Consider the following 67373-nt stretch of genomic DNA (forward strand, 5'->3'; position numbering starts at 1 on the left):
ACACTCCATATGTTCATATATGACAAGCTTAAATGGTGTTTTTCTATCTAATCTTTTTTTATACCCACTTAAAATAATTTATCCTACCAACCAATTCGCATTGCCACATATTTTAATCTTCCTTAAGACTCTTACCATTTTATTCCTTTTTAGAAGTTTTTATGTATAAGTGTTTCCCCTACTGCTGAACTACAAGTGCTACAAAGTAGAGTCCGTATTCCATTTATCTTTGTTCACAGTATCTTGAATACACTAAAAGATTAATAATTCTTTCCAAGACAAGCTCAGTTTTACCTTCCAAATAGAGACAGAGCTGGGCCAGAATTTGTGAGAAGACAGGATTTTTTAAAGCTTATTCATTTATTTTGAGAGAGACAGAGAGAGACAGAGAGAGAGAGAGAGAGAGAGAGAGAGAGCAGGGGAGGGGCAGACAGAGGAAGAGAGAATCCCAAGCAGGCTCTGCACTGAGAGCATGGAGCCTCATGTGGGGCTTGAACTCACAAACCATGAGATCATGACCTGAGCTGAAATCAAGAGTTGGATGCTTAACTGACTGAGCCACCCAGGCACCCCCAAGAAGAGAGGAACTTGAGTCTTTGTCCCAATGTTTGTCCCTTCTGTGTCCTAGGGCAAGCCACTTCACCTCAGTTTTCACAAATGTAAAACTGAAATAATAGCATCTTTCCAATCTTTCTAATTATTAATCCAAAGCTTAATAATAAACTTTCAAACTACATAATCCTACAGAAGGTTTACATTCCTCAAAGTCAGCATCTACAAATGTTTCTGGAGTACATATATTTTTATAGACTGTATCTAAAAGTTTTAGGCACAAAGAACCATTACAAAAGTAGAGTAACTCAGTGATACCTCATCTAGTACCCATACAGTCAGAGAAGCTTGGGAACTTGCCCCAAAGACACATCGTGAGGATGTCTGACTCTCAGTCTTAGGCTGTTCCCATTGAGCATGCACAGTAGACACTCAGAAACCCTCGCTGAGCCAAATAGATTCTGTGACATTTTGGCTTAGAGTTCAAAAGGCACTCTAGCTTAAGGTTCCCAAGTTCTCAAAACCTTTTTGGAGGCTACAGCAAATGTAGACTCTAAGAAGGTGGGAACTCTGTGTCTATTTTACTCTTTGCTAGGCCCAAACCTAGACTGGTGCCTGGCAGATAGTATGTGTTACATATGCACTTGCTAAATGAACGAATGAACCACAGTTTTCTCAAAAGTAAAACAGTAACAATCTCACAGGGTTGTACTGTGAATTAAATGAGCAGAAGCACTTAAAGCTCTTAAGACTGACTGAAATCCAGTAAGTGGAATCCAGTAAGCAGCTGGCCATTATTACTATCCTGAAAACAAACCTCTTATCATTCCTTCAAATTGGAGCTAGTTTAGAGGAGAGGGCTCCAAAAGGATGGGTTCCCTGACTTGAACACCCTACCTTGGTTATTATGGTCTGCAAACTTAGAATTAGAAAGCACATTCTGCCAAATGTTGATTGTTCCGAGACGTGTCTTTGGTATTATCACCAAAGATCAAACTTGGAACTAAAGAGATAAACAGAGCTACAGAGCATAAGCTAGAGAACAGAATAGTAAACCAGACAGTGACCAGGGCTCACTGATGCCATATGCTAACATTATATCTTGATTTTTTTGTAAACCAAAAAAAAAACCCACCTTTTTCCTGCCAAATGCCTCAAAAAGGTAATGCAGAAGAAAATATATATATAAGACAGTAATAGTGCATCTAGGTTATATTCTTTTCATATTAGTAGGATGTTTTATCAAATGCCACATTTACACTCACAGCTGAAGATCAGTTATGAAATCAAATGTGCATGTTAATGTACTTTTTTCACAAAATTTACACACAGCAAATTAAAACATAGTTAATTAGCTATCAGGTCAAAGGAGGGTAACAATGTATAGCACAGAAGGATAACCAAGGTTCAAATAATATAATAAAACATAATTAACACTAATATGGACCTTGACATAATTTAATAATACAGCCTTGAGGATCCCAGAGGCATGGCAAGATCCTTCAGAGTCACAGAATCATCATTAAGAATTCCAATTATATTTGTGTAGTATTGATACTGGTTATCTGAGATCTCTGGTAGTTTGAATTCTGCATAACAGATATTTGCTTTATAGTTGCATATGAAGGCAGTATGTGGAGAGGAAGTATGTCGATACACATACAGCAGGAACACAGTGTGTATACATTTCCTTCCTGCCTTGCTTTCCTTTTCTAAAATATTACCTCCATTTGTTCTCTAAAAAGCACAGCATACTCTATCTTCACCAGTTTACAAAAGGGCTTGGGGCACCTGGGTGGCTCAGTTGGTTAAATGCCCAACTCCTGATTTCAGCTCAGGTCATGATCTCACAGTTATGAGACTGAGCCGCATGTTGTGCTCTGCGCTGAGCGTGAAGCCTGCTTGGGATTCTCTCTCTCCTCCTCTCTCTCTGCCCAGTATGCTCTCTCTCTCTCTCTCTCTCTCTCTCTCAAAATAAATAAACATTAAAAATATAATAAAAAAATAATGAAAAGGGCTTTAGTCAGTAATTGAATTTTTTTTCCCATTTAGCACATGTTTTGACTCCTACAGACTTATACTTTTATTTAACGTTTGTTTTTGAGAGAGAGAGAGAGAGAGCGCGCGCGCGCGCGCGCGCATGCGGGGGAGGGGCAGAGACAGCGGGAATGAAGGATCCCAAGCGGGCCCTGCACTGACAGCAGAGAGTCCAATGCAGAGCTTGAACTCAGGAACCATGACATCATGACCTGAGTTGGTCGGACACCTACCCGACTGAGCCACCCAGGCGTCCTCCAGATTTATACTTTCATACTCATGAAAACTTATTTTTAGGTGAGCTTGGCTAGCTCAGTCGGTGGAGCATGTGAGTCTTAATCTCAGGGTTGTGAGTTTGAGCCCCACTTTGGATGTAGAGAGTGCTTAAAAATGAAATCTTTGAAGTAAATAAAAATTTATTTTTACATAATGGTGTTATATCCCTTGTAGATCCACCCGAATAATGACTAACATAACAAAGTAATGACAGAGCTATTCAAGCGTCATTGAATACAAATTTTATTTTCAACTGTATCCTGTATTTCATTCAACAAGACTGCATCTTCTGGTAATTACCTGTCCATTGTCCACCTATTGCATTGGTTTCTTATATTTATATAAACATTTTAAAACTGAGTTCTCTTATTTCCTCAATCTTTTAGCTATAGAACTTAAATCAAGAGACAAGAGCCCTCCATGGAAAAGTTTGCATATTGAAGTATCCCAAGATGTATTCTTCTTTTCCAAATAAATTCTGCAAAGCCAGTCACAACAAAAAAACCTGACTTTAACCAGCTTTTCCTACAACCTAGTCATTTATGACAAATACAAACCTAACAGTTTAGAACGTGCTAATTCTTCTGGACAGTGAATATCCATTTTAAGATCCCAACACTGAATCTTAAACAAACTTCTCAAGTTCAGTAATTGCCTCCATCCCACCTCCCACCTTGCTGTCCAAGTAGAAATTCCGGAATATTCCTGATTTCCTTTCCCTACTGCATAGCCAAAGTCGTGCATGCATCCTGGTAACAGAAGGTTCTCTGTCACCCAGCCATTTCCTCTGCACACACAGTTCCCACTGTTCTGAGGGCCCGTGCTGTCTCCTCTGGCTACTGGACATTCCAACTATCCTTTCCCAGGAATGCAAAAGCTTACCTGATCCCTACCCTGAAAGAGACTTTCTTCTCACGGTCTCCACAGCACTGTGTAGACGCCACACCTGCCCCCAGAATAAGTGCTCTATAAGTGGTAGCTGTTATGGCTATATTATCTTACTATATTTTGATTGAGTTTTAAAGGTACTTTTAGTACCAGAGTGATTAAGCTCCTTGAAGGCAGACACCATGTCTCTCTCAGTGCAATATCCTTCAGGCCTAACACATATTTTCCAGAACATAGCGCATCCTTGACAAATTATTGTTGAATAAACAGCCATTGGAATACAAGTCAGAAAATCTATTTATGGCATTTAATACCTATGTGGTTTTGTTACCTCTCTGAACGTCAATTTTCTAACTATACAACAGGAAGAATGGCAAGCTATTTACCAGTACGTCCACCAGAAAGATCTGTGGGACTGAACCACCATTCTCACTGAGTTACCGTTAGCCGCTCTGCTAGGGTTATGTGTCTGAGAAAGAAAATGCAATAAAAGACCCTTTCCTTTTGCTTCTCCGCAGTTTTTGTAAAGTCACAGCAACGAGGTTTAGACTATTCCTTGAAACCATATAACGTGTAACTTTATGCTTCGGTGAAGGAGTAAGAAGAACAGGCAACGGGGGCAAAGAAGCCTCTTTTGGAAGAGGACTAGAAGATTCTTTTGCCCCAAGTCTTACCTTTATCAGCTGACTCGAAATTTGACTTTTAACATCATCTCAAAAAGAATATAGGGGCGCCTGGGTGGCTCAGTCGGTTAAACATTGACTTCGGCTCAGGTCATGATCTCACAGTTTGTGACTTTGAGCCCCGTGTCGGGCTCTGTGCTGTCAGCTCAGAGCCTGGAGCCTACTTCGGATTCTGTGTCTCCTCCTCTCTGTGCCCTTCCCCCACTCGCACTCTCTCTCTGTCTCTCTCTCAAAAATAAATGAAACATTTTAAAAAATTAAAAAAAAAAAGAATATAAATACTCCATCATAGAGGCACACAGATGATATTAAAAGGAGACATCCAACACTCAGCCCAAATATATACATTAAGATACTAGTTCTCAAACATTTTAATACATGCCTCGGTAAGAAATCTACTTTACATCACCACCCAGAACAAATAATACTTTAACCATTACCACATGCAATGTAGCATGTATTTATGTTCCATTGCGTGCAACTGGAAGGTTTTTAAAGTGTTGGTTGCAATCAGGACAGATGGAGGTGAAGGAGAAGGCCTGGGAAGAGTGGAGAAAGTCGGGATAAATTAGGAGACTGCATCAGCTAGAAGGGGACAGTCACAAATCCCACATAAAAATTTTCAGTTAGTTCACCTTGGCTGGAGGGACAGGGGGTGAAGGAGTTTTTTCCACTTTGGTTGCCCTGTTTTTCACCCATTAATTGATTTCATGGCCCGCTGAGGGGGATGTGACCCATGGATTGAAAACAAACAAAAACAAACCCAAACGTGTACAAGACAGTACTACCTGTAGTGCCAGGAGTTCATAGTCTATGATAAATCCTATAATTATTTTGGTCAATGTGAAAGTAATTACACTGCCTTGTATTTTGGGCTAAAGGAATGAATCTGTTAAATGTAAATATTCAGCATACACCACACAATTTGCGACACTCGGCATTTTTTCAGTTTTTTAATATACCGAAGAATCTAAAAATAAATAAAACACAAAAATTAAAGTGGCCCAGCCTCTTGACCTCTGAATGGTCCTTCTTATTCCCAACAACTTTAAACAAAGAAACGAGGTCACACTCTGCCAGTTATACTCGCACATTTGTCATACCTGCTAGAGGAAGGTAGATAGTCTCCAAGGCCCACAGGAGCAGAGGTTGGCTGCAGCTAATTAGTAATAATGGCATATTTATGAACAAATGGGTCACCAAAGGAGGAAAGTGGGGGAGACAACGAGGCACAGAGACCCACTGGCAGCATATGTGTGTACACACACACACACACGCACGCGCACACACACACTCACTTCTCTCATTTTCTTTAAAGGTAGGCATGTTGGGGGCAGACTGGGTTCTCTGGGAAGAAGACTCTGAAACAGCTGAATGTACAAAAGGTTTGTTAGGAAGTGCCCTTGCGGTCGACACCTGTGGATGAGAAGCGAAGGAAGTAGGATTGGGCAAAGGAAGGATCCAGGCTGGGGTGCGGGCCCACCCACACCTGACAGATTTCACAGGGGGCTCTAGAGCTGAATGACCCCACAGAGCTATCCTTCATTGGCCGGACGTTTACATCCCTACCTCCCTCGACTGCCAGATGTGGGCCAGCCTAGGAAGGATATGACGTTGGTAGAGATGGTTCTCTGCAGCTGAGGCAGACCCTGAAGGACTGAGAACTGAAGGACGTTTGCTGACAATACCCTCAACTGCTGCAGCACCAAGATTCCCCTAAAGGGAGAACAGAGTACTTTATGTCTGTGTCTGTCACACATGTTGTCCCAAGGAAAAGCTAGCCTGTGCCATGTGTACAGACACAGACGACACACACCGAGTCTCACACAGCGTGCCCAACGTTGTATAGGTGAGGATGGGCTAGGATGTGTAGCTGTTAAAAAAGAAACGCTCCAAAATCGCGGTGGCTTATAACAACAGACTTCCCAGCTCATGTTCCAAGCCTACTGGACTTGGCCTGAGGCTCTGCCCTCTGTTGTCTTCCCTGTGACCTAGGCATAGGGAGCGATTGCCAGTACCCAGAGCGAGGGGGAGAGGAGTGAGGAAGAAAGCACGGGCTCTTAGAGCTTCGGGTTGAAAGAGATCTATGTCGCTTCTGCTCACATTTCATTGGCCCCACTCTGGTGGAACTCTACAATCTAATCCTCGTCCAGGAAGTGGAGTGGAAGCCAATTTTGGTGAACGGTCATACGATTTATCACAGTTACCTCCATCTCAGGGAACACTCGAGGAAGACTGAGAACGATGCCACACCACAAATCGCCGTTTCAGTTCGTGAAGTACAGAAATGGTTTGTGTTATCATTAAAAGTCTGTATCTGCAGAAAGAGAGGTAGGAGATTGGTGTGAGGCTCTTCAGGAGAGCGGCCACGAGAGCTGTGGCTTTCAACACATTTCTATGAAATTGAATTGAATTTTGGTTTTCCTTTGAATTTAGTTCATTGTAAAGATAACCTGGGTGGCACATCTACTAAAATACGTGGCATAACGATGCATGCTTTGAAGGAATTTTCTTTAAGTGTTAAATCTTTTATAATTATAAAACTAATATTTTTCATAGATTAGAAAAAGCACAAGAAAAAATTATGAGAGTCTAAATAAGTATAAGTAGGAAAACATATAAATCAATATAAGTAAGGAAAAAAAGTGACTTCGTCAGCTCAGGTTGCCCTAACAAAATACCACAGATGGGGTGGCTTAAGTGGTGGACATTTGTTTTCTCACAGTTCAGAGACTGAAAGTCCCAGATCAGAATGCCACAGGAGTGGTTGGGTTCTGAGGAGAGTTCTCCTCCTGGCTTGCAGACGGCCTTGGTCTTCATGTGTCCCTAAGTGGGGGAGGGGAGTGGAGAGAAAGAGAGAAATGAAAATTCAGAAAGAAATAAAAATAGGGAGATGGGAAAGAGAGAGAGAGAGAGAAAGAGAAGGAGAGATCTTACTCTTCTTACAAGGCCACAGTCCAATGGGATTATGGTCCCACCTTCATGATCTCTGTTAGCCTTAATTACCCACTGAAGACCCTATTTCCAGATACAGTCACATTGAGAGTGTAGGCTTCATCATATAAATTCTGGGGAGACACAATTCAGCCCTTAGCAAAATACAAACAAATCATATTCCTCAAAGTTATTGTAACAGGAAAGACTAGGTTATGATATAGTAACACAACTTAGTCACTTATAATAATAAAGGTTCAGTTTTCTTTCAGGCTATTTGCAGATCAAGAGTCAAAGCTCGTTCCATGTTGCTTTCGGTATATGTTCCATCTTACATGCTATTGGTCACCACAGCAGAGGGAAAGAGAGCTCTCAGCAACCTCAAACAGACAACGAAATGCTCCAGCCAAGAAGTAACCACATTACCTCTACTTGTATCTTATTTGCTAAACTAGACCCAGGCTCCCACCACAGACAGGAGGGCAAGGCCTAGCAGACCAACCATGTGCCCTGAAGGTAGGGAGTTGGACATCATTTTAAATAGTGTTCACAGATACTGTTACAAGTTGAGTTGTGCACCCCCCCCCATTCATATTTTGAAGCCTTAAGCCCATTATGTCAGAATGTGACCCTCTTTGGAAAGAAGGTCATCACAGATATAACTAATTAAGCAAGATGAGGTGGTAATGAAGTAGGGTGGGCCCTTAATCCATGCTGCCAACATTATAAAAAGGGGAAATTAGAACACAGACATGCACACAGGGAGAAAGCCACATAAAGATGAAGGTAGGCATCTTAGTGATGCTTCTACAAGCAAGGAACACCAAAGAATGCCAGAAAACCGCCAGGAGCTGGGAGCCAGGCATGGAGCAGATTCGTCTTCATCGCCCTCGGAAGGCAGCAAGCCTGTGACACCTTGATCTCAGACTTCCAGCCAGACTTTCAGCTTTTTAGCTTTAGCATTTGTCATTGTGCTTGAGCCGTAGTAGGTGTTCAATAGGGGCTTGGAGAATACATTCATGAGGTACAAAATTGGTTGATATAGATTAGAAGTGATACAGAATTTGAAAGGCAAGAGGGTTATGAGGAGGCTCGGTCATGCAAGAAAAGCCTCATGAAAGAGACAAAAGTTGAGACTTGTCGTAGCGAGTGGTGTGGGGAGAAAAAGAAGTAAAAATCACAGATCAGAGAGGTGAAGATGGTGATATGGGGAAATAGAGCCATATCTTAAATAACACTTGTAATAAATGACTCAGCTGCTAAAACAATGACGGGGAGTGTTGAGTGTGTAAAGGAGGTGTTGATGCTTTACCTAAAGCAACTTGGCAAGGCTGCAGCCAGCCGCTGATGACTCCATGGCCAAGTGCAGGATGCCTTTGTAAGAGAGGTGTCCTCAGATGGAGTGCCATTATTTATAGGGCTTAAGTAAATAACTTGAAAACAAGGGCCTGGCTTTAAGTTCTTATGGGAGGATCTTACCTTGGAAGTTCTGCTAACTCCTAAACAAAGGGCAAAAAGAAAAAGAAGTGCTCTGCGGGCAATTTAAAGACAAAAGCAGTCAGGATCTCAGAGCTGGGTTCCCGATTCTGCTACTGTGGCAAATCCCACTGCTTTTCTGTCTCCTGGTTCCTGTTAAAATCTGATACAATATTCCCAGGGATAACATTTCCTTTATTTATTCTCTAGCATTCAACAAACATTTGTGAAGTACCACTTAGCCTTAGGTGGAACTAAAATATTCTTTTAAAAATTACCTAATTTAAAACAATCACCCAATTTGCAACATTTTAAAATATTTAAAACGATAACTTGCTGTGTCACAATGCCAGAGGCTAACTGACAATAAGCACATCCGGAAGAGAAATTACTGTAGGAATAGGCATTTTTATGGTAGAATAGAAGAGCCGGGCTCAGTGGTTCCATTTATAAAGTGGCTCATTAATAGCACAGTAGCTGGCATGTCAATGGTAGTCAGTGAAGTGGTTGTTGAATGAATAAAAGTAGGCAGGCATTCACAGCTGTACACCCAGCTTTTAGACCAGTGCCTGGCATATAAAAAAAAAAATTAGGGGTGCCTGGGTGGCTCAGTCGGTTAAGCGTCCGACTTCGGCTCAGGTCATGATCTCACAGCTTGTGGATTTGGGCCCCACATCGGGGTCTGTGCTGACGGCTCGGAGCCTGGAGCCTGCTTCTGATTCTGTTGTCTCCCTCTCTCTCTGACCCTCCCCCGCTCACACACACACACACACACACACACACACACTCTCTCTCTCTCTCTCTCTCTCTCTCTCTCTCTCTCTCTCAAAATTAAATAAACATTTTTTTTTAAATTTTTTTAACGTTTATTTATTTTTGAGACAGAGAGAGACAGAGCATGAACGGGGGAGGGTCAGAGAGAGGGAGACACGGAATCTGAAACAGGCTCCAGGCTCTGAGCGGTCAGCACAGAGCCCGACGCGGGGCTTGAACTCACAGAGTGTGAGATCGTGACCTGAGCGAAGTCGGCCGCTTAACCGACTGAGCCACCCAAGCGCCCCTAAATAAACATTTTTAAAAAGCCATTTAAAATTTTTAAATATTGATGGAACAACAGATAACTAATTTTATTTATTTATTTATTCATTCATTCATTCATTTATTTATTCATTTCGCAATCACTTCTATTGTGATTTACATATAAACTTGATATGCAAATTCAGCATTAAAACCTCAACTGCTACTCAAGAGGCAAAGATTTGGCTCCAAGCCAATGCAGTAGAACCTTCCCCACTAGAATGAAAGCTCCATGAGGCAGAACATTGTCTGAATTAGTTGTTCCTTAATGTTTTTAATAGAAGTACATTAAATGAATGCAGGCTAACTTTTAGTAGTCTTTTCTTTACAAAAACAAAAACAAAAACAAAAACAAAAACCTTGCAAGAAAAACCCAAGTTCTTTTGCTATAGTAGTAACAAGCATCTTTCATGCCACTATCTTAAGACATTTTAGTTCAGAATTTGCAGCCTGTGAGAAGGCAGTACCATTCTTGACGTCCATGAGACTGGGCCAGCACCTATGCTTAAATTAATCTAACTTTTATGAGTTTCCTCAGTGTTAACCACAATCCAAGTGGGGGAGTATAAATTTAAAACAAACAACAACAAAAAAGATTGTCTTTCAGGAATGAAAAATAAATATAATCTGAAATCAATATTTATGAAGTTGTGATTAATTGACTGATGACCAAATGATTACAAAATGTCTGTCTGAAACATCTACTCAAATTTATTAGCTTTGACCAAAAAAAATTAAAAAACAATCTGAACTGGGTCAATGAAAGAATAATGCATGCCTAATCAATTTTTAATAGCACTTAAGATTTTATATTTTTTTAAACTTGCTTTTAAATAATTTATCATAAAAATGAATCTGATTTAAACAAGGGGTAAAAGGTGTTCCATAGCTATTTGATGGTTTTCTTAGCAAAGAAATTCAATTATAACTGACTTTTTATTACTGAACTACTTTATTAATAATAATACATCTTGCACTTACACTAAGGCATGGGGCCAACAATCTCAGAGAATCCAAGTGAGATCTAGGATTTAGTTCCAAATCTACCATTTCCTGGTGGTTTATCTCTCTAGGTCTCAATATCTTCATCTCTGAAAGGAGAAACCTGCTAAAAAAAAACACCCTAGATTCTTTCTAGTTGTAAAAGTTTATAATTCTAAGAATTTAGGGGGCTTTAGCCCATCTCAGATGTTCTATCTGACACAATTCCTTGGGTCACAGGACTCTCCATAAGGCTACTAGGAAGTCCAGAAAGAGCTTGCGCAGGAAGTCAATGAGCCAAGTAATCTTTGTTTTTCTATTAGAGTAATAGCGTTAATTTAACAAAATTGGCCAAATAACATCTATTTAGAACATGATTTGTCAACAAAAGGAAATGCTGTTCATAGAGCAGAAGGAAAGGATAGTTCCTAGCCTTAAACCATTTGCATTATCAAAAGCAAAGCCTGGGAATTGGCATGCAATCAGTTTGGGCCTAGAGGGAGTCGTAATCAACCTGTATTGCTAACAGTATTATTTAGATATGTACGTGTGTGTACCTATCCACCAAACATTAGTTAAAAAAAAAAAAAGCAGGTACGTTATGGTATGATCCTATTTGTGGTTATACACATATACATGACTTAAAATGTTTGGATATGTTCTAGAATTTAACAGTGATTACCACACAGGATAGAAAAGTGAGGCGTTAGTACCAAAGAAATTTGGCTTATTATTTTATTTTATTATTATTTCGATGTTTATTTATTTTTGAGAGAGAGAGAGTGAGCAGGGGAGGGGCAGAGAGAGAGAGAGAGAGAGAGAGAGAGAGAGAGACAGAGGATCTGAAGCGGGCTCTGCGCTGTCAGTACAGATCCCAATGTGGGGCTTGCACTCAGAAACCATGAAATCATGACCTGAGCTGAAGTCAAATGCTTAACTGACTGAGCCACCCAGGGCACCCCTGCTTATTATTTTATATATTTAAAAATGGCTTACTTTTCTTAAGATGAGCCTTATTTTTATAATTAGCAAAAAGCTAATTTTTTAAATTATAATTTAATTTTTAATTTTAAATTAAGTTTATAATTAGCAAAAATCAAATTTTTAAAAAGTCTTCCATTTTGAAGTGAAAAACAAGTAAAGGCAATTTTTACAGCAGCCTGTGTCTGTAGCTAAAGAAAATATTACCTTTTGTGGAACAGTCACCGAGTACCAGATACTAGATATCATACACAATCTCTGACCTCAAGAAACAGTCTATTGCGGGGGCAAACACATAACCAAATATAATACAACGTGATCAACACAGAAATAACTATGTGGACAAAGCACTAAGCACCAAGAAGCCATGACAATGACAGTGAATGTGGAAAGAGATGTTGGGAAGAGTCTAGGTTTTGACATTTTACCTAAAAGGTAGGGTATGATTTTTTAAACTCAGCTTTGTGACTGAGTATTAACACCAATCATTGAGGTGATTAACAAGAAATGAATTTGCCCCAATAACTAAAAAAACAACCACAAAAAAATGTCTTCAACATGTCTCCCTGCTGCAGTTTCTAGGGATGGATGTGAAAGGCAAAACATTCTCAGTCCTACATCCCACTCAAAGGGTGGGAATGACAGGTCCTAACATACCATCTTAGCTATCAGTGAGGTGAGAATAGGAAGAACACAGCAGGCTGGGGACAAGGTGAAACTTGAATGACAGTGGGTATCGACCTGGAGCTGTCTCATTCTGAAGCCTAACATCTACACTCCTGGCCAGGAATGATGCATTAGGAAAACATGTGAATTCCAGACTCCATAAAAATATGACTTCAAAAAGCCAAAAAATAGCCAAACCAAGTGACTTTATGCCAGGCATTTTGAAAAAGTGGCCAATAACCAGGCAGTTTTCCCTAGTTCTCCAATTCCAAACGCATGATGGCCTCCAATTCCCAGGAAATGAAGTTATTGAGATGTTTCAAAGAATTTTCACTGTCACCTGTGAGCAGATTTTGAACTGGACTTAGACTTCTTCAGGCTGGTCCAGTCTCATTATTGTCTGTTTCTTTGAGACATGATAGTAAACATACATTGACCTCTTTTAATGCACACGCACACACACATGCGCACGCGCACACACACACACACACACACACACACACACACACACACACACTTTACCAAGAAGGAAGCTAAGAAGCAGAAAGGTCAAATACATTATCTGAAGCCAGTAGAGCCAGAAAGTTGTTGGGACAGTGATTTCTACCGTCCCGTACAGATCCAGAAACCCTTTCCTTTGACCACATGCTGCTTCTAATTATACTGTCTCTGTGTCATTTTCCCAAAGATCGGTAGAAGTAGTTCCATTGGTTTTGCTTTTAATCTCTCTACTCACAAATTGTATTTGTTTGCATTAATTAATCACATTGGCCCTCACTTAAAGTAAGTTGCAATTAAATTCCAAATCTGTTACATTCAAGATTCATGAAGGAACTTTTAGAGTTTTTCTTTTTCACTAGTAGGAAATGCTAACTTAGAACCTCACACATTCTCCTTCCGAGTTCTACAGCCCAATGTTACCTAGCTTATCCAAACCACGCACCTGAAATGAAGGCTTCACAGGCTTGTTCAAGTGCTTTCCAGAGGATGGACAGCTGGCACTGTTTGCAGCTTTCTCACTTGGACGTGTAAATCAGAGTTCGTGGCTCTGACCCTTTAGTCTCCGTTAGAAACCACAGAAGGGCCAACGAAAAGCAAGCCTTCAGGGAAACCTGCGATTAAATGTATCCAAATCGTCTCAGAAAGAGATCAAGAGACAATCACTGTTTGTTGTTTTTAAGGAACATCGCATCATTTCAGAATGGAAAAAGATCTGAGAGCGGCAGAAAGGTTTTTTTGTTTTTTGTTTTTTGTTTTTTTAATTAAAATGTAGACATAACATTTTATCTCTTCCTGTTTTGACTGCGCCGTGCGTTTGCAGACTGTGTGGGGTTTAATTTTTAGGCAGAAAACTTCCACCCACCTTCCGGGAAAGAGTAAGGCATTTAAAATCGCTTTCCCCATCTTCCTCTCTGCTCTGCACTGTTACTCTTTCATTTAAACTTTCAAGATCCTCCATCAATGCCCATAGTAAACCGCCTTCCTCCTCATTCTCAAGAATCTTGCAGCTTCCGAACCCGGGGCCTTTTTTTTTTTTTTTTTTTTTTTTGAATGAAAGTAAGAAAGGGAGGAAAGGAAGGAAGCCCCGGAGGGAGGGAGGGAGGAAGGAAGGAAAGGAAAAGCCGTGGCGGCCGCACGTTTCAAAAGCGCGTTTTCGTTTCCTCTCCCGGCGGGTTGTGGCCCTGCCAGGCTGCCGTAGCCGGCCTCGCGCGGCCCCAGTCGCGGCTAGGAGCCGCCGTCGGCGGGACTTCCGTGTTGGCGGGATTCTGAACGCTGCCATGGCTCAGACCGTGCAGAACGTTACATTGTCGCTCACTCTGCCCATCACGTGCCACATTTGCTTGGGGAAGGTAATGGGTGATTCTGGGCACTTCTCGAAACAGGGTCGGGTATGAAGTCGCCCTCCGGAGCCGAGGGCGGTCTCCGTGTGTGGCGGGGACGGGGAGATGGGTGCAGACGCTTACCCGCGTTCTCCTCGGGCGCTGGGAGGCCGCGTCCTGGGGGACGAAGGGAACGCGTCGTGGTTGCTGGGTTCATCCTCTGCGCCTTTTGGAGGGGGATGACAGCGGCCTGGGGTCTGAAGGAAGGGCGGCCAGGCGGCTCTGTTAGCTCCGCCGGCCTCACCCGGCCGGCCGACTCCGACGTCGAAGGAGGCCTCGTCAGTAAGGAATCGCAACAGTATTTTACGCCCCTTTGCCACCTGTGTGGCTTGTGTGAAGCCCGTTAAAGCACGTTTCCTGGGAGTCTTGCCCAAGATTCCTTCGTCCCCTACACAAGTGGAATGTTCTTGTCCTTGGGCCTGCTCGCTGTGCTAATTGGAGAGTCTTTTCCATTTCCAACATCCTTTCCTTTGCTTAACCCTGCCTTTAGAATGTCCTTTGCTCTGGGTTCAAAATTTGAAAGGTAAATAGTACCCACCCCTGAGTGGTATTAAGAATGAGAGGCATGGTCTTTTGGAACCATTCAGCGATGAGATGGAATCCCCGCTCTTTGTGTTGCAAGAGGTGTCTAACTGTTTGTGAAGCTAAAGTAGTTCTGAATTAGAAACGGAATTTTGAAGAGTCTGATGCATTCGTCTCTTCTTTCATTTCCGTTTGTGCCTCCCATTTGGTTTTTAAAAGAGCGTTTCTTTAACGCATAGATCAAGAACGAAGATCCTATGGATGAGCAGTCAGACTTTTTTCCCACCCCGAATTGTTTTTACATTTGTGATGTGTCTGTTTACCCTCGAGTGCAGACTGAAACTACAGCCTCCTGCATGGAATTGAGACCTAGAAACTTCATAGAGCAAACATTGGAGTGCCAGCCAGTATGATCATCTGCCTTAGGTGTTTGGGGTTCTGTGTGAATTTAAGAGTTCAAGCAGTAGTAGGAAGTCAGGCTTGGAAGCAACTGATAACTCTTGGTATCAGTCAGAATGAAATGCCAAGGAAATAGCAAATGTGCTGTGAGAGCATACAGGGGATGGCTTGATCAATTCTGACTGGAGAGATCAAGGATGGTGGCATAGAGGGTGGTATTTGAGCTGGTATTTGCTGCCACTGCCTACATACAGAGCTGGGAGGAGGGGGAGATGATGTTTATATTTGCTAGTCTACATTTGGTTTCTGACATGAAGTTGCCACAAGTACGGGTTAAGTTCTGAGTGCATTTACTCTCAACGGTAGCATTAAAAGCTGATAAAAATACCTTGGGAAATAATTTTCCTTTGGTCTTAGTTGTACACATTATGTCTAGTTTCCATTAGTTAATAGGCTCTTTTGCAGTTGTGTTGACAATGTGTTCTGCCTGGTTGATTTTCCATACCTGTGCTTTTTGTGTTTAACAAAAAAGGATACCTAGTAGAATACAGTGATTTGCAGTTTACAGAATGCTCTTGTATGCATTTAATTACTTCATTTACTCATTTCACCAGTGCTATGAAATAGATAGGGCTGGTTGCCCCATTTTTTTGACATAAGAAAGCTAAGGCTTAGAGTCTCTGGCTTGAACCTCTGTTATTTGTCTCTTCAGTAAATTACTTCCTAAAAACTCACATGAGCTCATCTGTGATAGCAGACACTCTTGTAGTGTGCCTCCTCCCCTCATCCCTTTCTCTCTTTTTTTCCTGTATTGCTTAGCTGTGTTCTAAAATGAAATCTAATAAAAGATTAATGGTTTGTAAACAGGCATCTTCTGTCTACTGTGGAAGCATAAATGTATTGAAGGCCTGAGTTCTGTGTTCAGACTATGAGTTTTAGCTTCTTCCATTTGCTAGTTCTGTGACCTTACACAAGTTACTTAACCTGTCTCAGAACAGTTTCCTTATCTGTGAGATGGGAATGGTGATAGAAGCAACACTCTTTCTTGCATTCTGGGCACAATTAAATGAAGTAATTCAATTGTAGTGTTTAGCATAAGGTCTGGGGCATAATAATATTCAATAAATATTAAACTTTAGTGTGGGCACTGAGACAGGCCCTCAAATGAGGAAACCAGCCTTTCTGGTAACTGTTCTTCCCAGTTGCTTCCTGAGGAAGTGCACTCATTCTATGAAGATTTGCTTTCCCAATGGAGTGGGACCTGTTTGTTCTAGAAATTGCCACAGTACATCCAGGTTTTAACTGGTTCCATATAACTGCTGCCTTTTGTACAGTTAAAGGAAATCTGATCTGTTTGGGCCACTTAACCCTCACCACATAATGGTAGTTGTGGAGTACTGGAGATAGCATGACCTGGGGTAGTACCATGTTTCCAATGCCGCGTCCACCTCCCTGACACACACCTCTGGCCACCTCTGACATCTGCCTTAAGGTCCTTTTTGACTAGCCCTCTCTCAGATAACCATTCTTTTGCTGCCCTCGTTATTTGTCCAAAAATCTCACCATTAGCAAGATTCTTTTCTTTTGATTGTTCAACAGAATTAGGAGCCATTATCCCTGAGAGGTCACTGTTAAAAAAAAAAAAAAAAAGAAAAGGAAAGAAAAAAAAGTGCATATTACCTTAAAGGAAGAGTTGGGGGTGGGAGAGACCTTAAATCTGAATAGATAATATAGATGCTGACAGGGATGGGGAAGAATAGAGACGTAAGAGTAGTGGAGATAGCCTAAGTATGCACACTGTCAATACTTTGTCTTTTGGATACAAATGTACTTAAAATTGGATAGTTTAGACATTTTGCATTTTCTGCCTTTCTCTGCCTTAGCCTTAAAGGTGGATTCTTTCTGCTTAATAATGTTTAACAACCTTGCCAATATCTCAAGAGCTCTATGTGTTTGAAGAAGTTAGATACACATCCTGTGGGATGAGTTATGTGTAATATATTTTCTTGCCTATTCCTCCTTAATTTTTTCCTTTTGCCTAGAACTAGTGGGCCAGCAAGCAGAAATACAGGTTCAGGATATCAGTTAAGTGACATTTAGGTCCTGGTACCAGATTGCTACAGACCAGTTTATCTCTAGATAATTCCAGTCATTTTTCTCATCAATTAGGATTCCAACTGCAAAATCAAATTATTGTTGCATGTTTTTGACTAAGTCTGCATTTTTCCGTGAGTAACATGTCTCCCAATGTAGACTATAGTTAGTTTAATGAAAGGTGAAGGAGGTTTTGAAGTGAAGTGACAAGCAACTAGACTTCTGGTGCTCTTCAACGTTAGTATATCATATTCAGTTATTCGTCACTTGAGTATAAGTCCAGTTTGAGACTTCAATATAAAAAAACTAGAGTATTTTGAAATTTAGAAAGGAGTTGAAATTGAGGTTCAAATATGTGGAATGGAATTGTGTTGGAATGAATGGACATAATAGCAAATCTTTAAATACAGACTATTTTTCATTTGGAAGGGAATCAAGCTTTGTGTAGCTCTACAGTATTAAGATTTGTACTTATGTAAGGGCAAGCCCTGTGGCTGAAATAATCCAAAATGAAATCACCTTCCTTAGGATATGGGGTATGTGTCTCTTGCAGTGTCCAAAGTAGGGTGGACTGTTTCAAGCTAAGAATACTACAGGAAGAATCCCTTCTTTGAGGGAGGCCTTGCTTTCCACCCATATTGTTGATTAAAAATGTTGACAAGGTAAGGCTAGGTAAGAAGCCTTATGCAACTCAATAATTAATCAGTGTTCATCAGGGGCTGTTGATTGGCCAGCATGTTCTCGACCTCAGTACATTGAGCCCACGTTTGATTCCTGATTGACTCCTCAGTTCCCAAGAGTGGATTGTACATAATTGTCACAAGTAATTTACTTTGACAAAAGCCATATGGACTACATCTTTTTCCTTTCCAAATTAAGTTTGAAGAATGCAGACACTTTCAAAAAATACAGTATTATGTTTCTATGTACTTAGGGCATAATTTAAAAATTACTAAAAAAAAAAGTATTGATGTATCCTAATAATTTTAAGATTGGTATGTAAGAGCTGACATATTTACTAAAGAAATATGATTCTTGAAAGCATTCTAGGTAGTGATGAAGGTGGGGGAGGCAAGATATATTATTTTTTCTTTTACCTAGAAAGAAATGGAGACCTAAACCAATAGGTATTAAGCAACTTAGTTCTCAGGATCACATAGTTTTAAAGTTCTAGGACCTAAGTTTTGGCCCAGAGCCAAAGATTTCTTGAAACATAGCAAGAACAATCCAGAAATTTCATTTTGAAAAGTTTCCAAAATCCCCAAATTGAGGCAGAGGAGTTATTATTACCCATCATTTTTATACCTCAGCCTTCTTTTTCAGTCTTTCTAGGTCTTCCCTAGTGAAACCCATAAAATTTTGACATAGGTGCAAGAAAGAATATTATTTGAAGAAAAATGAACTCGAGTCTCTAGCAAAGATGATAAAAGGCACAGGAACTGACTTTAAGTGTAATTGCCAGGCCAGTTAAGTTGCTTTTCCTTCCCATCACTTCTCTCAGTGGCCTTTTTCTACAGCCCCTATTGACCCCAAAGTCTTGTTCCAAATTTCTTGCTTCTTTCAGGCATGTGCTCTCTATTTCTTACTCCCAGATTATTGTTCACTAACTCTGTACTAAGGAAGAAAAAACTATTTCTTAGTTGAAAGAGCACTCACTTTGCAGTTGGATCACATTGAATGATGGTTAAATACTGGTTCTGCCACTTATAACCTGTGTTATTTTTTCCTTGAGTCTCAGTTTCCACAGCTGATAATGAATTTGATACTACCAACCCCATTAGGTTGTTAGGGAAATATGTGAATAGTTTACACCAGTGGTTCTGAAAGGGTTGGGAGTGGATTTCATCCTGCAGGGACATTTGGCAGTGCCTAGAGACGCCTCTGATTGTCTCCAGCGGTGTGCTACTTGCATCTACTGGGTAGAGCCCAGGGATGTTGCTAGCTAAACATCCTACAATATACAGGACAGATCCCTATATCAAAAAGTTCTTCAGTCCAGGGGCCCCTGGGTAGCTCAGTTGGTTGAGCGTCAGACTCTTGGTTTTGGCTTGGGTCATGATCTCATGGTTTGGTTTGTGGGTTTGAGCCCCTGGTCCGGCTGACAGTGTGGTGCCTGCTTGGCCCTCTCTCCCTCTCTCTCTGCCCCTCCCTCACTTGCATGCACACTCTCAAAATAAATAAACTTAAAAAAAAAAAAGTTCTTCAGTCCAGAATGTCAGTAGTGCTGAATTTGGGAAACCTTGTCCTAAACCAGTGTATAATAACTCCTAGTAGGTGAGTCCAGGATGATATGGATATTAATGAATAACCGATTTTGACATGACTTCTCTCAGGTACATCTATTTTTTAAGAAAGGAGCTTTGGTGGTAGAGTGGTCTCTTAAAATTGAAACATCTTCAAATAAAAGAAATGAAAACTGTGTAGTAGAATTACAGATTTAGGGTTAATCTTTTCTGCATCTAGGATTGCCCTCTCAGGCCCATTTCAGTGATAAGAGCCCACTTTTTTTTTTTTAATTTTTTTAATGTTTATTTATTTTAGAGAGAGAGAGACAGACAGAGTGCAAGTAGGGGAGAAGCAGAGAGACGGAGACACAAAATCTGAAGCAGGCTCCATGCTCTGAACTGTCGGCACAGAGCCCGACGTGGGGCTCGAACTCACAAGCAGTGAGATCATGACCTGAGCTGAAGTCAGATGCTCAACCGACTGAGCCACCCAGGTGCCCTAAAGAGCCCACTTTTCATACCTTGCTTTCTCTTCCATTCCTCCTCCTCCTCACCACCCTCAGGGTGCATTATCCTAGACTATCATTTCAACATCCTTACTCTAGATGAGTTTGGAATTGTACATGTCACTTGCCATTGTTGACTTGCATTTTTATTTCATAAGAATACTGTTTTACTGCCACAGATCTCATTTGAGAGTAAATTGGATGGAAAGTTTAATAATATAGGCAAATTATGACTATTTCTTTATCTCAGAAAGTTTTTATTGAAGAAAATTATATGCATATTTTGATACTGTATATACCAGGATCTTGGTAGAGGAAGATGGGTGGACAGGAATTGTGGGAGGGCTAGATGCTTTGTATTTTGCTCTTATAGGTTACAGTCAAATAAATAACAAGTAATTTGTTTTAGTAGTTATTTCTTGTTTATAGGTTTCTATTCTCCTAAGGTAAATTTAAACCATTGTTTAGAAATAATCATCTGATAAGTACTTAGTCCAAAGAAGTGAATTAGTCAACGTTTCAAAACTCCAACCCAATGAGAGTGACAATACCGGGTATCAAACAGTGAAAATAATTCTCCTGTGGTGGCATTGCCAGTGGCTCTTAGCAGACAGACTCAAGTCGTCTGCCTGTGGTTGTTCTTCTATATAATTTGGTGTATTAAATGGAAAGGTTAAACTTTTGCTGTTTCACAGTTTGGCAGTGGCCATTGACTTTTTGCTTCTTGAGACACTTAAAGGAACGTTATCTCAGCCTTTCATTTTAATACATCAAAATTCACTTGTATTAATCTTTTTTTTTTTTAATTTTTTTTTCAACGTTTATTTATTTTTGGGACAAAGAGAGACAGAGCATGAATGGGGGAGGGGCAGAGAGAGAGGGAGACACAGAATCGGAAACAGGCTCCAGGCTCCGAGCCATCAGCCCAGAGCCCGACGCGGGGCTCGAACTCACGGACCGCGAGATCGTGACCTGGTTGAAGTCGGACGCTTAACCGACTGCGCCACCCAGGCCCCCCTCACTTGTATTAATCTTAGAGTGTGCCAGGCATTATAGCAAGTGCTATAGGTGGATACAAAGATGAGCATGCCCCTCTCCTGCCCCCAAGGAGCCTGAACTCTAACAGGGAGAACAGAATGTAAACAATTTTCTAAGTAAAGCACAATGCAGATAGAAGTGAACATTAAATCAATGCATAAGGAGTACCCTTAGGAAAATCAGACAAAGACCCGGTTAATTCTAAAAAGGATTAATGAAGGGCTTGCAGAAGAGGTAGCAGTTGATCTTCATCTTAAAAGCTGGAAGGGAGTCTATTTTCATTGGGGAAGCTGGAGGCCAGCAGGATATATCAAGCTAAGAAATGAGAGCACAATAAACAGGGAGCTTCCAATGTGCCTATTAATTTGGTGAACATCAAGTAGATCTGTGTGCTTGAAGTGCAGGTTATATCAAGTATTGAAATAGAAGATCAGTATCGAAATAGCAGACGAAATGGCTACTTAAGAACCAGATTATGTTGTTCTTTGAATGCTATACTTAAAACTGTGAACAGGGAAAAATCATTGCTGTTTTGCAGGAGAGCAGTGAAAGCTACTGATCCTTATTTTAGAAAGGTAGCTCTGGCATCAGTATGAAAGGTGGACAGAACTGAATATTTGGAAGCCAGGAAGCTTGTGAGGAGGTAGGTCATTGCAGTAGATCCAAGGGTAAAGGAATGAGAACCTGAACTCATTGAAGTGAAGATGGAAAAGAAGGGATACATGATAGGTAAAAATAAAACAAAACAAAAAACATTTGGAGGTAGATTTGCCATATTTTGACATTCTGGGATGGACTTTTTTCACATTATAACTGAAAAAAAATTTTTGTAATGTTTATTTTGAGGGAGAGAGAGACAGAGTGCGAGCGGGGAGGGCAGAGAGAGAGGGAGACATAGAATCCGAAGCAGGCTCCAGGCTCTGAGCTGTCAGCACACAACTTGACGCGGGGCTCAAACCCACAAACCATGAGATTGTGACCTGAGCCGAAGTCGGACACTTAACCGACTGAGCCACCCACGTGCCCCTTCACATCATAACTTTTTGAAACCTGGCTGTATCTTACAAGTGATGGCATATTACAGTTGTATTTGGCAGCATTTTCCATTCTGTTTTCTTAGTGGCACATAAAATATTGGTGCATCTTAAAGTCTCTGGCTTCTTAGACTTGATACATGATACCAGAATTTGGTGAAAGATTGGATGGTGAGGATAAGTGAGTCAGAGATAGCTCTGAGTGCTTTAGCCCAAGTAATGAGGCAGTACTGCCATGAACTTAGATGAGGAATGCAGCAGGAGGTGCAAATGTGTGGAGGAGGCCAAGTTCAGTTTTGAACATGCTGTGGTTGAGGCAGCTACAAGATCCTTCCATGGTGTTAGCTCCTAAGCATACAGAGATAGTAATGTTATTACCTTTTCTTTTCTTTTCTTTTTTCTTTCTTTCTCTCTTTTTTTTTTAGGATTATTTTGTGGTATTCTCTGTATTTACATCTTTACATTTCTAAATCTTAATGCCTGAATGAAAAGTACACTGAGTTAAACCACTGTTTTCAGAGGCAGAAGCTCATTGTCACTAAAGGGCTTGCCCAAGATCGAACAGCTCAAATGGCAGAGCTGGAGTTGGCCCCAGGTTTATCTCTCAAAGCCTAAGCTCTGCCACTTACTGAGGTCCAGTTACAGAGGGTTCTCAGGAGTTGTCATAGGAAAGATGTTAACATCATGTGATACATGAGATTAAGAGAGGAAATAGAACTATGCCAGATAAGATGGCCCAGGAAAAAACATTAGAGAAAGCAGCTCTACCACCTCCGGTATTTTGATTAGAAGCAACTTACCCTCTGATCCTCTTTTCATTGTGACTCCTCTCCAGCATTACTTCAGCCTTATCCAGACCAGTTCATTGGCTCTATGAACATCGCTTTTTCACCGTCATCATTACCATTCATACACTCATGTCCCTTGTTAGCTGTGGACATTTATGGTCATCATTCCCTTGTCTCTCTCTTTCTCCTTGGCAAAAATCCAACTCTGAGTAAACTGTACTACTCATTTGCTTCCTGCCTGAAACTGAACAGGTAAAAATTGGTAAGAAAAATACACATCTATGTTCAATTGGTCTTAGTTTATAGTCAAAACCACAGATCTCAAATAGGAACTCAACAATGTTTGGCAATCCTGCCAAAATTACTAGTAAGTTTACTTTTTCACTTTTCAAAATAACTCCTTTTATCCTATTTTCTCAAGTTGATATCCCTACCCAACTTCTCACTCTCAATTGGTAACCTCACCTTGTATTTAATGATAAAATATAGGCATTTGGAACAGTTAGATATGAGTTCTCTCATTTCCATCAGCAGATCTTCCAACCTTTGCATTTGTTCTCACACCCTGAGTCTTCCCTTTTGTTACCGTGAAAGACAGATCCTCAATCCCATAAAAGCCAAACCTCTGCTTTGTGCTTTGGATTTCATTACCTCTTGACTTCTTAGGGACTTTGCTGCCTATGGCTCTGATCCCTGCTTTTCTTTCTTCATCATTAATATTCCCTCCTTACCATAACATTCCCATTGGCATTTCTTATCATGGTCTTATTTTTATGCTCACTCCTTTACAGCAAAACATGAAAGAATTGTCTATATTCTGTCATCACTTCACCTTCTCTGTCTCTCAGACTTCAATTAAGTTTCCACCCCTATCATTCACTGAAACAGTGCTTGTCAGTAACACATCACAATGACTTCCATGTAATTAAATCCCATAGTCATTTCTCTGTCCATATCAAGCTCATTTTCTTCTTATTTGACATGCTTGGCTACTGTCTTCCTCTTGAAAAACTTTTCTTGGCTTCTGTAAGACTAGTTCCCTTTGCTGTTGCTCCTTTTTTTCCTTCCTCTGCTTCCTGGAATGCCTTGTCTCCAGCTACTCTGCCCATGGAAGGGATCTCCTCCAGTCCTGTAGCTTTAATTTTTTATGCCAGTGATTCTCAGACTCTGCGTTGTCCATTTAAAAGTCACCCTGGCATCACAGATTTAATGTAGCCAAAACAGAGTTCTTGATTTCCACCACCTATAAGACTCCTCTTCCTCCACTTTTCTCACCTTAGTTAATGATAGCACCAACCATTGTGATGTCCAAAACCTTTTTTTAGATTGGAGAGGTATTTAACCTTAGTTGTGGGAGCAGTTACAGAGAAAATACTGATTGCTTTTATGGGGTGCCTGGGTGGCACAGTCGGTTGAGCATTTGACTCTTGATTTGAGCTTAGGTTATGATCCCAGGATTGTGGGATGGAGCCCCGCATCAGGCTGCGCACTGAGTGTGGCATCTGCTTAAAATTCTCTTTCCCTCTCTCCCCACCCCCCCTCTTTCTCTCTCTCTCTCTCTGTCCCCCTCCCTCCCTGTACCCCTCTCCCCTGCTCATGTTCTATTTCTACAATAAAAAAAAAATACTGATGGCCTTTAAATGAGCTTCTAATGAGGGAAGCCTGTAGTGAGTAGGAGACCATCTTGAATCTCCTTAAATGTGCACAGTTTTATGTTTTGACCATTGGCTTTCATCCATTTTATATGAGTTCATGACTTAAAAAAAAAAAAAGACATTAAATCGCTGCTTTAAAAGCCCAAGAAGATAAGTTTTCTTTCATTAGCTGAGTTTCTTAATTTAGGGGTATATGTACTTCTAGGAGTATTGCAGGAATGTGATGTGTGTGTATGTGTGTGTGTGTTGCAGGAAGCTACAGGCTAGATAAGGCAATATCTTTTTGGTATGTAGTTTGAGAAATTTTTTCTTCTTTTTTTTTTTTAAATTTTTTTTTTTTTTTCAACGTTTATTTATTTTTGGGACAGAGAGAGACAGAGCATGAACGGGGGAGGGGCAGAGAGAGAGGGAAATACAGAATCGGAAACAGGCTCCAGGCTCTGAGCCATCAGCCCAGAGCCTGACGCGGGGCTCGAACTCACGGACCGCGAGATCGTGACCTGGCTGAGGTCGGACGCTTAACCGACTGCGCCACCCAGGCGCCCCGAGAAATTTTTTCTTCTTAAAACATTTCATGACTTAAAGATGAAATTAAAACACCCAAAAATATATAATGGTCTGGACTCGGATGCATCACTTGACTTTTTAGGAAAAAACCGAACCTGCAAAGGAAGTTCCAACTTGTCTGCCTCTTGAGACTCTGACCAAGAATACGTCCTAGATAAACATTCACTCCTTGCTCTGTAGGTAGGCTCACTTTAGAAGAAGAGTTTGAGAAGCTGTCCTTCATGGTCTCATTCATTCATTCAGATCAGTCCTGTCCAATCATTTGAACTGAATGAATTAGAATTGGTTTCTCTAAAAGGAAGTCTAAATGCATGCTGGATTATCTTCTCTTATTTAGTTTTCGTATGTTAGTGTTCATAATCCAGGGAGCATCTAAACGTTTGGAAAGCCAGACAAAGACCAGAGAGTGAGTGAGTCCGTCCGTCCTTCCTTCCTTCCTTCCTTCCTTCCTTCCTTCCTTCCTTCCTTCCTTCCTTCCTTCCTTTTTTCAGGTTTATTTTTTTTATTTTGAGAGAGAGAGTGTGTGTGAGCTGGGGAGGGGCAGAGAGAAAAGGAAAGAGAGAATCCCAAGTAGGCTTCATGCTGTCAGCGCAAAGCCCGATGTGGGGCTTGAGCTCAAGAATTGTGAGATCATGGCCTGAGCCGAAACCAAGAGTCTGACACTTAACCAGCTGAGCCACCCAGGCACCCCAACCAGAGAGTTCTTCACAGTGAGACTGAAAATGATTAGCTGCCTATCTTGAACTGCCGTACACCTGTGATTTCTCTGAGGGCGGAGACCCCTTTCAAATGAACGAATAGTCAGTGTCTTTCTGAGGCAGATATAGGACAGCACAAGCGCTTCCTCTGCAGAAAGTGTTTTGTGGTGGTTCTGTCTCTTCCTTATCTCTCTACTTCCTCTGCTTTCTCTTGATCTTCTGGTCTCTAGTGCAGGACTCTCAAATGGTATTTTTATGATTAGAACAGGAAAATATTGAAAATGCTGTAAAGTGTTTTGAGTCCCACAGTAACATTTCTTTGTAAATCAAGTGAAAGCCTAAGCATTTCGGTGTTATTTTGGTTTCTATTTTAAAATTTTTGCTGGTTGAAGAATATTAAGTCATTATTCCCTCCGGCAAGTTCCCTACCTAATTAATGTTAAATACTGTCTTAATAGCAGTTACTTAATCTGACACATTTTTTTGAGTACCTACTGTGTATTAGGCTGCCTTCTAGGCATCAGGGATTTAGGCATGAATGAGACGAAGGAAGTTCTTGCTCTCATGCAGCTTCCTTTCTAATGGAAGAGATAGACAATAAATACATAAACAAACTAGTATCAGGTAGAAAACTGAAGTAATTTCTCTCTTCTATTTTCTGTCTTATAAAACAACTACACACAGTCAAAACACATAGTTAATCCTGACTGAGCCACCTAATTGCTTCACACTTTGGTTACCTCATTTGTGATGTATGTTTCCTGTGTTTACTTCACAGGATTATTTAAAACAAAACAAAAACAGAGAGAGTGCATGTGAAAGCCCTTTGTAAAATATAAGACGACATAAATGTAAAGTATTAGTATTTGTGCTTGTTTAGATGGAGTCAGAGATTTGTGTGTTTAGTGTATGTCCCTATTTCCATCAGCACTGTTTGCTGTTTAAATTATAAACCAATGTTTTTTATAAATCCTAGATAATTTCCTTTTAAAACACCTACTCTGCTGTATTCTAGAGAAGCAATTTTTTTGCCCTAAACTAAACCTATTGGGATCTTAGTTATGACTGTTGCCCTGTACTAAAAGTAATGTTTCTGTTTTCAAAGGTACGCCAGCCTGTCATATGCATCAACAACCATGTATTTTGTTCAGTTTGTATCGATTTGTGGTTGAAGAATAATAGCCAGTGTCCAGCTTGCAGAGTCCCCATCACTCCTGAAAATCCTTGCAAAGAGATTATCGGTAAGGGCCTATTTTATAAACATAGAAACAGATTTGAAACAATCTCTAAATAGTGTATATTTGGAGGAAGACGAAAATAGACAGTTTTCACTGATGTCATTTTGCCATTATCGAAGTACTAGTAGGACTTGGAACTAAGAAATCTGAAGAAGAATCAGAGATTGTTCCAAGGTTACTTTCTTGGGTACCTGGGTAAAATCTAGTAGAGGAGTATTTTTCTGCTGTGAACTTTGTTGATGAAAATAATTTGAATGTATTTCCCCAGCTTCTCTTCACGTCCCTCTCCTGCCTTTGTTCATTCTTATATAAGTGATACTTCATAAATTCTCTCAAGTAAAATAGTTTAGGCATCCTTGTATTTGGATAGAATGTCCTGAAAAACAACATCTGTAAGATGCCTTTGCTATCATGATACTAAGAAGTACAAAGAAAATAACCATAGCATAAGTAAAGAGCTCTCAGGAAGAATTCATTTTGAGTGTACTTGTATTGAGTTATGCGCATACAGTTAATGCTGTTATTCATAATCCATTGTAACTGGGTTATTAGATTCAGTAAAAAGACACATTAATCTTTTTATTTGTGTTACCAGTAACTAGGTATGTTTGAATACATTGGTTATAATAATATTTATATCCTATATGATTATATATGATGTATATAGGTAAACATTTGATAATTGTATGAAATTTAAATTGGTAATATGGATAATATATTAATATAATCATTGGTTATATTGTATCATTGATAATTGTATGAAATTTAAATTGGTAATATGGATAATATATTAATATAATCATTGGTTAAATATAAATATAACCATTGGATTTATATTATTTAACATTTGTCTTGTATTCAAATTTTGCAGTAGTACAAATGTGACAACAAAATATAGCCTTTGCTTTCATTGAATTTAATAAGATACACAGGTAAGTAAACACACATGATATTTTATTGAAGGTATTTCTTGTGGCATTATTTGATATTTATCTTTTCTCAAGATCAAGATAGAGAAAAGGCCTAAGTGGCAGCCCCAAGTATGAAGAAATTAAGCTGGAGAACCATATAAAACAATAAGAAAAAAGTTTATCTTTGTTTTCATACTGTTTAAATCACAAAGAAAGTTACTTTTTTTTTTTTTGTCCTGTAGGAGGGACAAGTGAAAGTGAACCTATGCTAAGCCATACAGTCAGGAAGCACCTTCGGAAAACTAGACTTGAGTTACTCCACAAAGAATATGAGGTAAATAATACTTACAATTTAAAATGAGGACAGCATTGAATTCAAGGTAAAACTGAGCTGTCTCAGTCTCTGGACTTCTTAGAGTAAACATCCAATGAAATCTTATTTTATCTTATTTTTTAATGTTTATTTCTGAGAGAGAGAGAGAGAGAGAGAGACAGAGCATGAGCAGGGGAGGGGCAGAGAGAGAGGAAGACACAGAATCTGAAGCAGGCTCTAGGCTCCGAGCTGTCAGCACAGAGCCCAACGTGGAGCTAGAACCCACAAACTGTGAGATTATGACCTGAGCTGAAGTCAGACACTTAACTAACTGAGCCACCCAGGTGCCCGAAATCTTATTTTAGATGCCGATTTAAATATATCTTATTTGAGGGGCACCTGACTGCCTCAGTCAGTAAGGCATGCGACTCTTGATCTCAGGGTTGTAAGTTCAAGCCCCATGTTGGGTAGGGAGCCTACCAAAAAAAAATACCTTATTTGATGAACTTTTTTTCTTTTTTCCTTTTCTGTTTCAAATAGAAGACAGCAACAAATACAAGCATTTCTTTTTTCCTTTCTTTAATTTCAAATTTGTCAACAGACATCATTTTATAAGTATTTGCTCCCTCAAGAAGTTGGGAAACAAAGGAAACTCACTTGTTAAAGTCAGTCTTCCAGCCCCCACAAGGCATTATGAATGCTCTGGTAAACAGTGACTATAACCTTCATTCCATTTGGTTTGTCTATTAACTCACTGATAATTTATGCTCGTTAGTTTTGGTAAAGTAAATATACTTATGTCAGCTACCAGCAAAGAGATTTTGGTGTGAAATATGCTATTTTCTATTTTTTTTTTTTTTTTGCACGTTAACCGTGATTTTTTTAAAATAAAAATTGCATGTATTTAAGGGGCACAACATGATGTTTTGATATACATATCCATTGTGAATGATTGCATTAGTCAAGTTAATAAACATAGCCATCTCATCATATGCTTTTTTATTTTTGTGCTGTGAACATCTGAAATATGCCCTGCTAGCAAATTTCTAGTATTCAGTACTACAATATTCTGATATTCAGCCTACAGTATTAACTGTAGTTCTCATGCTGTACATTAGATCTCTAGACTTACTCATCCTACAACTTTGTATGTATTGACCCATCTTGTTTTTTCCACCTCCCCATCTGCCCTACCTCCCTACCCTAGATAACCACTGTTTAACTGTCTGCTTGTATGTATTCAGCATTTTTAGATACCACATATAAGTAGGATCATGCGGTAGTTTTCTTTCTTGTGAAGGTGATTTGACATGGGAATGGAAATTTTCCAAATTAGTTTCATGCTTATGGCATATGTATGTTTTTGAATAGTAACCATTAAGCCAAGTTGTTATTTTATGTTGACTAAGGAGGGGATATTGTTAATCTCTTATTTTGACACAGAATATTTTTTTAAATTATTGTTATTTTTTTTAATGTTTATTTAAAAAATTTTTTTTTAACATTTATTTATTTTTGAGAGACAGAGCACGAGCAGGAGAGGGGCAGAGAGAGAGAGGGAGACACAGAATCCGAAGCAGGCTCTAGGCTCTGCGCTGTCAGCACAGAGCCCGATGCAGGGCTCAAACCCATGAACCATGAGATCATGACCTGAGCCGAAGTCGGATGCTTAACCTACTGGGCCACCCAGGCGCCCCTTGACACAAAATATTTTGAAGTATATGCATGGAAACTGCTTCAGTTGCCTCAAAAACGTTTGAAATAAAGTGGGGCATAAATAAATGACTGTATAAATGTTGATTCATATATGTTTTCCTATTCTTATTTGTTTATTCATTAATACATTAATTCCAACAAATAAAGTGATTTTCTTATAATGCAATAGTACTATCTATATTAATTCTAAAATGTATTCTTAAATACTTAATATTTATCATACTTAGGTCCTAATCAGATTAATCCTTTAAGAGTTCTGGCTTATTGAGCTACTTGCCAGTTTATTTTCTAACAACAGAATTTCTAACAGTCTTAGTTTAAGATGAAATATCTATTATAGATTAATAAATGGTATCACAAAAAAGAGTTCTAGATCAAATGTTTAGTAACTGGGTTTAAGATAATAAGCAGTTCCAGATGGGGAAAACTAATACTTGAAATAGTCATAGTGGTAATGGAAGAACCAGAATGTAGAAAAGTTAAAAGTAAAACTAAAAATGACACAAATTATTCTGAAATGGAAAGTGGAAGGAAATGGGTTCCTTGTTGAATTCATGTGACTTGTCTTGTTTTCTGGATATCTTCAATAAAATCAAAGATTTGACATTTTTATTTTTTTAACCACAAACTATCACTGAATTAAAATGAAAGCAGTGGAAATGCCAGTTTTATTTTGAGAATTTCAACTGTACTTGACTTTCTGCCTACAGAACTATTCTGATGCGTAACTAATCTGTGTATCTACAGAATTTTGAGTATAAAATTTAAAAACACATTGATCTCTGTTTAGCATACATATGTGTTCAGTATCTGTGTCTATCTAATGGATGCGCACTTCTTTATCAGGATGAAATAGATTGTCTGCAGAAAGAGGTAGAAGACCTTAAGAGTAAAAATCTCAGCTTGGAGTCACAAATCAAGACTATTCTGGATCCTTTAACCTTGATGCAAAGCAGCCAAACTGAAGACAAACATCCAATTGCAGACAATCCAAGTAAAATTGACCCAGAAACTGTAGCAGAGTGGAAGAAAAAACTTAGAACAGCAAATGAAATCTATGAAAAAGTGAAAGATGACGTGGATAAGTTAAAGGAAGTAAGTTGTGGTTTTTAAAAATTCTATTACAGTTGTTTTTAAAATTCTGTATTATAAGTACCTTCAAAAGTATATGGGGCGCCTGGGTGGCACAGTCGGTTAAGCGTCCGACTTCAGCCAGGTCACGATCTCGCGGTCCGTGAGTTCGAGCCCCGCGTCAGGCTCTGGGCTGATGGCTCAGAGCCTGGAGCCTGTTTCCGATTCTGTGTCTCCCTCTCTCTCTGCCCCTCCCCCATTCATGCTCTGTCTCTCTCCCAAAAAATAAATAAACGTTGAAAAAAAAAAAAGTATAAATAGGCATATTATCTTGACTCATTAGAAGATGGTGGGAGAAGGACAAAAATCTCTGGATGAGCATTTATAAGCAATAGGAAAACTCTTTCCTCCTTAAATGTCATTAGCTGCCAAGAAATATCAGGCGGTTCCATTTGTGACTATAATTGGAGACTCTGTAGTGCTTCTATATGAGTTTGCATCTTCTTGTAGACAAGTGACATCAGTTTAAAGGATGTGTTTCTATTTCCCCTCTTCGTGGTTTGGCTTAATTTTTCTTAAGCTTATGTCAGTGACTGGCCTGTATGCATAAAAACAAACATGTATCCATTTCCCTACCTATAAAAAGAAAAGTTTGGACTATATATTTTCTAGTACTACCATCCTCTGATTTTCAAGATTGTTAGTAGTTAGGCTTAATGACTAATTCCAAGGAAGCTGTGAGTAGCTGCTTTAGAATACTCCATGCAGAGGAGTATTAAAGCTTATGATGTGGGTTCATTTTTCTTCAGTTATTCTTCCATTCATCCAACGAGATAAAGAACAGGTGAAAAAGGCAAACCTCTAGGAAAGGAGATGAGATCCATGCCATTAGTACAAGAGGTTATAATTGAGTGCTGTAGAGTTTTGTTGGCCAAAGGGACCAGCCTTTGACTTTGATTTCAAGTATATCCACAGTGGAGTTTTGTTGGGCTGAATGGAGATGGTTTTGTGGTATCCATGTCTACAACCACCCATTTAACCTATCTGCATTCCCTTAAAATATTGTTACTGTGCCGAATTACTGAATCCTGCCTCCTTGAAATCATTAATGAGCTCCATATGATATTTTTAAAAAGTACCATCACCTACTATCCTCAGATCCTCAGCGAAGTTAAGTAGCATTGAAGTCTGCAACTTAGTGTAAATACTAAACCATCTTCACATACCCATGTATAAAATAAATGTTGTTTGGGCTCAACAAAGGCCAAAATGAGAGAAAAAAGGGAACTTAGTGCTTTTAGAGAAAAAATAAACTACAGATGCAATGGTACTGAGTTTGTTACAAATTTAGGGAAAGTGTGTAGTTTCTTTAGATATCGAAGGGCAACATTAGCCTGTTGGTTTGTGTAAGAAGAGGATATGAAAAGGAAAGACAGCTGGAAAGTTATAGTATTTATCAATCTACCATGTCCCTTTTAACTTCCCTTTATCTTCTTGAGCCATAATTAGGTTCTACATGGTCTCCTTTATAGTTATTAAGTTTCATTTAAATTTTCATTTCAAAAAATGCTTCTTTGAAGATGAAGATCTATATGAAAACATTACTCATAAGAGTGGTGTAGGGAGTCTATATGAAAAAAAGAGTTCCATAAAACACAGTTTTTCTTTGTTCTTTTAAAGGTCACATGTTAAATTCAATACCCAAAGCTACATTGAAACCTCAGAATTATTTGGGATATTTAATAAGCTAATTTTGGATGCCTAGTGGTGGTATTAGAGAGTATGAGGCAATAAACTGGGACACAAATGAATTAAAACACATGGAAGCAAAATTTGGATGTGAAGTACAAAATAAAAACATACTATAAATCAAATATAGGAGTAAATTTTGGATGTGAAACACAAAATAATAACATACTATAAATCAAATATAGGAGTACAGAAGATTCAGTCTACTTAGAATGAGTGACATGGGCTTGTTTTCTGATGTTTCTAGGACTAAGTGAGTTTTGAAACCATTATGAGGCCAGTATCATTACCCAGTCAGTGTTGCAAATGTAAAATAGTTAGCCAAAGTCCTCATTACTCTTCTGGTGCAACAAATAGGCAGAACTTTGCCCTTTGTAATCTTCACTCACCTGAACCTCCTGAACTTGAAAATACCTCTGATAGTTGAAGAACCAGCCAGCCCATAATGAGAATATTAGCCACAAGAGTGGGGAAAGACCTTGAAATGTAGCGATACAGATGAAGGAATGGGGGAAAGAAATCAAATGAGCTTCAGTTTTAAGCTTGTCATCATCATCAAAAAGCATTCACTAGGTGCCTCCTCTTATGGTGCTATCCTTGAGAGCTTCATTCTCTGTGTTTGAGGAAGTAAATGACTTTCCTTATATCTTCAGAGGGGGCAGTAGTGTTTGTCAGTCACTTAAAGAATTAACCCTCCACGGTTCTGGTTGGTTTGTGACAGTGAAGGGAAGGAGCTGCTCAGAGTCCAGAGAGAACCTCAGTGAACCTAAGTAAAAGAGCTAGGCTTTGTACCTAGAAGAATGTTTTTTGCCCTTCTTACCTCGTCATCCTCTTGGGGCATTTGTGTGTGGATGGACAATTAAATATAGTCAGAAGTTCTAGAAATTATCCAAAAGCATGGGTCAAATTTTTGAAATCTGGTTTAAACCTTTTTGTTGACAGTAGTTTTTATGATCCATTTACCTTAAAATGTTTTAAATGTTAATGTTCTGGTCAAAGATTTTTCTCCTACCAAGTTAGTGAGATTAGTTTCTAGGCTAGGGAGTGTTATTCTTCTTTGGAATTAAAAAATGCTATAACTGAGGAATTTAAATAGCTTTGAAAAAAGACTCTAAAATTGAGGCACACTAGTTTTTCGCCTGTCCAAAATCAGTATTCAACTTCTAAATTTTCTAGCAATTGATGTTTTGTCAGACAATTTTTAGGTAGTAGACAATTCAAAAAAAGAAAATAATAGTGGGATTTTTTTAATCAAGAGAAGCCATAGAATTTATTAGAAAATATTGACCCAATTTTGAGAGTCCCAGAAGTTGTGAGTCAGGGCATTCGGGAAAGCCTTTAGAAGAAAGAAAGCAAGTGGTTTAATTATATTAGATTTGTTATCACTAAAAAGCTATTTTTAAAGAGCAACCAAAAATCAATCTCATAGCTCATAATTCATGAGAATTAACTCTTAGCATTAGTTTTGCAAATAATTGCATGTGGTATAGTGTTACCATGCTTAGAGTATTCAGTTATGTGAAAAAAGGGAAAAAAAAAAACCCATATTTGCCATTAGTATAGTCCCTTAATGACTCTAAGCTAACTAACATAGCTCTGTTTATTTCCCTGGATAGGAGAATTGGAGAGTGCTTGGGGAATATGGATTAAAAATGCTTGGTTGTGTTCACAGATTCACAAGTCATTCCCAGTGGTGATTTTAAGTTTCTGAAGGCCATGTTCTAGTATTCAGTTTTCTGATATCACTCTAAAAAATACAGATGGCTCATGACATAATTTTTACAAAGCAGTTGTCTTAGCTCATGCTTAATTATTTTCAACTTTTTTTAAAGGCAAATAAAAAATTGAAATTGGAAAATGGTGGCCTGGTGAGGGAGAATTTACGACTGAAGGCTGAAGTTGATAACAGATCACCCCAGAAGTAAGTATTTTGCTTATAGAGCAGTGTTTCAGATTGTGTCAGTATTTTAGGTGCTATGATTGTATGTGCTTTTCATTTGACTCTTTTCAACGAAACCTGTAGGTTTGAATAGAATGTCTTGCCTCTAAAAGTCAAGTGTATGCTTATGTTATTGGTGAAATCTTTGTATCAGTTAGGGCGAATTTTGGAGAAGGGATTTCATTCTTACCTGATCAGCAAGAAGATTGTTTTATGTGACCTAAGACTGGAGAACTTTCACTTGGTTTTACATATAACTTTAATAGTACTAACAGAGAATAGGGGGATTAACATAATGCCCTTTAGATGTTCTCTAAAGCAATCTTAATAGTAGTTAACATGTGTATAATGCTTTCAGTTTGCCAGGTACAACAACCTGCGATATCCTATTAGTGTTCTCCACTTACAGATGAGGAAACAGAGGCTTAGAGAGATGAAATTAATTTATCTAAATCTGCACAGCTATAGCTAGTAAGTGGTGGAAATAGGATTTGAACCCAGGTAGTCCAACCCTGGAGTACATCCTCTATTACATTACACTGAGAACCATTACACTATTACATTAACCGTTATAGTGAAAAGCCTACCTGAAATAGAATTTAAGGCATCATTTGTTGAATTTTAGACTAATTTTAATTATAAAGTTAAGTAAATTTATTCTTTCTTTATGATGGGATAGTATTCATTCTATTCTGAGTAAGAGAGTACAAATAGTGACCTGCTTAACAGTTTGTTTAAAATTATAAGATACAATTGAGAGTTGAGAATTAAAGATGGAGAAAGGATGGAAGGTAGTACTTGAAGTTTTTCTTCTTCAGGGGAAAAAAAAAAAAAACACAGTAAGCAGGGAGTATGGCCCTCCATTCCTCCCTGAGGAGTGGCATATCAGAACTCCACACTTTTCTGTTTTAACCACTAGACTTCATTTCTTCCCAGTGGAAAAGGCAAGGCAGACATAAGCCGGCAGTGGAAATTTATCCTACTAGAAGTTGCTGTCTGCTTATCATATGAAAAGGAGAAAACATTGCCTTTAGTCAAACCAAGTGTGGTATCAGAAAATGGTAGAAGTAAACGATGATTACTCAAAGCAGAGATAACTAACTGATAGAGAAAGAAGCATAGCTTTTACTTTTAAATAGTTCCTTCCCCTGTGCATTCCAACCTCATTTTTCTTTCACTTCAGATAATGTTCTGCTTTGACAAATTAGTGAAATAAGCTTAGGAAATGTTGCTGTTATGTGGTGGTTTGAAACTCTGCTCCTCTCATTTGTTGGCACCTCGCCTTGCCAGTCATAGTAATGCTTGTCCATTAGCTGTATTTCCCACAGCATGCTGAATGGAACTAAAGCTGTTTTGTTTGTAGCTTTTATTTCTTGAAAAGTTGCCCACCAGATTTCAGATTTAATGCCAGCCACCAGGATGTGTTTTTAAATATCCATGGCTCCAGCCTGATAAACCACGGAAGAATCTCGCCTGATGAAACCTGGCCTCTGTCTGTGCTAACAAGCAACCACACTTCTAAATCCCATATAACTTCAGGATTTGCTCTAACTTCCACTCTTTCCCTTCAGGGGAAGGGAACAGTTTCACTTAAAAAACAATTTGAACTGACCCCTATTCTAGATCAATTTGCAATGCATTGAGGTATTAAATGCATTGCACTTGATTTATAGCCTTGTTTACTCTGCATCACCAAACCCTAGTGGGATTCAGAGAGAAGCTGACCACAGCTGAAAATACCCAGATCTGGTTCACCTGAGGAGAGCTCCTATTTGTATTGAAAAAATATGAAATTTCAAGAGTTTAAAAGTAAGTGCAAACAAATAAAACCATCTGTTCCATTTTGTTCCCTTGACTAGAAGTGCTTTGACCAATTATTTTTCTTTGGTCTACTTGGTTAGGTGTCAAGGTATGCTTTTTAAACACATAGCTTTAGTTTCTGGTATATCCTTCAAGTTGCACAGACATATTCTACAAATCATGCAGAAGAGAGAGCTTTAAAATTTAGACCCTAGAGAGGAAAGAATTTAGGAAAGTGAATTTGTCAGCTCGGGTGGTCATATCAAAATACTATAGATGGGGTGGCTTAAACATTGAATATTTTCTCACAGTTTTGGAGGCTAGAAACCCCAGATCAAGGGGTTTTAATCAACCCCAGTTTTAATTTCTGGCAAGAGCTCTCTTCTTAACTTGCAGACAACTACTTTCTATGTCTTCACATATCTGAAAGAAAGAGAGTTTTGGTCTCTCTTCCTCTTCTTGTAAGGACACCAAGTCTAATAAGGTATCCTTAGTCTGATACCTTGTCAGACTAAGGCCTCATCCTTATGATCTCATTTAACCTTAATTTCCTCCTAAAGACTCTATCCCTATATATCACCACATTGAGGGTTAGGGCTTCAGTATATGAATTTATTTGACTGTGGGTAGAGAATACAGTTCAATCCATGGCAGAAAGTATTTCTTTTTAAGACACTCAAATCATGTTATTGCCCCCAAATTAGACTGACATCTGGTGTGAACAAGGGGGACTTAAACATTTACATTGGTCTCAAGTAGATAGTGCCATATAAAAGTGATGCATTTTATAATACTTTAAAGTGCTATATAGCCTTCTAAAATGAAAATCTGGATTATCGTTTATCTCCTGTGTTACTGTTTTTCTGTTCTGTCTGTTACCATCCAGTGTATCCACTCTTAAAGTGTACCTGGGTATTTTTCTTTTCTCTTCTTTAACCTCCAAGCCTTTTTGAGCAGTATGGTAGATATTCTACTAAGTGTGATCTTCCAGGTTTCAATAATACCCATGCTGTTACTTGTCAAAAATTCATTGCCCTAATATCTAAACTGATGGTCCAGAAAAATGTGATCTTTTTCTTTGACTTTATATGGCCACTTCCTAAATTTTTCTTATCTTCCGAAATAGTTTGGAGAATTCACCTGGGGAAAACCTTTTATTTTCCCTTTCAGCTTTCTTTAACATGGACTTCTAAGAGAATCAGATTTGATGTTCAGAACTCCAGAGGTGGTGATGTGTCCCTTTAGTTTACAAGGCTGATAATCTGAAGAAAACTTGCTCTCCCAGCCAACCCATAAGTACTGAGTGTTTATGTACTTAACGCTGTACAAGGTGCTTTAACTACACAAAATAAATACTTTTCCTGACCCCTAAATTAGGTAAGGCTCCCATGTCGTAATTTCTCTTAAGACTTCGTACTTTCCTTTTGTAGCACATATCATAATTGCTAATAATTAATATTTTGTATAACTATTTGTTTCATGGCTTTCTTTTGTTTGAGGCAGGACTGTAGATGTGTTCGCTATTGTAGCCACTACATTTTATAGAGTTCTTACTCATATTCTGCTCCTAATACATATTTGTTGAGTCAGTAGATGAAAAACATAACTCTTAAGACTATGAGGACACGATGAATCCAGAATGTGGTACATTCAGGAGGAAAAACGGTTAGGTTTCTTCATTAAATCATTGGCAATATGGGGGTGGTGCTTGGGGGACTCAGTTGGTTAAGCGTCCTACTTCAGCTTAGGTCATGGTGTCATAGTTTATGAGTTCTAGCCCTGTGTCGGTCTCTCTGTTCTCAGCATGGAGTCTGCTTCAGATCTTCTGTCCCCCTGTCTCAGTGCCCCTCCCCCACTCACACGTTCTCTCTTTCTCTCTCAAAAACAAATAAACTTAAAAAAAAAAAAAATCATTGGCAAAATAAGAAGGGGAGGTCTGCCTCACATAACAATTAGATGCGGTATATGGATCTTGTTTGGATATTGATTAATAACAAGACATTTTTGAGGCAGTTGGGTAAATTTGAGTATGAACTAGATATTCAGTAATACCAAGGGGTTGCTGTTAATTTTGTTTAGGTATTGTGGTTACTTAAGAAAATCTCCGTATTTTCTTTTAGAAAAGCATACTAGGAGTGCCTTGGTGGCTCAGTCGGTTAAGTAGCCTACACTTGATCTCAGCTCAGGTCTTGAACTTAGGGGTCGTGACTTCAAGCCCCGTGTTGGGCTCCATGCTGGGCATGGAGCTTTCTTAAATTAAAAAAAAAAAAAAAAGGAAGAAAAGCACACTAAAATACGGACTATAGAATATTTTAATAGCAGAAAAAAAAGGGACGTACAAATAAGGGGAGTGAGGCAAAATCTTGATAACTGTTGAATGTAAGTGATGAGTATGTGGGGATTGGTTATATTATTCTGTCTACTTCTGTGAATGCCTGAACATTGTTACAATAAAAAAAATAAGTAAATAAAACCAATGAAACCTGGTCCCTGCCTCTAGGAAGCTCATAATCTAATAAAGGCAAGAAACAAAAATACGTGAAATGAATAAAGACTGAACATACTAAACCAAATAGCAAAGACAGCAATATGAGTTCAAAAAATATGAGACAGCAGTGGGTGAGTCTTTATCAGAGAGACAGGACTTGAGCCTAGCTTTGAAGGATGGAGAGTTCTGTGAGGAGGAAGGCATTCTGAGCTAGAGGAAACAGCTTGAGCTGTTAGGAATATTAAGTAGTCCCTTTAGCTCCAGTCCCTTGTCTCCAGTAGTGGCTGCAATTACGCTCAAGAAGCATGGTGGCGGGGCGCCTGGGTGGCGCAGTCGGTTAAGCGTCCGACTTCAGCCAGGTCACGATCTCGCGGTCCGGGAGTTCGAGCCCCGCGTCAGGCTCTGGGCTGATGGCTCAGAGCCTGGAGCCTGTTTCGGATTCTGTGTCTCCCTCTCTCTCTGCCCCTCCCCCGTTCATGCTCTGTCTCTCTCTGTCCCAAAAATAAATAAATGTTAAAAAAAAAAATTAAAAAAACATGGTGGCTTCGTTCTCAAACTTACCAGAGCAGAAGGTGTAGAGGTGTGTAATTTGCACATCTTGTCATTGCGACTGTCATCACCCCCACTTAAATAGCTGGTTAGCATGACTCCACTATATCCATCACTCTCTGCTTTAAACAGAAAGTCCTGTTCTTAGTCTCCTAATTAGTGGGGAACACCAAGAGTGTCACACCTCTACATGGTAAGAAATAACAAGAATGAGAAGAAGCTGAAGGGAAAACCTTAGTGTTACATTTCTCATGTTCCTAAATTCCTTGGCTTCAGTTACTGTCCCTAAACTGTGCCCAGAAATGGAGAGTTGTCCTTGATAGAGTTAGGAGTTCCTTAGTGTTTTTTGTTTTTTTGTTTTTTTTTTAGCTTGAAGAGATATGAAAAATTGACTTGTAAAGCATTTGAAAGTTTCATGCCCTCTCTCTGAGATCTCTCTGTTCAGTTGTGCCTTCCCCCCCCCCCCCCCAGGCACACTAGGCAGAGGTTGTGCCCACTAGTATGAGGCTTTAGTGGAGCACCAGTTCTTGTCCTCAGCTCCTAACTTACTTTAAAACTCCATAGGTCATTAATATAAAACTTGGTTATAATTGGATTAATGGCTTTCCTTTCTATAAATATGTATTCAGGAATGTTATGTGTTCTTGTCATTGTGTCTTTAGTGAGATCTATGGATTTGATAAAGTTTCCCTGCATGCAGCTCTTTTACTGCATAGCAACCCCAAGGCTTGTCATTATGGACCAATCTTCCCCCATGCCCCTGCTTCTCCTGAGGGAAGATAAAGGCTCCAGACACTCTCTGGATAGTGAGCAGTATTTCCTGTTATTAGTATAAGAAAAAAATGCTCTGAAGAGGAAAGAATAGATTTCACAGATGATGACCTGGGCTTTCTTCCCATTTTGCTGTATTTGTGTTCCTTGAGTCATCTCATTTACACCCATGGCTTTAATAATCATCTACCTGTATGTCAGAGATTATAAAATAAAATCTAGGGGCGCCTGGGTGGCGCAGTCGGTTAAGCGTCCGACTTCAGCCAGGTCACGATCTCGCGGTCCGTGAGTTCGAGCCCCGCGTCAGGCTCTGGGCTGATGGCTCAGAGCCTGGAGCCTGTTTCCGATTCTGTGTCTCCCTCTCTCTCTGCCCCTCCCCCATTCATGCTCTGTCTCTCTCTGTCCCAAAAATAAATAAACGTTGAAAAAAAAAATTAAAAAACAAAAATCTAATCTTTGTTTGGCCTCAACTTTTTTCCTTAGCTGTACATTCGTATTCCCATCTGTCTATTTTGTACCTTCACCCAAGATCCTATACCTTAAATTCACCAGAAAGCATAGTGTTTAAATAAAGGCTTAGTTCTGGAGACAGATTACGTGGCTTCAGATTTCCCTGTTTCCACTCTGCCCCTCCTTTCCCTACCCAATTCATTTTCACCATACTTTAAATTGTCTTTTTATAAAATATAAATCAAATTATATAAGTCTCCTACCTAAAACTGTCCAGTTTTTTCCTGAAATACAATCCGTTTCTTCACAAACTAGTCAATGTTTGCCTGTTCCGCTTCTTATTCTCATTCCCATTCCCCCAGCTCATCCTGCTCCAGCCATTTGGCCTTTTTGTGTTTCTGAAACATGCTGGACTTTTTCTCTCTGCTTAGAATGTTCTGTTTTCAGATCTTTATATGGCTGACTCATTCTGTCATCAGATTCAGAGAGGCCTTTCCTGATCATTCATTCTAAAGAAGCATTCTGCTTTCGTACCTTCTACTTCCTTACCCTGTCTTATTGGGATACCATAGTAATACAGTCATGGCATGGTGAAGCAGGATAGCATGTGATTATGAGCACAGGCTCCAGAACCAGACTCCCTAGGATTGAACTCTGGTTTTGTCTACTTACTAGCTTTGTGATTTGGGGGAAGATAATTAACCTTTTTGTAGTTCCGTTTTTTGTCTTCTGTGAAATGAGGCCAATAGTAGTACTGATCTTATAGGTTGTAGTAAGGGTTAAATGAATTAAAACTTGAAATGCCCTTGTAACAGAGCCCACAGCTAATGCTGAACCAAGGTTATAGAATTTTTGTCTTCCTAGCCCTTATCAGTCTGAATTTATCTTGTTTGTTTACTTGCTTGGTCTGTTTGTTGTCTGTCTCCTCCATTCTAAACTCTAAGCTCCGCTGCCTATTTCCTTCACTTGCAAACGCCAGCACCTAAAAGGTGCCTGATAAATATTTGTTGAATAATTAAATGAATAGATAAATAACGTTCAATAAATTACTTAATCCCTTGGAGCCATCATTTTCTTTATGTAAAATGTGGGCGATGTGTTCTTGGGAGGATTAACAGAAATAATTTTATGGCCTTGAAACAATATGTAGCACCAAGAACTAATAGAGGTATGTGTCTAGATAATTGTATCCATTATCCATTCACTCAAAAGATTGTTTATCCTCTTACTTTCTTCCTATCCTCCTTAACGGCTTTACTACTTATCTGGTAGCCTAAGATAAAAACTTCAGCCCTCTATGTTTCTCTACCCTGTCTGCTCATCCTACGCCTAATTGTTCAGTATATTCTTTCTAGCCTACCTCTTAAATGTCTATGTAATCCATCTCCTCATCCTGCTAGTTTAGATCCACCTGATTTCTTGCTTAGCCTATTTTAAACAACATTCCAACTGATTGCTCTTCTTTCCACTCTCAACTCTCAATCATCTGCCTTTTTGTTGCCAGAATTCGAGAATATAAATTTGATCACCTCACTCCCTTGCGTAATAACCTTTGATGATTCCCCATTGTCCTCAAATTTCTTAGTAAGTATGTGAGGCTCTTTACAATATGACTTGAGCTTTGGCCTTTTTCTGTCCTCTCCAGCCTTTGTCCATGCTGGATTACTCACGGGGCCCAGATTCACCATGGTGTGACATAGCCTTGCAGCTTTGCTCATGCCTTTTCCTTTACCTTCACTGGTCCTCCCCTTTAGTCTCTCCTTTTTCATTCTGCCTGGTTAATTCCAACCCAGTTGTCACTCTGTCTCTGAAGCCCTCCATGATTTCCTAACATAGGGGAAATACTTTCCTCTTATTTCCATTCTTCTTATATTATTAGGGATCACATGGTATACTGAGCAGTTCCATGACTGGAATGCTGTTAATCTACCACCTAGCTTCTTTTTTTTTTAATGTTTATTTATTTTGGGGAGACAGAGTGGGAGAGGGACAGAGAAAGAGGGAGACACAAAATCTGAAGCAGACTCCAGGCTCTGAGCTGTAGGCACAGAGCCCGACGTAGGGGTAGAGCCCACGAAGTGCGGGATCATGACCTGGGCCAAAGTCGGACACTCAACCGACTGAGTCACCCAGGCGCCCCTCTACCGCCTAGCTTCTTAAAGCTAAAACATATTTTTAAAAATGCACGCATATATGTATCTGTGTAAAATACATGTATGTGAAGAGTGTGTGTGTGTGTGTGTGTGTGTGTGTGTGTGTGTGTCCTTCTGTGGAGCCTGGCAGATGGAAGGAGTCCTTATACTGTAATATTCCATCTGCATCTTGGAGGGAACTAACCAGGGAATTAAGATTTTGAGCTTTCTTGAAGCTTAAAGTACAAAGAGTTTATAAGGATAGGAAATCCAAGATTCTTGGCATTTTCTCCAAATGAGGAGAGTGGAAGGATTTCCTGAAGTTCTCCAAAGTTGTACTAGAGATTGGGAGTAAGAAAGGGGAAAGGAGGAGGCCATGTTGCTGGGCTCCTGGACAAGATTTGTTTGAGTCTCTGTACTTGAACTGAGCATATCCAACCTGTCTCCATGCTGACTCTGAGCTGAGGCTCCTTTTTGGTTCACAGTTCTGCTCTTCCTAAACTGTCTCCAGACATGCCAGTACCACTCAGATTTCTCCTGCCTTTCGGCTTCCTCAGCAACACCTCTGGTCTTACTGGCCTTGGCTATTGTCCCTTCTTGACCTATTCTGGCCTTTTTTGCTTCTCATGATTCTGCTCTGACAAACACCATGATTCCTGGTATTTGACCCTAGCCTGATCTGATGACTGATTCTGCTATGCCCTTTGGTTTTCCCGGAAGGGGAGCTTGTAGACTGTCATGGGAGCCTGATGATACCCTGGGGCCAGACTGTGACAGCCAGGTGTGCTCAGGCCCCTCAGCCGCCTGAGGGGCCCTTCTCTGGGTACTCAGCTAATTGGGGATGGACAGTTACTGCAGTTTTCTGTCAACTTGTCTTTATTGTATTGATAAGATATTTTAGGAGCCTGCATTGCATGCTAATGACTAAGCAGTACGGTTGTCAGGAAGATTGTGAAATGCTTGAGAACAAGGAGAACGTCTTCTCCTTTTGTTTTCCTTTCTCATGGCCCTTCAGCATACTTTAGTCCTCAGTCTCTGTCGTCAGAATGAATAATAATTACAAGGCGGCTGGATCACAGTTTTTTGTGTTGTTTTATTTTGTTTTAGATTGTTCCTCCTGGTGAGAGAATGATTTAACTATTTAACTGTAGTGAAAAATGTATAGGTAGTTACTAGTCCAGAGATTTTTAATTATGCTTTTTTCATGTAACAATAGTTGTTCTCTATACTATTGAAATTTTGCTGTTGTTAAGGTTATTATATTTTAAGAAAAGATACAAGTCCTTTATTCCTTTTAGAACTGTAACAAGCTAGGAAATAGCATGTCATAGGTTGTTTCCTTCCACAAAAGATTGGGATCCCCATTGATGTCCCGTAAACTTCAAGGCTGATCTTTTCCTTTGGGGCAGAAAATTGGGGCATTTCTGTGTGGAATTGAAATGAAATATATTTGCTAAATAAAATGGAATTTACTCCACAGTAAAAAGAGTAGTTTTATCCAACACAGGCAGTTAAATATATATGGGTCAGCCCTTTCTAAAGACTACAAAAGGGACTCTGTTCCTCTTCAATTTACGTATGCAGCCCAACACTAGGATTGTTTGTGTTAAGAATTTCTAGGTATCTCAGCAAGAATTTTCAGCATCACGATTTTTAACTACAAATGCATGGTTAGTTTAATAAACATGCACACACGAAACTTCCTTTAAAATTGTGTTAATAATATGAGCTGTTATTTCAAAACTCTGCTCTCTGTTTGAAAGCTTACAAAGCAGACTGTGCCTTAATCTTTAAATAGTACTTTTGGGAGGTAAAGGGAAGAAGGATGGCTGCACAGGCTTTATTTCTTTATCTGGTTCCACTTTCCATGTCACCTCTTTAAGGGGGAAATTGTGACTTCTTTATTCTTGCAAATGTTGAAGCACTTTCTATTCTGTGCTAAAACTAAGATGCAGTATAATATAGTTTGTACTTTTTTTTTTTTTTTTAATGCCTCGATATTAGACCCTGAGACCAGTACCTATGTGATGTTTGGGCCCTAAAATTTTGCATTTAAAATTTTGCTCATTTCACATAAGTAGCATTGTTTCCTTACAGTTGAAGATGCCTGCTGATTATGCATGAGGTAGAAAGATGATCATGTATACTTTCTGTAGTTAGCACACTTAAAGATGGAGCTTTCAAATTTGTGGTTCTGGTTCAGACTTAGTCTTCATTATCTCAGGTTAAAATAGCCACCCTCTTTTGGGAACCTGAGTAGCTCAGTCGGTTAAGTGTCCGACTCTTGGTTTCGCCTCAGATCATGATCTCAAGGTTCGTGAAATTGAGCCCTGCATTGGGCTCTGCGCTGACAGCGCAGAGCCTGTTTGGGGTTCTTTGTCTCCGTCTCTCTTTTTGTCTCTCAAAATAAATAAATAAACTTAAAAAAAAAATAGCCACTGTCTTTGGGTTGGCATTTGCCAGGGTGATGTCTGTGCTATAGTTTCCTGAAAGGCCACTTTAACGAATGATCTTTGGAAGTTACAAAATATTCTTGAGCTTGTATCTAGAACATAGTCGGTGTTTGATAAATATTTATAAATTTTGTGCATACATATCTGCATGACTTCCTGTATCTTTCTGTATTTCCTCACCATGTTTTATTAGAAAATGCATGTATTAATAAATATTACAGCAATGTTCTTAACTGTACGTACAAACTGTGTGCTCAGCAAACCTAGCTTGTGTTTTACATTACTTTATAACATAAACAGGTGCTTATATTACTTAAGAAGGAATCTCATGTTCAAGCACTTCATGTGATTTCAGACATGGTATTTGGACTCAGACTTGAATTCAAATCCTATCCTTGAACAAGAGACAGTCTTTTTAAGCTTCTCATTTCTTATCTTTAAAATCAAAATAACATCATTTTTCACAAGGTTGACATAACAATTCAATTAAAAAGATGGGGGCTTCTGGGTGGCTCAGTTGGTTAAGTGCCAGACTCTTGATTTTGACTCAGGTCATGATCTCACAATTCATGAGATCGAGCCCCACATCAGGCTCTGCACCGAGAGCAGAGAACCTGCTTGGGATTCTCTCTCTCTCTCTCTCTCTCTCTCTCTCTCTCTCTCTCTCTTTCTCTTTCTCTTTCTCTTTCTCTCTGCCCCTCTACTTCATGTTCTCTCTACCTCTCTTTTTTTCTCAAAATAAATAAATAAACATTAAAAAAAAAGATCTTCTATAACAAGCATATAGCAATGTGCTTGATGCAAGTAAACATTTAATAAATAGTGGCTGCTGCTGTTATTTTTGTCACCATCATTGTCAGTAGTCATCAGGCTACCGTTAAAGAATTACTATAATTACATTTACTCTTGGTAAATTCCATCATAAAAGTTCACTTCATTTATTTATTTATTTGATGATGGGCTGTTTCTTTCTTTCTTTATTTGATGATGGTCCAGAAAACAGAAATGTTGTCTTGAGTCTTCTGGAGGGAAGAATGCTTCCTGTTCTCTCAGTCTGCCTCATATTTTTAATGTATTTTTGTGGGACCAACTTGTGTGTCTAGGATTGGCCATAGACCATACTTTTATGATGAATAAATTCTCTAAGAATATAGCATTTTCATAACGGAGTATTTAACTTTAAAAAGAAAACTCTTGAAGAAATACTGGCAAGTCACACAGCTCAGCAGCAGATAAAAATGCATAGGCCACTTCCCAGAGCTTCCCTAGTAGTTTATTGTATTTAAAAAAATTTTTTTTAATGTTTATTTATTTTTGAGAGACAGAGACAGAGTACGAGTGGGGGAGGGACAGAGAGAGAGGGAGACACAGAATCCAAAGCAGGCTCCAGGCTCTGAGCTGTTAGCACAGAGCCCGGCACAGGGCTCGAACCACAAACCATGAAATCATGATCTGAGCTGAAGTCAGACACAACCAACTGAGCCACCCAGGCGCCCCTTCCCTAGTAGTTTAAATTTTTTTTTTTTATGTTTATTTATTATTGAGAGAGACAGAGACAGAGTGTGAGCATGGGAGGGGCAGAGAGAAAGGGAGACAGAATCCAGAGCAGCCTCCAGGCTCTGAGCTTGCTGTCAGTACAGAGCCTGACACGGGGCTTGAACTCACAAACTGCGAGATCATGACCTGAGCTGAAGTCGGACATTTAACCAACTGAGCCACCCAGGCGCCCCCCCCCCCCCACCATCCCTAATAGTTTAAAGACAGAATGCTCCCCACCGTCCTCCTGACACATACACAAGAGTTAGATAGATATGGGTGAACACAGAGATGACCCTTTGGAAGCAGGTGAGAGAAAGGCCCCTACCACCATATACAGTTTTGAGCTTCTTACAGTCCTGGTCCTCTCTGCCCTCTTTCCTTGAAATATGCCCCTTTACCCACCCTGCACACATAAACACAAGGCAGAACACAGTACTTGGGCCTCTCCCTGTTCTTCCCACTCCTGTCAAAACTCATGTTCCTGAAGAGCTCATGTTACAAGCTACTCACTTATGTGTAATCAAAGACAGGAGTTTGCAAATTTAAGGAATCTCTCACTGGTGAATTTTGCTTTAGAAGAAAATACTTAGCAATAGGAAAGAAATAATGGGATGTTCTTCCCTTCCAAGCCCTACCTCTCCTCTGTTTAAAATAAGATATTTTTCTAATATCTAAAACTCAAAATGAGAAGATATGCAATTGGCAGTTATATAGGCAGGCAACTCTACAATAAAATTCCCCCTGTGAATGGGTTATTCTTTTTTAGGGTAAGTAAGTGGTAGTTATTTAAAAAAAATTTTGAGACTGGGGCGCCTGGGTGGCTCAGTCGGTTGAGTGTTCGACTTCAGCTCAGGTCATGATCTCACAGTCTGTGAGTTCGAGCCCCACATCAGGCTCTGTGCTGACAGCTCGGAGCCTGGAGCCTGCTTCAGATTCTGTGTCTCCTTCTGTCCCTGCCCCTCCCTCACTTGTGCTCTGTCTCTCTCTATCAAAAATAAATAAATCAAAAAAAAATTTCAAGACTCATAAGTTTACTTGGTTTTCTTACATATCAACTGTTCCTTTAGTATAGGTGATCCTCACTTTGCACAGTTGTGTATGACCACAAAAAGGCTATTCAGGTTAAAACCATGAAAAGCAATCTTAATCATCAATGAGTAAACCAAGTTGCTTTATAAACTTTGATAATTTTTGTCAAAACATTAAATCTCTTGTTATCAGTTATAAATGTATATGGAGATAAATAGTAAAACTAATTAGTGTGTTAATATTTACACAGTACAATTTAAAACATTAGAAACATTGCAAATTAAGGTATTTCTTTGTAAAAAAAACCTGTGGAGAATAATCTGAATAGTGCTTGTCTTTGTATCATAACTTACGATATGAAGCCAGTATCTTTTCTGATGCCTTGACGAATTGCCATACTCCTAAGTTTGCATCAGCTCCCAACATTTTATCCTTAATGCTTTCAATGTCGTGAAATATCTCCATATTGCCTTAATGTGAAGTTTTTTACCAGCCTGTCACTTCCTCTAGACATCTTTATTCTTTTCATCACAACTACTTTTCTTATTTATGTCGATAAGTTTGCCGCTCCCAAGTTCCTCTGGCATTGCTAGGGTCTCTCAAATAGTGACAGTTTCAACATTTCTGTGGTCAGATCTTCAGTAACTACATTTACAAATGGATCCAGTTTTACTTCTAGCATTGATCACTTTACATTTCTTTGGTCCACCGTTTTTGTTGGCCAGTTCTGTCTTTTGATTATTCATCCTTGTAAAATGTATGTGGCAGCACTACATGTTTTACTGTCTGTCTGTGAACTGAATAACAGATGCAGACTGACCAATCACTTTCAGACTTTGAAAGAAGTGACCTGATTGGTCACTGATGCACATCTGTTATTTATGTAGTGTTTTGTGAACTGAAAAGCGAGTAGTGAGATTTTTATTTTATGCAGTTTCATGCAGTTAGTCACAGCTAATATAATGTGGTAAGTGTGAACCACATTGTTAAGTGACTGGGGTTACTTAACTGAACTGTGGCAACTGAAATTTACGCATATAAGAACCATGTACAGCAAGGATATCTATGCTGGAAAACTGTCACGTAGGCCAGATTATAAAAGCTGATCCAGATCCAAAGATTGCTTTCACTTTCTTTTACAGTTACTACCTCAGCGAGCAAGTAAGGGAAAGATGTGAAATCAAAGATACATGGGAGGCAGGTAGATTCACCTCCCTGGTGTCGCCCTGTGTCCTGAAGATGTTTCTGAAGTTTAGTGGTCTCAGCAACCCACTGGGCTTGATGCGTTTATCCCTTTTGTGGAGATGCCATTGAGAACTAGAGACGCAAAGTTAATTGCTCAAGTTTTCACAAATAGTTAATGGCAGCATAGCACTAGAGGTTAGGTCTTTTGGTACTTTGAGCACATCTTACTACTCCTGTGTGATGGGCTATGAGAAAATGCGGACTGAGGAACTTTTCATTGTTAAAGACGCTCTACTCTATAATACCTCAGAGGTCAAACCAATAGGACTTTCATCTCTCTTACTGCTAATAGGGACAGGAACAATCTTGTACCTCTGTAGCTTTTTGGACAAGGAGCCCTAATCCAGAATGTATATATCAGTTAGCATTGCAAGCTGAAAAATCCTTTAAGCTTCTCCTAGATTCTAGCAGAACATACTTCTGGTATATCAGTTGCAGCTCCCACACTGCTTTACGAGGTTTTCTCTGACATAATGAAGCCTTTGGCCATCACTGCTACTTTGAAAATCAAAGCCTTTTGGTCTCTAATGGAATGTTTATAAAAATACTCCATTTTGAAATTTGCTCAGGAAAAGGAAGTATGGTAAATGATGTTAGAATTCCCTCCGGCTTGCCTTGGCATTGATTCATTTAATGTTATGTACTCTGGAAATATCTGGAATTAGTGTGAATCAGAGTATTAAAACCCAAAGTTAAATAAGCCATTATCTTCATTGTCTTCTTTTATGGAAGTATCGCATCAGATATGCAGTCCTAATTGTTATTTCTATATGACTTGATTAATTTCTCTTTGCCAAATTTAATATAGATACCTTTGTAAGCTAAAAATTCCTAATAACTGTGTCAAAGTCTTATATGTTTCCATTCTTTTGCTAAGGTTGAAGTGCAAGTTTTTTTTTGTTTGTTTGTTTTTGGAAGCAGTATAAGATGGCAAACCTGGAGTAAAAAACAAAACAAAAAACCCACAAAACTGTACTGTGTATATGTTGTCCTCTGTTGCTTTCTTTGGTGTCAGTGAAAAAAAAAAAAGAAAAACAGTCCAAAGTATGAAACATTCAATTTAGTAATATAACAACTCATAATACTTACATGTAATAGAGGCCCATGGACCTTCGGCCCATCCTGTCCTGCGGTGTTGGCTCTGTCTTGCTGTGTCTGGCATTGATGCATCTTAAAGTAAGAAAATAACATTTATTCAAGAAGTATTTAATGAGGACTACCGTATACCAGGAGTTGTTCTAGGGGGCTAGCAGTAAACATAAGATGGCCAAACTCCCTGCTTTCCTGGAGCTTATACTTTAATTGGAGAGAGAGAGAGAGACAAAAACAGATTACATTGATTGATTAATTAATTGATCAGTTCCATGGCTTTCACTGTACATTTCTGTTAGTTTGCCCACCAGTACAAGCCTCTTATTAGCATGGTAAAAAGGTCTGATCACTCAGAGTATTATAGACTTGTAAAGTATTGAAATGGAACTTTGGGGAATTGAGGGCAGTGACCTTTTAGAAAACCGCCAGCTCCATCAGTGACTTCTGCTTGCTTGTCCCTGTCATATGTGCTCCATTGCTGGCCTTTGTTGTTAGTTCTCATGGCACTTCAGCTTTCTCTCTGAAGTAACACAATACATGGTTAGGGCTGTCCTTTTGACTTCAACTCAGAACCATTTATTAACTTGCTTCTTTTCAAAACATAATTTAAAAATAAACATAGGGGCAAATGTAGCATCTTAAAGTGACATTATATTTGAAATTCCAGGCTGAAACCTAGAATAAGAAACTATAAATATTTTGGGAAACATTTCTTATTTGTCACTTGTCTTTCCTTATGTAAGCCTCTGAGTTCCCAAGGACATCCTTTGGTAGTAGCTGACTTACTATCTAGTAACATTATTCGATTTTAAATCGTTTGATTTTTTTCATTTGAGTTTACCTTTATTGTAAAAATTGCACTTAAGAAAAAAATTTTTGATAAGCTAATTTTAAGGCTGTCACTTTTGCCGTTCGCATTAAAAAAACATGATACACAATTTTTCCATTTAAAAATATGTGGGTTATTTGATTATGCCACAGTGGTTACAGTCAAGAACTCACTAACATTTTTGCTGATGTCCTTAAGATCTTTGTTCACTCTTTAAAATTCTCTCACAGAAACTACAGCTCTTTCAACTATAGCATTTACAAACCAAACATTTGTCTCTAACAAAGAAAGAAAAACTACTAGCACTCATTTAACCAGATATTCATAGTAGTAAACTTTGTCTTTAAAATAGGGAGGCTTATTATTGTATTTGGTTTTGTTTTTGTTATACCTGTGGTTTTTGCTTTGTTTTTTAGAACGGACTGTGCTCTTTCCGGGAGTTCAGTTAGTTGCAATGAGTAGATCAATATTCAGTACCGTGTCTTTTAAGGCCCTTTCTAACTCTGAGATTTTATGAATCTATATTTACCTTTGCCCCACTTTTTACTCTTAGTGACCAGCCAGAGCAGGGATTGTGTCGGAGTGAACTACAGCATGAATTGGGCTGTATGTAGGAGAAGGTGTTGGGCATTGAGTGAGAGGCATACAACACGTAGTGGTTGACTCTAAAAGGTAGTTGCTGTGGATTTCCTCTCCTTTATGTTTTTTTTTTTTTTTAATGCCTAGTACATTTTCTTACTTGTAATACTTTTATAATTAGGGGGAAATGGAAGAAAAAGATAAACCCATAGGTAGAAACAATTTTTAGAAGTTACCTTGTTGGGGCACCTGGGTGGCTCAGTTGGTTAAGTGTCTGACTCGATTTTGGCTCAGGTTATGATCTCACAGTTTGTGGATTCAAGCCCCCACATAGGACTCTGTGCTAACAGCCTGGAGCCTGCTTGGGATTCTCTCTCCCTCTCTCTCTGGCCTTCCCCAACTTGCTCGCATGCAGATGCACTCTCTGTCGCTCACTCAAAATAAGTAAGTAAACTGAAAAGAAGAAGAAGAAGAAGTTACCTTCTCAAATACTTCCCTCCAGACAATCCGTGAATTCTTCAAGATGGATCAGTATTTAAGTCATCAAAAAGATGATTAAAAGGAGGCTTTTTAAAAGAACTTCTGTGGCAAGAAATATTTTTCACGGGGTTAGAATGTAAGGCTTACGTTTATTGGCTTGTAAGAAGCAGTTTTCTTGAAAGATGGAATTTTCTTTGGTGTTCAGATGGAATTTAAGGTAGACATTTTATATCCATTGGAGCTGGGACAGTCTTATTGATCTTTGTATCCCCCACTCTGGATAATACCATGAGCCTATACTAGGTGCTCAGAAGTGTTTTCTGAGCTGAACCCAGTACCCATTCTTAAGGGAATAATGAAAACAAGATAATGCTGAGTAAAAGAAGTGAATTTTCGATGTGTTCTTTTTCATTTACTCTCCAAAATGTTCCTTTCCAGGAAATGTAAAAATGTTTTTATGCGTAATATATTGGAACCACAGGTACTGACTTTGTATTTCAAAGTTAGAAGAAATGAGATTGATGTCCCACACAGTTGTAAAATGCCAAAAATAAGTAGAAATGAAATGAATTAAAGCCCAGTGTTCAGAAGGCCAAGTAAAAGCTTCAGATCAAGGGTGGCTATAATTGAAAGGGTCCAAATAAGTATTTAAAACCACCCCTGCTGGGACTGCTAAGATTTCTGAATTTCAAATTGGCATTTTATGTTTGACAAGGTGACATTGTACAAGAAATGTATTGTAAAACATTGCTGTACGATAGGAAAATGATTGAATGTAAATATTTCAAGATGTGGACCACTGTTCAAATGTTATCATAAATCTTTGCCATTGTTTTAGGGGATAACCCTGCATGCATATATGAGCTGAATTGATAGAGCTAGCTCTTGGAAGGGAAGTCAGCAGTGAGTTTCTGCCTCTCTGCCATTACTAGTCTTATTTGACCACAAAAGTATCCTACGAGATCTTTGCCAGTATTATCATATGCATATTATTACATACAGTGCAGAAACTCTTTTTTGAAGATACTACATCTGTCTGGTATTGCTTTTGAACTGTTCCATCCACTGGTCTGAAAGGTCACTGGTATGTGAGATTAGAATGGGCTGACATAGTTTGCACCCTTAACTTTGAAAAAGAAAGAAAAAAGCTTGAACTGTAAAGTTAACTGTCCTTCCATTCCTTGCAGGTTTGGAAGGTTTACAGTAGCTGCTCTTCAGTCCAAAGTAGAACAGCATGAACGTGAAACCAATCGCCTCAAGAAAGCCCTGGAACGAAGTGATAAATATATAGAGGAACTAGAATCTCAGATTGCACAGCTAAAAAATTCAAGCGAAGAGAAGGAAGCTATAAATTCCATTTGCCAGAGAGCACTTTCTACAGATGGCAAGGGGAGCCTAGGCGGTGAGGAGGATATGGCATCAAAGAATCAAGGTGATGGTGCCAGAAAGCAGCTTGGCTCATCCACCTCAAGTTCTCACCTGCCAAAGCCTTCCAGCAGTTCTGCCAGGCAGGAAAGCACCAGCAAAACAGAACCAAATTGTTCTAAGAACAAAGACCTGTATCAGAAACGGGTGGAAATAATGTTAGATGTGACAGATACAAGTATGGATACTTACTTGGAAAGAGAATGGGGTAATAAGCCAAGTGATTGTATACCCTACAAAGATGAAGAACTTTATGATCTTCCAGCTCCTTGTACTCCTTTGTCCCTTAGTTGCCTTCAGCTCAGTACTCCAGAAAATAGAGAGAGCTCTGTAGTCAAAGCAGTGGGTTCCAAAAAGCACTCAAACCATCTCAGAAAATTGGTGTTTGATGATTTTTGTGATTCTTCGAATGTTTGTACTAAAGATTCATCAGAAGATGATAGAAGTGAAAATGAAAAGAAATCAGAATGTTTTACTTCCTCAAAGACAGGGTTTTGGGATTGTTGTTCCACGAGCTATGCCCAGAGCTTGGATTTTGAAAGCTCAGAGGGAAACACAATAGCAAATTCTGTTGGAGAAATTTCTTTAAAATTAAGTGAGAAATCAGGCTCATGCATATCCAAGAGGTTGAATTCTATTCGCTGTTTTGAAATGAATCGGACAAGAACATCCAGTGAAGCATCAATGGACGCAGCTTACCTTGACAAAATATCGGAGTTGGATTCAATGATGTCGGAGTCAGACAACAGCAAGAGCCCTTGTAATAACGGTTTTAAGTCAGTAGATTTGGATGGGTTATCAAAGTCCTCTCAAGGCAGTGAATTTCTTGAGGAACCAGATAAGTTGGATGAAAGAACTAAGCCAAACCTTTCCAAAGGTTCTCTAACTACTGATCAGTTAGAAAATGGAAATGAATGGAAACCCACTTCCTTTTTTCTCCTCTCTCCATCTGACCAAGAAATGAATGAAGATTTTTCACTCCATACCAGTTCTAACCCAGGAACTAATGAAATCAAACCACCGAGCTGTTTGTTTCAGACTGAGTTTTCCCAGGGTGTTTTGTTAAGCAGTTCACACCGGCTATTTGAAGATCAGAGGTTTGGATCATCTTTGTTTAAGATGACCTCAGAGATGCATGGTCTTCATAACCACCTTCAGTCTCCTTGGTCTACTTCTTTTGTGCCTGAAAAGAGGAATAAAAATATCAATCAGTCAACGAAAAGAAAAATCCAGAGCAGTCTTTCCAATGCCAGCCCATCAAAAGCAACGAAAAGTTGACTCATTAGAAAGGTGTCATTTGTGTTTTCGTCCGAGAGGAATATAAGTTTTTAAAGTTACTTTTTCCCTCATAAAAGTTCTGTACAATTTTGAATTGATAATCTGTAGTCAAGTGTCAAGTCAGAATGGTGAATTAGCCTGTACCCAGCATACTTTTAAAGAATTTGTCCTTTTTCATTTTCATTTGGGGATCTTTTTAATCAGAAAAGGTAGGGAGAGGGTTTCTTTTAATGAATATTGTATGTATCTGGTTTGGGTGTATTTTGTTTTCTTGAGTCTTGATTTAGCTGTTAGATACAGTGGCCTGTAAATGAGCCTCAGTTGTCTTCAGAATGTGGATTTCTTAAATAAAACTTTTCATATTGTCTACACACTGCTTATAAGACACTTGAGTTTCTTTAAAGCTTTCCTTGGGTGGAAATTATTTTGCCTGCCCCTTTTTATTTATGTTTAGTGATGGCCCAACTTTTAGGCAAGGCCATGGTGGAAAAATAGCACTCTAAGCTTAGTCCAGTATTCATTTGCTTTTTTTTTTTTTTTTTTTTTTTTAGGTTTTATGTATGTTTGCGTTTTTAACATTGTGTTTTGTCCAGTTTTTGTGAAAACATTTTGCTAGTATGAAAGAATACGTTTTGTATATGAAAATATTTGTTTTATATCGGGTAGCTTTCATTTGCTCATCTTTTTGTGTGCGTCGAAAATCAGAAATTGAGCCTACTTTGGAAAGAAGGCACAGAACGGTTGGGTTTGGAGGATCCTAAACATGGTAGCTTTATTGTTCCAGATACACAGGTGCAGAACTGCCCTTTGCCAAGTTCTTGATCCACTTTTATCCTGGTGGGGCTTTTTTTGGAGTGATCAAGTTCTTGTTTGCATGTTACCATTCTTTGTGGAAACTGTATGCATGGTAGCGTTCTTGCTTGCACTGTTTTCCTTACTTAAGAAAAAAAAGTTTTAGTTGGCTAATAGAATATCTTTTATGTAGGATAAAAATTTTTTTCATGAAGAATGTTAAGGAGATGAGAATAGGTGAGCTAAGCACAATTTTTAATTTGGGCTCCGAAAAAGTATATTCTAAACATGTTTGGTATGCCTATATAGGCCTTTCAAAATGGTTTGTATGCTAATGACTTGTTTATCTAATGTGCACTGAACATTTTACATTAATACTGTACTGTTTTACATTAATACTGCATGCTTTTCTATGTGAATTGAATAAAGGATGTCATAAGCACTGTAATCCTTGATGGTGTCTCAGATATTGAATTAGCCTATAAAGACCAGTAAAACTTGTAATTTTTAATTGGTCATGATAATATAGGGGTTGACAAACTATGGAGCATGCACCAAATCTGGCCTATACCTGTTTTTTGTGGAAGGAAGTTCTGTGAACTATAAAAATGGTTTTTGCGCTTTTTGATGGTCTTTGAAAATCCAAAATACTTCCTAATACAGAAAAATGATATAAAATTCAAATTTCAGTGTTTCTAAATAAAGTCTTTATTAGAACATAACTACACTCATTTGTTTACGTAACATCTGTAACTGCTTTTGCATTGCAGTGGCAGAGTTGAATAGTTGCCGCTGAGACCGTATGGCCCACAAAGCCTAAAATATTTACTGTTTGGCCTTTTACAGAAAAATTTGCTGACCCCTGTTATAATAGATTCTAAGGATTCAATAAAACCATAAAAGTATAACAAATCAGTTTTATGATTTGAAGAATCATGCCCTCCACTTTTGGAAATAATAAGGTCCCGAAAGAAAAGCTAATGTAAAGCATCATTTTTATTTTATCATGTATGTTTTCCAATAAGTATTTGTGTAGCATTTTTTCTTTTGATATGTTAATGGATACTCTTAGAGATATTAATAGTTTAGGTGTCTTTGACAATGTGGTAAATATATTTGAAATTTCACTAAATATAAAAACCTACGATTTTTCTCAGTAATCACAGAGTAAACTTGGGGGTAAGCCTCACTCTAATTCTGTCTGTAACTCTTCTTTACTATGAATGTGTCAGTTTTAAATTCATTAATCCAGTATAAACTGACAGTGTGCCATGGCAATCCAGAATGTGTAACCTGATTTACTAATGCCTAATCAGGGTTAGTGTCTATATTGGACCAGAGTATTTCCCAGCTGCTTCAGAAACCTTGCTCCATCCTTCCTAAAACAATATCTCATGTATTAAATTAAACCTGTGACTTTTTCAGTTGAAGGTAATAACCTCCAGGATTTTATTTTTTTAATGTTTATTTTTGAGAGAGAGAGGGAGAGAGAATGAGGGGAGGGGGGAGGGGGGAGAGAGAGGGAGACAGAGGATCTGAAGCAGGCTTTGAGCTCTGTCAGCACAGAGCCCAATGTGGGGCTCAGACTCACAAACCACAAGATCATGACCTGAGCCGAAGTCAGAAACTTAACCAACTGGGCCACTCAGCCACCCCTGCAGGATTTTATTTTAATCACGTGTTCTCATTTGTACTCTTTTACCATAATCTGATATGTCATAATAAGTACAGTGGTTTCGTATTTTCAAGTACATCTATTATATGCACACTGTAAACACAAAACAAAAACTTCTATTGAAACCAAGTACTTTGCTAAATTTTATTTCCTAACAATCCTCTTTTCAAACTCTGTGAGTTAAGAACTCTTATCCCCACCTTACAAATAAGTGAATTGAAGATTAGTGACTACATGGCTGGAATGGGACAGAACCATGTCTTAGAGCTGGGCCTCTGACTCCAGACCTTGTACTCTTCCTCCCCCATGCATGCGAGTTCGCATTTGTAGGCCAAAGGATGAATGGAATTGAAATTTCCAAGGATTCTTTTTAAAGTACTACTTTAGAAGTATTAGCATGTTTCTTTTCAAGTAGCATTTAATTCCTGCCAGTGTTCCAGGGTCTAACTCCACTACTCAGGTAGAAGCTCAAGGATGGGAGTTGTGTGCCACTTTTTAGTATATGTGCTGCCGAAGCGAGCACGAGTGTGCCACTTTTAAGTGTAGAAAGATTCACATTAACTCTGACATGTAGCCTCTCCCTACTGAGAGGCTATGTTAGAAAAAGATGCACTCGGGGCGCCTGGGTGGCGCAGTCGGTTGAGCGTCCGGCTTCGGCCAGGTCACGATCTCGCGGTCCGGGAGTTCGAGCCCCGCGTCAGGCTCTGGGCTGCTGGCTCGGAGCCTGGAGCCTGTTTCCGATTCTGTGTCTCCCTCTCTCTCTGCCCCTCCCCCGTTCATGCTCTGTCTCTCTCTGTCCCAAAAATAAATAAACGTTGAAAAAAAAAAAAAGAAAAAGATGCACTCTTGATAAGAGAAGCAGACACTAACAGTTCATGTCTATAAAAACAGCATCTTTTGATTGCTCATCTAAAATGTAATGGCTAAGGAAATGTGACGTGATGCTAGATTTTGTTCTGACATGACCTTTAGTGTTCATCTTTTAATTTTCAAAATCTTAATTCTATCCATAATGACATGTCTTTTTCCTGTTTTAATGGATCAGTTGAGACTAAAACTGAAAATGGGAGACTTTAAGATTTATAGTCCCTTAAATTTCAAATGTACTTTGTATTTCTATAATCTCTTTTGTATCTACATTTGGTTCAAAACTAAAGGTACCACTGAACAAGGGAAGAACTTTGGTCTTACACCCTAAGCTGTTTCAGAAACTTGTTTCTAATACTTGAATGGTTTTCAGTTATTCAAAGTTAATACATACACTAGATTTTGTACCTGTGAATGACACTTGTAGAACATCAAACTGAGATAACAGTTTAACTTTTATGGAATGTGGCTTACAGATTAAAAGTATTTCCCAAAGCCTCATAAGGTCTTTCATTCCTATTTGTGCGAGTCCTACAACACTGTCTTTGCCTGTGATGATGTAACCCTACCCTTTTAATAATACTTGGCAGAGAGAAAACCTTTTAAGCAATGATCTCAGAGTGCATAGTGAACATTTATTGCCTAATTCTCGGAACCCCACTCTGAGCGAGGAAACATCTATTAAGATGCAGATTTCTTTTAAGAAGAACCCTTCTGGAGCTCAAGCTAGGGTGATCTTCAGTTTTATGTGACAGATGCAGCCTAGAAATACCTTGAAGTTCCACTTCATGAAACGGTAGGTTTTTAGGCTTGCTCTGTCTTATCAGGGAGCAGACCCCCCTCTAAGAAATGGTCCTTGGATCAACCAACTGTGGAGAAAGAAGTGTGTGCCTTGTGTGACACTTGTAATTTGGGGGTGTAAAGATCCAGTTCCCAAGGGCAATGATTTAGGCATGTAAATGAGACTTTCTATGAGGACAGGAGCTAGTTGTGGCCCTTTTTTATTCTAATAACGTGGTGAGTAGAAAAAGTCGGTGTTGGGGGTAGGTTGGAGCAGAGAGGAAATCAGGCATCTTACCGGAAGTGCTGTTAGCTTTGGGTCTTTAAGGATGAATAAGAGCTCGGTGCGGAAAAGAACGTCCCTTGCTCCTCCGCTATTCTTGAAGGAGCACCTGTTTAGCAAACATCTCAGAAGAGATGCTGAAGGACCCATTCTCTGATGTCAAGGCTCCTGATTGAGAAAGGTTTCTAGATTGCTCCAGCCTGAGGTTGCAAGTTTGGCTTTGCTCCGCCTCCTCTTTCCAAGCGTCTCCTGAGGCTCGAAGCTCGCCCTCGCCGCCAGGGCCGGCGGCCTGATGGCGAGACAGTGACTCCCTGGGCGCTGGAAGGCTCAGGAGGTGGCAGGGCTGGCCCATCATCTGTCCATTAAGCCGAGGCTTTGCGCTTCGAGGGCCGGAAGGCGCGACCTCGCTTCACTCACAGGGTCATCTTTGTGCTGAAGGTGGGGAGGTGAGGTCTAGCCCGCTAGCCTCGGCTCTGAGCCCCATTTCCTCTCTCTGATTCCAAGGAACCCAGCCTTCCGGGATTTTCGCAGCCAGTGCTGCTCTTCCCCCAACCCCCGGCCCCCCAGTGCCCCTGGGGGGACCCACCAGCCCAGGCCCCTCGGGCCGGAATATCCCGCGCTCTCGAGGGCGCTGTCAGCTGGTCCCGCCCAGACCCCACCCGAAGAAACGACTTGCTTTGAGGTTTCCTTTCATTTTATTACCACTCCCGAAACCTGGCGATTAAGACGCGAAACCAACAAAGAGTTTTCTTTCCACCTTAACCTTGCACACAATCCTTTAACAAATTAATTAATCCTAATGAATTAACACTTCATTTATTTAAACGCGCTACAGTCCATGAATTAAATTTTCATGCAGTGATTAAAGGCTGTTAAAATATGCATGATTTCGTTAAAATTTTATAATAAATCAGGGCAATGTGTTACATGACAAGGCAACTATTTCCCAGTCCCTCGCAAGGGGCTTTGATTTGTGCGGGCGGCGAGGAGGAGGGGCGGCTGGCGGCGGCGCCGGCGAGCTCTGGAGCCCGGCGACAGGACCCAACTCCGCACTTCTGGCGCTTGGACTCGCGGCTTCGCGCTTTCCTCGGCGGCTCCCGGCTCTCCTAGGGATCCTGCTCCAGCAGGCAGAGCTGAGCCTGCGGAGGGCGATGGGCGCCAGCCCCCGGGTCCCCGGAACCGCACTCGTGGAGGGCCGGGGGTCCTCTGCTGTCCACTTGCGCCAGCGGAGCTCCCTCCACCTGGGGCCTGCGTGCGTCCGAGTCGCAGCGGTGGGCAGGCGGCTGAGCCGAGGGAAGGCGACAGAATTTCCATCTCGTCGCATAGGGTCACTGGCGGGAGTGCCTGCTGTAGAGTTGGTTCGTTCGTTGTTGTTTTTAACCCGGGGACCTCGAACCCCGTCTCTGACCAGCGCGCTCTTCCAGTTTTGAAAGAGCCCGGGTGGGGCGGGGGCGACTTGCCTCCTCTTGGGATCTAGACCACACGGGCGCGTGGCCACGTTTAGTGATACAACATTGTTCACACGGACAGCGTAACTGGTTCTGGCAGCTAGCGGGCGGGGGAGGCCATGCCCCTGTTAGGATGAAGATGTAGTTGTCCGGCCTCACCCGCAGATCTTTCACAAGGTAGGTTGGTTTTAAGTCCACAGAGAGATTAAGATTAAGGTGGAGCTGATGGATGGATAGATAGATACAGAGAAACACAGATAATCTCCACGTGCAACGCCAAGAGTGATAGTGACCGGCAGTGAACTTTACTGGGGGCGCATCATCTCGGGGTGGGGTGGTCGACATCCAGGAAAATGATCCCAACGGAAGTTGCACTTGAATTAAACGGCCAGAAGAAAGAAAACAGTAGGTTTTCGACCGGCTCCCTCAAGAACCTTCTCCTCAGGTCCCATCTGGAATCCGGTCTGAACGCGGGGCGGGATCCTTACGGGGAGATCACCGTGGGCCTCTATAACTCACCCCCTTCAGCTTTGGGGGCAAGACAAGCAGCCCAGGGTGCGGGCCGGGCGCGGGCCGGGCGCGAAAGGGAGGACAGGGCCTTCAGGAAATCTCCAAGCTCGCGCCAGCAAGGACGTGACTCTGAACTCGCTGCTGGGGCAGAGCTGGGCCCTGGAGCAGGCTAGAGGGTAGGGCCACCGCCAAGCGCCGGCCCCGGTGGGTGCTGCGGCCTTGCGGTCTGCGTGGAGGAGGTCTGAGGACCCCGGCAGGACCCGCGAGGATCCCGGGCCCCTGCCAGCAGGAGAGACGCGACCGGCGTGCGCTAGGGAAGCGCTGAGAGGCAGCCCAGACTTGGCCCGGGAAGGCGGCCGGGAGAGGAAGCGAAAGTACAGTCACCAGCAGCTCCTCCATTCCACCCTTCAGACAGAAAGTGTCGGAGCAAGAGGGTGCAGGGCCCACCCAAGTGCTGCTCCTCTTCGGAGAACCGACCTCCGCCCCTACTCTGGGCCTGCCCCTTCACACTGCTTAAAAACAACCCAAGCGGCCTCTGCAACCGGCCAGCTTTGGGCTCTGGGGGCTTTCTCTGCGCGCAGAGTGCTGACTGCGCTGTGCAATGTGCCTAGTTTCAAAACTGGGCAAGTGCCCGCGGGAAACGTGGCTCCCCGAATCTGGCAGGTGCAGAGCTCCTGCTCCAGGAGCCAGAACCCGAGGTGGCCGGCCTGCAGGTAGCGCCAGATCTCTAGGTTCACGCTAGTACCCGGGGCCCGATCCTCTCCTCCCTATACACACACAATCTCCACGCACTTAAGCAGACATTCTTCAGGGCCAAAACCCTGTCCCTGAATCCGAACAAATAACTCGGGTTCAATCCATAGGTGTGTGTATGCGTGCAGGTAGTGGCTGCGGAGTCCAGTGCTAATTTTCCCCGTACCCCTTTGGAAGGAGAAAGGTAGCCCCAGCGGGCAGCAGCTGTCAGGCGTTCTCTCCAGAGCTGGAGAGGTGGGTGGGTGGGTGCGTGGGTGTCCAAGGCTAGGAGAGTTCACTCCCAGCAGTGCTGGCCCTCACTCCAACCAAGGAATCTCTGCTCTCTGAGCTGGGGGGGGGGGGGGGGGGGAGGGGGGGAGGAAGGAGCTGCCAAAGGAGATGTGAAGTGGGGCCTGCCAAAGGAGGAGGAGAAAATTAATTAATGAGGGAAAGAAATGTGTCTCTGATCCAGATGATAGACTCCCTATCCCTGGGGGCGGAAATTCCTTGGAAATCAATAGCTGTGCATTCATTATCCCCCTCTTGATAAAATGCAAAGCTATGAGCTAGGGGGAGGGGAGAATCTGTGGTGGTCATTAAACAAGGAGAAGGAAGGTGGGGGGAATCTTTCCAGGAATCTATGCCAAGGCTCAGACCCCATGTGGGCATCATTAGCACAGGCAGGGGCCAGCTAGTTACTGAGCTTGCCAATCCAGGAAAACAAAGCAGTAACATATTGGTGAGCCCCAGTCCATCACCCTTTTCTTTCAGCCTTGGGGTAAGTAGAGAAGGACCAAGGAACTGCCTGCAGACCTGCCACTATGCCCCATTCTCTAGCCTGGAGCTGAGGCCCGGCAGGGATGTGGCAAGATAAGTATCCCAGCATCATCTCCCAACCTGTCCCGTACTTCTGTACAACGCCCTCTCGTTGTACCTGTCACACCTATACCACAAACGCCTCTTCACCTAGGGCTGCCCCACTCTCCTAGACTGCCACCTCCTGGAGGGCAGATACCCATATTTTATACCTCATTTTCTCTCCAGTGTCTTGCCCTGGCCCCGACTGGTGATTACCAAGCATTTGAGGAAGGAAAGGAAAGTAAAAAGTAAATGAGGGAGAGATGAAATAATTGAACTCCAAAAAAAGAACAAGCTGCTATCCAGATTTACAGCTCTGTGTGGGGACAACACACCCCTCTGGCCCAGTCTTCATCTCCTTTTTAGGAGGAGAGGAGACCCTTCAGTGATCTTCCTCTAGCTCTCCCCCCACCCCATTAACCTTGGCTTGTTGAATTCTCTGGCTTTTACTCCTGCCCCTCCATCTGCCTTCTCTTCCTTCCCAGACACACATTATTTCATGGGGCGTTTTTACTCTGTGACAAACACCTTGCTAAGTACCATGGTGGACACAGATGTGCCCTAAATGGGCTTCCAGTCCATTGGTTGGGGGGTGGATTGGGAATTGAACCCATAGCCCTCCTATTTCTAACCCCAGGAAAAGCTGAGATATTCTGGGCAGAGGTCTGGCCCCACCCCTAGGTGTTGTCTTAAGAAAGGTGTCCAAAGAAATGTGAACTAGGAGATGAGTGGGGGGTGGGAGCGGTGAACTTCTGATCTCTGTCAGGGGGTCTCCCCGCTGGATTTCCTGGTGCCCTCCCAGGGTGGTAGTGTGAGCAGAGATGAGCTTCCGGTACTCAGGGGCTGGCCTCGCTCTCTGGAGGTCCACCCAGCCCTAACCTGCGCTGTTTGAAATCCTGTCTCCTGTACATGCTTCAGGGTCCCTAAAGCCCAGCGTTTCCCCGGGGGGGGGGGGGGGCAGACAGGATCTAGGCGCTCGCCCTCTGTGGGACCCTTCCTTCCCCTAGTGAGAGAGCTCGGGGAACCGCTGCGAGGGGTGTCAAGAAGGATTAGGTTAAGCCTGGCCCCCTGGGGCGGCGACTACCTTAGGACTCACTCGCTCCCTCCAGCCAAGTCCTGCTCCTCTCCATTCCCTGCAGAGATAAAGTTGCATTTAGCACTCCCCAGGGACTACGTAATGGATGGAAACGCGGCTCCTCACACCAGCAAGTGAACATCTTTCTTACTCCCCTCTCTGGCTGCAAAGGGGGTGGAGGGTAGAAGAAAAGAATAGAAAGAAAGAAAAAGCCATGGTGACGCCTGTGGGCTCTTCTTGGAATTTGAGTATTGAGTGCTAATATATGATAAATACGGACGCGTTTATTGGAAGAAAAGATCCACGCGAACTCAAATTAAGGTTTATAGAAATAAGATCGGCTCTGCGGTAGAAATACAGACCTCTTTGATGTGAGAAGGACCAGAAAGATTATTTATCTGATCTCTGCCTCCCATAAGTAGCCTCTTGCCGCTCTCCAGCTCTCTTGCCACAGATGTGATAGCATCTGGGCTGTTATTATCACCCGGGGCAAGTGCTGTATCCCTGGGGACTCGGCACCTGAACTGTGGTTCTCACGGGAGGCCCTTGATCTGCCTGCCACGCAAGGGCCATATAACAGGTTGGCTAATTGATTCATTCTTCTTAGGTTTTGATTTCACAATAAGAGCATACATAAAAAATAAAGTCCGGATCAGAGCTTAGGTTTCTTTCTTTCAAGTTGGTTTGAATTAATATTTTAATCACATTTTCCTATAAACTGGCTTGATCCTATCTCCTATTGGAAAAGAGAAAACACACACACACACACACACACACACACACACACACACGGAGGGAGGGAGAGAGAGAGGCAGAGATAAGAGGCAAAGAAGCCAAAACGATGGAAGGGAAAAGAAAGTTCTCTTTTCAACATCTTATTCTTTTTTCTCTAAAGCAATTTCCTTTTCTGGAGTTTCCAGCATAAAGTGTGTGTGTGTGTGTGTGTGTGTGTGTGTGTGTGTGTGTGTACACGCTGAGGAGAGGAAAGGATCCCAACAACACCCTGTTAACTATTTTTCCTTTTGATTACTAGAAGCCTCAGATCACCCGGAGCTCGTTTGAAATGTGGGTTTGTACACGGTTAAAGGAGACAAACAATAAGAGAAATGCACAATTTCATTTCAACAGCGGTTCCCTGGTAGAACGCACACGCTCCTTGTGGCTCCTAAGTGGCTGTCACTGTCGGTGCCTGACACAGTTATATTCACAACAACAACAACAACAACAAAGTATGCGGAGGAAATTAAATTATATGGAAATCAATAGCGTCTGACTGCTTCAAACAAATGTCTGTCACCGCGATTATCCTCCAGGAACCTATTTATAAACCTTGAAAGAAACGGGTTCTTGCAGCAAAAGACAGCATCTTCTGCATTTCTGTGTTGTTATTTATACTGTATACAGAGGAATGCGCGGGCATAATTTAACATACAAATATCCAGCTGTATACATTATATAACAGCTTGTTAGACATCCCGGAGTGGAGGTGTGCCTAAGTAATGCGCATATATTCAGGGCTTGCGGTGGGGATGGGGGAGAGTTTGAGAGAGGGAAAACACCACCGGGCTTGTGAGCATCTTGTCTTCCTCCCCCTAAAAGGTGCGTACCCTCAGACAATAGCTAGCCCTTTTGATCTTTCCAGAGCCGCGTTGGGAAAGGTGAGGCGTGCAAGTGCGCATGCCCGGGTAGCTACAGGTGCATCACCTGCGCTGTCCTTGCTGGTGGTCACTATAAGAGCGGCTCCCAAGCGCCTGTCGCGGCCGGGAGAGCGCGCGCGCGCGCGCAGACGCACGGTGCCGCGGAGAGAGAGAGCGCGCGCCAGACAGACGGAGACAGCTGATGCCTGTCAGCGCTTCGGGGCCGGGAGCTCTCGCGAGAGCTCCCCGAACCGGCCGCGAGAAGTGGGGCTCAGGTGTAAGAGGAGTGCATCCCGTCGGCGCGCGGGGCTAGAGCTGTAGGAGAAGTGGGATCGCGAGGCCGGTGCGCGGCGCTCTGCACGGTCAAAGGGAGCGCCGGGCGGCAGCGGCGGCAGCAGAGGAGCAGCAGCAGCCCCCGGCGCGGCCGCCGCCTCCGCGCCGCCAGCCGCCGCGGCTGCAGCCTCCGAAGGGAGGCCGGGGGAGCCGGCGTGCGCACTTTCCGGCAGACTTTCGGAGTGTTTGTGGATTTACATGCCAAGCCATCAAGATGATGTCTATGAACAGCAAGCAGCCTCACTTTGCCATGCATCCCACCCTCCCTGAGCACAAGTACCCGTCGCTGCACTCCAGCTCTGAGGCCATCCGGCGGGCCTGCCTACCCACGCCGCCGGTAAGCGCCCCACGCCCGCGGCCCCGGCCCGCGCGCCTGCCCCCTCCCCGTCTCCGAGACACTGCATGTCGGGTGCTGGTGTGCTCACAGGTCCAGGTGCGGGGATTTGCGGGCAGGGATTTTTAGAGGAATCCCGCTGCGAGGGACGTTTTGTCCAGTGGCGCTTAATGTCGTGTTCCCGTCGCCTCTGCCTCTGTGTCGGGCGCCTGCCATCAGAGTGGGGAGCGCCGGGGCCGTGACTCTCGACTTCCCTCCACTTTCTCTGTTAATTTCACGCCTCGGAAAGGCGGTCTCTGTGCGTGTTCGGGTGCGTGACACGGGTCCCCAGCTGCGAGTTACATCTCCATTTCTTCTTCTTTTCCCCCTCCTTTTTGGTCTCCCACGCCGGTTCCCGGAATGTGTTCTTGTGTTCCCCTCTCCCCTGCATCTGTCCCCCTCCCCACACATACGTCCCTACTCATCTATCCCCCCTGTCTCGTCCCCAATGTGCCCCCCATTCCGTCTTTCCTGTTCTCCACTATCCCCACCCCCGTTATTGTTATTTTGGTTGCTTTGTGTTTGGTTTGCCCTTTGCTTGTGCTTTCCGGCTTGTGTGTGGTTTTGTTTTGTGTTTCTGCTTTTTTTGTTGTTGTTTTGTTTTTGTTTTGTGTGTGCGTGTGTGTTTTGTTTTGGTTTGGTTTGTGTCGCCTGCAGCTGCAGAGCAACCTCTTCGCCAGCCTAGACGAAACGCTGCTGGCGCGGGCAGAGGCGCTGGCAGCCGTGGACATCGCCGTGTCCCAGGGCAAGAGCCACCCATTCAAGCCAGACGCCACGTACCACACGATGAACAGCGTGCCATGCACGTCCACGTCCACCGTGCCGCTGGCGCACCACCACCACCACCACCACCACCACCAGGCGCTCGAGCCTGGCGACCTGCTGGACCATATTTCGTCGCCCTCGCTCGCGCTCATGGCCGGCGCGGGTGGTGCGGGCGCGGCGGGCGGCGGCGGCGGCGCCCACGATGGCCCGGG

General features: G+C 41.0%; 2 protein-coding genes and 2 long non-coding RNA genes across 4 annotated transcripts in view; 3 read left to right on the forward strand and 1 right to left on the reverse strand.

Moving 5' to 3' along the window:
- Nucleotides 1-4791: 4791 nt before the first annotated feature.
- LOC121037821 (uncharacterized) lies at nucleotides 4792-14219 on the reverse strand. The gene is made up of 4 exons (XR_005794008.1): nucleotides 13495-14219; nucleotides 7160-7262; nucleotides 6644-6753; nucleotides 4792-4975 (listed from the first exon to the last, which is right to left on the reverse strand). It is a non-coding gene; the product is annotated as an uncharacterized LOC121037821 (long non-coding RNA).
- A 46-nt stretch (nucleotides 14220-14265) lies between these two features.
- OBI1 (ORC ubiquitin ligase 1) lies at nucleotides 14266-56278 on the forward strand. The gene is made up of 6 exons (XM_040487277.1): nucleotides 14266-14401; nucleotides 27063-27198; nucleotides 28349-28440; nucleotides 30982-31230; nucleotides 34788-34876; nucleotides 53518-56278. Exons 1-6 carry the CDS (start codon nucleotides 14330-14332, stop codon nucleotides 55031-55033), a joined length of 2154 nt encoding a protein of 717 aa, XP_040343211.1. The 5' UTR covers nucleotides 14266-14329; the 3' UTR covers nucleotides 55034-56278.
- LOC121037823 (uncharacterized) lies at nucleotides 34884-38070 on the forward strand. Its single transcript, XR_005794009.1, has 2 exons — nucleotides 34884-36703; nucleotides 37865-38070. It is a non-coding gene; the product is annotated as an uncharacterized LOC121037823 (long non-coding RNA).
- A 9179-nt stretch (nucleotides 56279-65457) lies between the features above and the next one.
- The window catches only part of POU4F1 (POU class 4 homeobox 1), a 3146-nt gene continuing 1230 nt past the window's right edge, over nucleotides 65458-67373 (forward strand). The window contains exons 1-2 of the mRNA XM_040487416.1: nucleotides 65458-66360; nucleotides 67054-67366. Of these exons, the coding sequence (XP_040343350.1) occupies nucleotides 66238-66360; nucleotides 67054-67366 (436 nt within the window). The 5' untranslated portion in view covers nucleotides 65458-66237. The remainder of the gene's footprint in view (nucleotides 66361-67053; nucleotides 67367-67373) is intronic.

This window comes from Herpailurus yagouaroundi, unplaced genomic scaffold (assembly GCF_014898765.1).
Source record: "Herpailurus yagouaroundi ecotype Mexico unplaced genomic scaffold, PumYag 164, whole genome shotgun sequence".
NCBI classification, from domain to species: Eukaryota; Metazoa; Chordata; class Mammalia; order Carnivora; family Felidae; genus Herpailurus; species Herpailurus yagouaroundi.

What these genes read in the sequence shown, in the direction of transcription:
- OBI1 (XM_040487277.1), top strand. Translation starts at nt 14,330, where the DNA reads ATGGCTCAGACCGTGCAGAACGTTACATTGTCGCTCACTCTGCCCATC. An exon ending in GCCACATTTGCTTGGGGAAG is followed by an intron (nt 14,402 to 27,062) that starts GTAATGGGTGAT and finishes CTGTTTTCAAAG; the next exon opens with GTACGCCAGCCTGTCATATG. An exon ending in TACTCCACAAAGAATATGAG is followed by an intron (nt 28,441 to 30,981) that starts GTAAATAATACT and finishes CTTCTTTATCAG; the next exon opens with GATGAAATAGATTGTCTGCA.